The 72,089-nt window shown below is 47.8% G+C and overlaps 1 protein-coding gene across 1 annotated transcript; it reads right to left on the bottom strand.

The window, feature by feature from the left end:
• Window positions 1-61,337: 61,337 nt before the first annotated feature.
• On the bottom strand, window positions 61,338-71,804 carry LOC119391612 (uncharacterized). The gene is made up of 6 exons (XM_037659281.2): window positions 71,560-71,804; window positions 70,698-70,749; window positions 67,667-67,791; window positions 64,272-64,795; window positions 63,033-63,299; window positions 61,338-61,643 (listed from the first exon to the last, which is right to left on the bottom strand). Exons 1-6 carry the CDS (start codon window positions 71,624-71,626, stop codon window positions 61,338-61,340), a joined length of 1,341 nt encoding a protein of 446 aa, XP_037515209.1. The 5' UTR covers window positions 71,627-71,804.
• Window positions 71,805-72,089: the final 285 nt, after the last annotated feature.

The following is a 72,089-nucleotide window of genomic DNA, read 5'->3' as shown; positions in this document are numbered from 1 at the left end:
GATTCTCTCAGCGCCTGTCCTCGTTTTCTCTGTCTGTCCAAGTACCCCGTTTGCGCTATACAATTCGTCATGACTCTCATCCGGTATGGTGATATTTAATTTCTGACCAAAATATGCGCTGATACCGAGGGCAGTGCAAACACTTCACTTCAACTGCCACACTTGCTCACATGTTAGCAGCACTAGTTAGCGCCGGCTAAGATGGGCTAAAATAAGTTAAAATTTTGGCAAGTCGAGGCCATTGCTAGTTAAGGATGGCAACATAATTGTTAATGCTGGCTTGTGTTGCTAAGTGATGACGGGTGATGGCACGCGTCGGCCAAATTTCAGCAAATATCGGCTAGTGTTGACGATAGTTGTGAAAATGGTGTTGTCGTGCGAGCCAGTTAGACGTTTCGCTTTCGGTACACAACAAACGTTCATGAGCAGCCAGCCCTCATAAGTAATTTACGCAGTGTTCAGTAAATCAATACACGTAACGAAAGCGTTTCTGACACTAATTCAAGGGAATGACATGACGTAGCCGAATATAGCTGAAAAGCATGTCTTTTTGCAAACAATACCAATTTGGTATTGCTATTGCTGCATCCCCGGCAATGTCCGCCATTTCCAATATATATGCAAAACAGAGTGGAAGTGATGCTTTTAGACTTGTGCAAATTGAAAAAAAGCTCACGAAAGAATCCTCGAAGGACAAGTTTCGCGGCAATGTGTGCAGTTCGTCGTCGAAAGTGTCATTGGCTTAAACGTGCGTGTCGCTGTGACACGATGGTTGCCCTCCGGCCATGCACATGCTGTTTGAAATTGCCACCAGCGACCAATGAGTCTCAATAGAGTTGAAAGCTGGGCTATAGTTGGGGATTGATCATACCGTATCGGTGAAGTAGAGCACTTCAACGAGGACAAAGCGAGTTTCTTGTCCCCTTTGTCTCGTCAAAGAGCCCTACTTCACCCATACGCGGTATGATGACCAGCGAAGGCCTGCAGAACTTCATGCAGTGACGTGCTGTAAACGCACACGCAAGCCTCCTCAACAGCAGAAGCATAACACAGCAAGCCTGCACTGGCGTGCGCTGGCGTAGCAGCACATTCTGCATCGGTGGTAACAGGCGTGCACAGTGTTCTCCGTTATGCGGAACCAAAGTTTACACCCCCCCCCCTCTTCCTCACAACGGATGCACAAATGAAAATGAAGTGGTGACGTTACTCTCACAACGGCCTGCCCTTGGTCACCGGTTTTCTGGGGAAAGGTGGGAAATAAGCTCTCCTTCATATGCGACATATCAGGGGTCTTCGGCCGTAGGTGTCGTCAAAGACCTGAATAGCCGTAACCGTGCACTCTGAATATTGAAGAGACAGATCTCAGTATAGGTATGTGGCATACGTCGCCCCCCCCCCTGATATTTATATAGATCGGGGCGGGGGGGGGGGAGGGGGGTGCATACACACCTATGCTGAAGTTACAGGCTTCTAGCCGATCAGAGCAAGAAACTGCGAGAACACAGAAGGGTTAGTACTTCCTGTTGCTATAAACTTGAGACTTTATGCGTGAAACATGTCCACCGTTGCATTCCCTTGCACTGTTGTAACATTACTGACCCCATAAGAATTCATGCTATACTGCAAATTAAACTCTTCAAGTAGTGGCGCGAAGGAACGCAAATCTAGATACACTACGGATGTCTGGTTGAAGAAAACATACACTCGCCAACTAAAATAAAACAACAACAGAAGTGACGTTTTGGCGCCCAGTACGGGTGCCTTGTTCAGAATGAACGAATGCATGATGGTCTTTATTATATAGGCGTCGAAAGGCGCTACGCGCTTGCGTATACCTCAGGGAGTGGACCCCATCTCCGATTTATCGTGTTAGTAGTAGATTGTATGCAAAAAGATTCCGTGAGCAGAGGGGATGATAACTTTCTCTCTTTTTCGATGATAGAAGCCGATTGCAAAACAAGACAGTGTCCAGATTTTTTCACTATGCCCTGCAAGGGCGTTCGAAATCGTGTGCCTTTTCGAACGCCCTGGCAGAGCATAGTGAAAAAACTGGACACTGTCTTGATTGGCAATCGGCTTTCATCATCGAAAAAGAGAAAAAGTTGTCATCCCGCCTGCTAATCGAATCTTTTTGCATACAATCTACGATTAACACGATAAATCGGACACGGGGTCCACTCCCTGAGGTATACGTAAGCGCGCTGCGCCTTTCGACGCATATATAATAAAGACCATCATGCATTCGTTCATTCTGAACAAGGCACCCGTACTGGGCGCCAAAACGTCAATTCTGTTGTTGTTTTATTTTAGTTGGCGAGTGTACGTTTTCTTCAGCAATAATTTTTCCTCTCCAGACAAGTTTTCGTCAAACGCTAGACTTCACTACGGATGTCCTTGCGCCCATAGAGTTTCCTACAATACTTACTAGAGGGAACTCTGGCGCTAGTGTCTATGGGAGCTGCAATGCATCGCGCTTCAGCCAGCATGGGAATCATGGGTAGTACACGGATTTGTCTAAACTTCGTTCTTTCGGCTCCGTTTGGCTCCGCGTCGCCTGCATCCGCTTTGTCGCAAAACAAAGTTCAGCAAAACGCAGCAGTTCTACTTCACCACTTTAACTTCTTTAGCCTAACCGATTCAAATCTGGTCACGAAGTTCACGACGATCCATTCTTTTATCCGAAAGAAAACCAAAACATAGCAATAAACAAAGCCACAAGTGCGTTCGAAGCCCACAAGCACGAAGACTAGGCAAATCCGTGTACTACCCATCATTCCCATGGTGGCTGAACGATCGCAGCACCAGAGTTCCCTCTAGGTCATTTTAGGAAACTCTATGCTTGCGCCCAATCTTAATTCACCATTCCATATTGACAAGTCTTTTGACGCGTGTGCGTCAGCCTGTAGAATGTAGTACGCCTAGCTAAGAAGGTACAAGATTGAAAAACTTACTCGTCCCCCATGTTTGTGGTTTGGTGAGCGCCTTACTCCCTGCAAAAAGAAGCAAATATGCATTAGAAATGACACAACTAGTTGTATCACCTATATATAAATATGTTGTAGTAAAAAAAAAAAAACAGCGCGACCACTTTTTATATTCATCGTGGCTAACAGCGCGAAAAACACACGCCAAGACCAGAAGTGGACACGGCACACTTCTCCTCCACTTCTCGTCTTTGCCTGTGTTTTTCCCGCTGTTAGCCACGACGAATTTGCACCAACTCGCCCAGTATTACATCCCACTTTTTATACCAGATATAACGCGATTGCTAGTAACCTGCGTCAACGCTTTGTCGTGCGATTGAAATCTGCGCGAGATCGTGGAAAAGCATAAGTCCTATATAATTATTAATCGGTTCGTATGATGTGAATTTGTGCAGTAGCCACTTGGCACTATTGTTCAAAAGCATAACTTGAAAAAGAAACAAATTTGGTCGTTTTAAATATGCGGGAATTATATTTGCCTAGGGACCAGACCAACTGAATACCGACGCATTACTCTGACGTGAAAAGTGAAGGCCGGTAGGGAATCTGGGCAGTGCGTGCATTTGAGCGACGTAAATATGAAACGGCCACAAAGACTCCACATGTCAAGAGGCAAGATCGCTTAATATGACCTTCATGCTGCGTTAAGGATACTGACACGAATTTTGACAGCAGTGCTGTTCTAGCTCTGTGTAAAATGTCGTGACCTAAAATTATCCTCATCATGAACCGGTACGCGTTCTCTTCGTCCTATGCTTGACCTTCTAATTCGCTCCAAGAACACGAGCGCCGATTTGTCTGGCATGTAGCAAGGGGGAAGCACGAAGCGAAGGAGAGATGTGAGGGCGAGGAGGAGGGCGACGAAAGAAAGAGATAAAGCAATAGGGAGAGAGAAAGAAAGATAGATATGAAGAAAGAGGAAATCTTGGCGAAAAAAAAATTCCTCGTGAGGCGTCGGCATTCGAAACCGCGTACCCACGAGCCGAAGGCGAGCGTCTTATCCACTTGGCTATCCAGGCACGCTACTGAAGCATAGCATTACCTGGTAGAGTATCGTATAGCAAGGAGGTAGAAAAAATAGGAAATTGTGAGAAAAAAGCATGTAAGCGTGAGGAGGAGGGGGAAGGAGGAGGTTGAGAAGATTAAAGCGTAGCATATAAAGAATTACAAAGAGAGAAATGGAGAGAAAGAAATGCAGAAAGAGAAAGAAAGAAAGAAAGAAAGAAAGAAAGAAAGAAAGAAAGAAAGAAAGAAAGAAAGAAATAGGAAGCAAGCGAGGAATGGAGAGATAGAGAAAGACATAGACAGGAAAGAAAGAGAAAGAAATAGAAAGATAATAGAGAGAGAGGGAAAGAAATAAATGCAAATAAACAGAGACAAAAAAGACGGAAAGAACCGAGAGGAGAGCGAAAAGTAACAGAGGGAAAAAGAAAGAGAAAACTAAAGAGAAATAAAGAAGGCCACTAAGCTCTATAGGAAAATATAGAGAAGGAGGTCGCCCAGAGAGCGGTGACGGGCGGCTGCTCCGCCGTGCCGAGGTTCTCGCGACTTTGTGCAAACTTCTGGGATTTTTTTGAAGCTGACTTTACTCCGCCACAAAAAGAGACGGCTCTGAGTAAGTGGGAAACTCAGGAAGAGCTGAGAACACACTTTCTTTTGACATTAAAGTCATCTTCCTCATGGTGCAGCTACTGACATCGACACTACCGTGACGTCAGGCTACAGTGTCAATTCTGGTGACTTCACGCACCAGTACGGCTGGCTGTGATGACGTCAGGCACCAATGCACAAAATGACCGCTCGTGCGTCACCGACGAAGTTGCGGAGCGGAGCGGCAGTGGAAACGTCACGATATTTTGAGCGAGTACGTGACGAGAAGGTCGCGCCGCGTCGTGCCGTCAGGGCACAGCAGGAACCGACACCAGCTTTTAAAAGGTCCTGAACCTCTTGTCAAAGTAATGACCGACTGACCTCAGTATCGGTTTCTATTGCATCAGGTATCGATCGCCGCAAAGATTTTTCGAGAGCGTCAAGTAAGAGCGGAGCTGCATGGATGTGCCGCACGCTGTACGCGTTTTCTTTCCTCTCGTCCCAGCTAGCACACTGGAAGCTACGCATGGATCTATGCCAAGAGGGAGCGAAGCTACGGCATGCATGCGTCATGACCTTGAGCCCGCGTCATGAAACGCGATCGCTCTCTCTCCGCGTTACTCCCGCGGGCGCAAGTGTCACTACTATGTAGCTTAAGCACACTATACACTACTTTTCGGATGAGCTTCGGGCGGCCATACTGGGAGGTTAACCTTGCCGTATTGTATCTTGAACGACTAAACGAACAGTGCTGCGGTACACGTGAAAACGGTTGTGTTGTTTGATTCCACGTTTCCTGCCATTATCAATAATGAGATATAAAAGTTTGGCTGCGACCATGTCTTAGGCGAAATCGTCTATAGAGCGCGTTGCCGGCACGTAGCGGCACTCCGTGGCGAGCAGCGCGTCTGATCCAAACGACGCTCTTGCTTTGTGCCAACTATCGGTCAATAGCAGCAATCTTCTGTGTGACGCAAAATCTGCTGCATGACGGCCCTCCGAAGAGCGTGCGTACGGACATTTGCGTGAATAGGGGGCACTTCACACAGTGGGAACTTCGTACTCCGCTTGTGAACGCTTCTTGCTGCGCACGACTACGATTTGCCCGAGCCGTTCGCAGCAGATCTGCTTGCCGGTGCATGTTTGTTTTTTTACCAAGCATGAGGGGTAGTTAATGACCCCTTCCAGGACATGAGGTAATTGATTTTTCAGGGCGCATTCACAATTACAAAGTAAATTTTCTGGCTCTTGAGGGCTTAGGCTTTCATTCAACGCAAGAGAACCACAAGTGAAACATTCCGCGTCAGTGTCCCTTTAAAATTTTTTATTGACTCCGCTTGCATTAATTTCAGAGATCCGCATGTGGCCTCTCCACGTAATAATTTTCAAAATCCTGCTCAAGTAAGTTAACCTTCGAGGAATATTTTTTTGTTCTAGTTGCGTAGCATTACGGATATTCAACATATCACCCGCGTTCTTCTTTGCATTGTATCGTCCTCTCTTATAACGAACTCTTATACGCAAATACAGTTAAACGCTCTAGTAAGCTAATTATGAACTGCAGACACGAGTATAGCATAAGTGTTTCCTTGGAGGCTAGAATAATGTGGCAGTTAGGGCGAGTTGAATGTGAATTGCGAAAATATTTTGCGATAGACGGCGCCAACGAAGAGAGAGGGCACACGACACTCCCACGCTTTCTGTGTCTTGCACACTCTTGTTATGTCTGTAACATTTATTGCAAAACTGTTTTTCAATGAAATCCGGCCAATAAAGTACCAGGAACGATCCCTTACATTGTGATCATCTTTTAGACGTGGTGGCGAAATTCTGCTATCGCAGTAAATGCATGCAGTGCCGAACCGTCCATTCGCTTTCGAAGTTTCGTAGCGCTGCCGCCGGCAGGCTCAAGGCCTGCACTTGGCTCCTTTTGTGCTGTTTCAGAAGTGACTCTCATGGAATGACGCGGGCACCTTCTAACAGAAACGCGAACGTCACAGCAACGACGCGTACTGGTTGCAATGGTTTCCTACCTGTGAAAAACTAGCCGTCAGATCTCTCTAGGGCTGTGAAGCACTCGTCGGAGCACGCGGCAGGTTCGCGTGTGTGCAGAACAGATCACGGGTGCAGCGTAGAAGTTGCGACGGTACCGCTGGTCTCAGAATGTCCCTGAAGATTGAGCGGGCGTCGTCCTGATAGCTCCTCGACAGGGTACACGGCTGCCGCCTTGAAAAGAAGGCGCGCAAAGACGACGAAGTAGACCGCGCTTGGCCTCTTCTTCGAATCGGAATAAATTAGCAAAGCGTTTCCCGTTAAGCGAAGCGTAACGCCGCGAAGTGAACGTTAATGTACAATAAGCAGTCTTCCGGACGTTTTCATATAATGATATGCATTTTAGTTGCTAGCCTTGCTACAGAATGGCCACCATACACTTGATTGACCCATCAGAAGCTGCAGTAATGGATGTATGGCTACTACTTATAGGTGATGGAATGCTCTTATTTGATTGATCATCATCATCATCAGCCTGTCTACGCCCACTGCAGGGCAAAGGCCTCTCCCATGTTCCGCCAATCAACCCGGTCCTGTGCTTTCTGCTGCCACGTTATACCTACAAACTTCTTAATCTCATCTACCCACCTAATTTTCTGTCTCCCCCTCACGCGTTTACCATCTCTTGGAATCCAGTCAGTTACCCTTTATGACCACCGGTTATCCTGCCGACGTGCAACGTGCCCGGCCCATATCCATTTCTTCTTCTTGATTTCAACTATGATGTCCTTAACCCCCGTTTGTTCCCTGACCCACTCTGCTCTTTTCCTGTGTCTTAAGGTTACACCTATCATTTTCCTTTCCATCGCTCGCTTCGTCGTCCTCAATTTAAGTTGAACCCTCTTTGTAAGTCTCCAGGTTTCTGCTCCGCAGGTAAGTACCGGTAAGATGCAGCTGTTATATACCTTTCTCTTGAGGGATAGTGGTAGATTACCATTCATGATTTGAGAATGCTTGCCGAATGAGCCCCATCCCATCTTCATTCTTCTAGTTATTTCACTCTCACGGTTCGGCTCCGCGGTTACTACCTGTCCTAAGTAGACGCACTCCTTTACAACTTCCAGTGTCTCTCCATCTATCGCAAAGCGCTGTTCTCTGCCAAGATTGTTCCACATTACTTTAGTTTTATGCATATCAATTTTCAGACCTACTCTTCTACTTTCCGTATCCAGTTCAGTAATCATGAGCTGTAATTCGTCTCCCGCGTTACTCATCAATGCAATGCCATCAGCGAATCGCAGGTTACTGAGATACTCTCCATTAACTCTTATCCCTAATTCTTCCCAATCTAGGGCCCTGAAAACCTCCTGTAAACACGCGGTGAATAACATTGGAGAGATCGTGTCTCCCTGCCGTACGCCCTTATTTATTGGGATTCTCTCGCTTTCTTTATGGAGGACTATAGTGGCCGTGGAGCCGCTCTATATTTCTTCCATTATGTTTATGTAGGCTTCGTCGATGCCCTGATTCCGCAGTGCCTGCATGACTGCTGATATCTCCACCGAGTCAAATGCCTTCTCGTAATCTATGAAGGCTATGTGTAGGAGTTGGTTGTATTCCGCGCATTTCTCTATCACCTGATTGATAGTATGAATATGGTCTATTGTTGAGAAGCCTGTACGAAATCCTGCCTGGTCCCTTGGTTGATTGAACTCTAATGTCGTATTAATTCTGTTAGCAATTACTTTTGTAAATAGCTTGTAGACAACGGACAGTAAGCTTATGGGCCTGTAATTTTTCAGGTCCTTGACGTCCCCTTTCTTATGGATCAAGATGATGTTGGCATTCTTCCAAGATTCTGGTATCCTCCCCGTCGAGAGACACTTCGTATACAGGGTGGCCAGTTTTTCTAACATAATCTCTCCACTGTCTTTCAAGAGGTCTGATGTTACCTGATCCTCACCAGCTGCTTTGCCTCTTTGCATTCCCTTTAGGGCTTTCTTTACTTCTCCTGTCTTATTTGATTCATCACAAGTTAAATTGGGCACTATAATATATTGATTTGGTTCTTTCCATCTCGTAGAAAGCTTTTTCTATGTTTTTGAAACGTTGCCGGAGATTACCTGTGAAACGGCTCCGCGAAAAGATATAAATGATCTGTAAGCCAAATTTTGTGCGTTTGAATTACAGCTGTGCGCTGCTAGTTTCCATTTTTATTCTTTTGAATGTGCCGTCTGCCTTTTGAGAAAGCTGCGCATGTCCAAATAAGACGTTCTAAATCTTCTCGGCACAGCGTCTGACAGTGTGTCCGTCGCGTAGAAGTATATTCACTCGAAAGTCGGGTAGCTTACTGCCAATTGTCTAGTATGTGTGGTGTATATGCAGAGTTGGCCATAACTTCGTTTAAAAATTTCTTGTTGACGAGTAAACCCAACCCTTGTCATTTAGCATCCAATAGTACTTTGTATGTTAAGCATATGGCCCCCTCAGAGGTCAATGTACTTCATTTTTACCGATTAGGAACGGCGTACGCCCCTGTAGACGCCGTCAGAATATATGACGTCACGGCATTTGCTGCGCCAATTTCAACGTGGCGTCGCCATCCGCATTTCCCTTTCGCGTGTTTTCCCGCTTACCAAGAGTCTTGTCGTGGCGAGTGTGGTGATATTGGAATTGTACAAGAGTAATTTACTGATAACAGCAAAATTGTTGTTCACTTAAGTGTCCCTTCAAGTTTGCTGCACATACGTTGTGCATTTGTATATGTCCCACATTTTATCTCGAAAAAAAAAAAAGAAACGCTTTTTTTATGTGAAGCAAGATGTTTGGAGAAGCTTTATGAGGGAGAAGTGCTAAATCACTGTTGCTTGCATGTGGGGCTAATTGATTTATCTGAAACGGGCAAGCTAGAAGTAGAATAGACTAGGGGCTATGTGGTTAACACGTCACTAACCTGTGCCTATATAGTTAACATGTTGCATTCTTTTTTTTTTATATCCCAAATGTTGTTGTGTAATTGCACTAATAAATGTAATACAATAAGTTTATACATATAACTTATCATCGCAAGACCGATCACAGTGCTCTAAAGCGGGCAAGCGTTCTTGAAAGTTCTAGTCCTCCGCTAAACCGAAAGGACTGCGCGGAGTCTCGTTACACAGAATCCCTATAAAGACACATTCTTTTTCCGTGGCTCCGTCACGGCTCGCAGTGGTCATGTGACGCGAGATGCACTGCACAGCCTGTTTTGTGTGCCCGCATTGTTAACGTGTGAGCTTTCGTCTTGTTCCGCTATATCAGGGGTCTAAAACTCACCTCAGCTAACGGGCCATATTCACGAAAATTTACTTGCGCAAGGGCCAGGACAGTGATGAAGGTAGGAGCTTAGAGGGGAAGGGGGGGGGGGGGAATAGGTTGTACAAAAGTCAGCTAACTTTGCCGTTTGAAAGAAGACCTTTCCCATATCTCATACATGGGTCATTTGTGAAGCGGATATGGCGGTAGGATTCCAACAACATATCGGTACCTATCTCCAAAAAGACTAAAATCTGTATGACGCTTCTGAAATACTATAGAGCTTTGTTTCACGGTTATGTATCAACACATGACGACCGCAGGGGGTGCCTCACGGAAAGAAAATGCGTTAAATCATAATATGCCTGTGTAGCTCAAGAACGTAGTTATAAAGAAAAAGATGGTTGATCCATCCATCATAGGAATCGGAATAACACGAAAGTAAAGCGTGCGCTTACAGAAGTAACTGAATGTTTACTGTACAATGATATAAGAGAGTTTGCACAATGTATATTGATGTGTGGCAGCTATAGCACCGTTTAACGTGGATGCACCCACTTTGATGATTGGTTGTACATCTCCATCCCGACGACTAACGTCCATGGTAAATGATTACACAAAACCTTGTGGTAGCTGTATTAGTTAACGGTGAAAGCGTAATCAGAGAACGAGGTGTGATAGCCAGAAGAGCGTCGCATATTGGACGCAGAAGATGGTCGCCATCCCGCGGCATGTTAAAATGTGATTAAGGTGGCGGTCCCACTCCGGCGAACCCCCCTCCGCATTTTACGCATTGTTTGCGGACACACTGTGCTCGCTGCGCTTGACAAATAAATATTAATTGTAATAATTCAGAAAGCTAATGATCTCCGCTTTCTAATGACACCTGGTGTTAATGCCTGTTCGGAAGCGTTACCTAATAGCAATGAAAATAGTGTGAGCAACAAAAGGCATGTTTGTTGTACAAGCCTCCGTTGTACGGCCAGTACGGCGAAACTGTTCAACATAACAAGACCAAATTTACCGTGCCTTTAGAAGAAGCGCTATTTAAGGTTTCTATGAAGAGATATTAGCCATAAAATAATTAGTAATTTATTTACGCTCCAATGAAAATGGGCAAAATATTAAAAGTTTTTGTGAGAATATCTTTTTTACTTTTCAAAGCAGAACAATAATATTTAGTGGCTACGTAGACTACGTTACACTTATTTTCCATGCGAAGTTGCTTTGTGTTCTGGCGAAAACTTGATGAATTATTATTGTGTCAATGCGGCAGTTTATGGCTGTACTTGGTCACGCATTACCGATGAAGCGACAAAACTATACAAGCTGCTACTGTGAACTTCTACATAATGAAGAAGCAAGGCCCTTTCTATGATTCTATGAAGAGAAAATTCCTTTATCTTTATTAGGGAACCTGCAAGACAGCAGTGAATTTATGTAATTTTCCTGCTGACCAGTCCCGTAGAAACTCGCTTTTTTTTTCTTTTAGACGCTAATTGCCAACGAGTATTGCACATTAGTAGATGCATATTGTGTCTTTTATCTACTTGTGCTCACTAACTTGACCACTCAGTGCTTCAAACAAAATCTTTTCAATGAATCATAAGTCTCACAGGCGTTTTTTGGTGGTAGCTCCATCTATGAAATGAAACATCAAGTTGCTTTACGTGAGTTCAAGCGTTCGCCAAAAGTGGCGCAATTAAACATAATAAAACGGGTAGAACAGGCATGAATTATATCTCCAGGCCTCATAGTTTGCTTCACTAGCTAAGTCTAGTCGCCGCGCGTAACAGACATCAACCGTAAAAGGAGGAGGGCTTAGTGATAAACCCTTTCCACTCGCCCCACGTCAGCAGGTGGGGCGGTCTCATCAAGCGGCAAATGGTTTCGGTGTGCAGGAAGATTGCGCGTCCGTCACGCGTTCTTAGAACCAGTGTTCCCCGGCACGTCTTTAGTAATGTGCATCTCTTTGTGGTTCAGCTGCTTGTGTTTTGCGCGTTCCTTTGAGTTTTTTCGTGCCTGTGAGGTTCGAAATTGTGAAAGGGAGGACGCTGACATGCCGTGCGAATGATACGTATGTAGCGCCGCTTCAAAGGGGACACGATGGTGAACGTATGAAAGCTTGTCATTGCCGGAATTTTCAAAGTATGCCTGTCGAGCACTGTGCCGTCAACTTCCACTGACCAGTAGTGGTAAGTTGTACCCAATCAGGTAATTACGTCCTAGTTGCAACGATGCGACAGAAGCGAGACTTTGTTGAAGATGCAGAACGTTCTAGTCAACGTGGCAGAATATTCAATGTACGGGACCCTGGAAAAGTTATATTGTGCTTTGTGAAAAGACGCACTGAATTCGAATAAGACGATCACTGTCTTTGCCACTAATGAGGGCTACGGTGTCAGGAAACAGTTCGACTGAGGAGGACTACTCTACCTAGTGATAATTGTTGCGCACTGCTACTTTGTCGTAAAGCGGCTTGCTGCGTAGCCAGAACTACTACTAATGATCGGATAACAACTAGTTCGTAGCAAAGTACAAGGCGGACAGTGCAATGTCTGGTCAACGAAGAATAACCTGACTTAGACGCACGTAAGAGTGGCCACATGAACAAAATAGTGCCGATACATATGCTACTGATGAACATTTTGTTGAAAAACTTTTGCGGCAACCTAAATGGAAAACTTGTCGATGGTGCCTGTAAGTCAAAATAAAGGAAAACCACAGCTTTCCACAACAAATAAGTGTATTCATGATTTTATAACAAGCATAAATAAAAACTGGATTCTGTAAAAGCCTACATGACCGGTCATGTAAGCCCCCAAGGCGACCCTGTCCAGCTCTGACCCAGTGCAGCAACAAGCCCTGGTCGACCGTCGTGCCCGGGCGGCGGCAAGAGCCAATGGTCTTCTGGACTAGGAGGCCCACCCCCAATAGCGACTTATTTCTACCAATAAATGTTGTATTCTCTCCCTCCCAAGGGGGGGGGGGGGCGCCCAGCCCCCTCGTGTGCACGCCTACGCTGGCCGATGTACCTATACTCAGTTTCATACAATATATGCAACGCTGTGGAAGCTATACAAGAAGTTCAGTCAGCAGTATGTGTGACTACGCGCGTCTTGCGCCTGGCTTTCATCGTTGTAAACGCTCGTGCGAGACGACCACGAACGCGCCTGCACAGCGTCGCGAAAGGTCAAATGAGAACAAAGAGACGAAAATAACGGGGTGTCTTGCTCCAACGCGCAAACCATCTTGGTTTATTACTGTTCCCAAGAGAAAAAAAATCATGCCTCACATGGAAAAATCATTGTCTTCCTCACGCAAACGCATTCATTGTCAGACGTCTCGCTGGCAGAAGCATGTGTTCTAGGAGGTTCTAACTCCGGTAATTAGTGGTAGTCATGCGTTCCACTGATCATCAAGATGTACTTTATTTTGGTAACCGTTTATTGCAGTTTGAGAGGACGAAATTTCGCAGATAACTCTCGAATTATAATTTGCTGAAATCTGTCGGTCCATTTTTTCCTCCTCCAATTGTAATAAGCAAAAGCACCCCCCCCCCCCGCACACACACACACACAACAGACATGCGCTCGCGCGATGCTATAAAAGTCACTGGCACGGTCGCTAAAATGAACCAAAATGATTGTTTTAGTAGCGGCCGTGCAATTCCACTGAAACGCTGCGAAGCGTTTGTTTTGTTCAATACTATTTCACTGAGGCACATTATATTATGTGAGTGAGTGCGTTAGTGAGAGCGTAGCGCGTGCGTGTGGGTGAGAGCGTGTGTGTGTGCGTGTGTGAGTGCACGCTGTTGTACGCACCAGTGTGCGTGTGTGTGCGTGTTTTTTTTTTCTTTTGTTCTCAAGCGATTGTATTTAGACGCTGCGCTGTCCTTTCTCGAGGGTTGCAATAGGAAGCGAGCGTTTGTCCTTATAAACTGGGGCACTTATCGTCATGTCGTTGAAACGACGCCAACAATTGGCCCCGATTGTAGGTGAAAGACGCCGTCCGCGTTTGTGCTCCTTGCTTTTTGTCGGCCGATTTCCGTCACCTAGCGCGACATATAACATATAAAACACGCGCGAGGCGACGCTGACCATACTTGCGCGCGCAATTTTCTCGCTTTCTGCAAACGTGGATGAGTGGCGTCGTCTGTTGTCGTTTTTCGAACTATTGGCAAGATGGTGGTAGTGGAACCGCCACCTTAAACACCACGGCCGGTCTAGAGGGATACGCAAAGCACGTCGTGCCGCCCCCCGGCCGCGATGTTTCTCGGGGCAAGCGCGTGAGCGGGAAACGCGGTGAAACAGCAAGGTGAGGCAGGCGCGCGTCGCATGGCCGCCGCGGTAGCTCAGTTGGTGGAGCATCGGACGCGTTATTCGAAGGTCGCAGGTTTGGTCCCTGCCCGCGGCAAGCTATCTTTTCGTCCACTTTTTTTTCTTCACAAGTACCTTACATTTATTACTAAAAAACATCTCCTATACTTTCGTTGGCATTGTTGTCTGTTAGTTCTCATTAATATTGTGTATAACAAAGAAAACGTAGCCCTTGAAATTACCACTTCTTTCCTTAAAGACAATAGTCTTTCTTGGGGAACTTAAACGCAGGAATTTTGGTCTGTCGGTCTATCTGTTTAGAAAAATTTATTCCATCAAAAGATGCTACGAACACTTGGAAACAGTCTCTATACAACAACGACATTAACATACACAAATGACTAAACACAATATACATGAAACGTTTTAACAGAAATGTCCAAGTCCACAGGGTGTCCTTAAACATGCTACTAAGGACTAACATACACAAACTTTTTCACAAAATACACAATGTAGATAGCGATATATATACACAATATACATGACTGTGAACATGTCAGCATATATGTACAGGAGATGATATGGTACAGGTAATTTAATTAAATTTACTGTGTTAGCATGAAATGTGTATATACAAGAACTCACACACCTATGGGAACATGCACACACAGAAATAATCAATACAAACAGATTATAAGCGTTAATAGATCGCTGCTTGGTTACCTGGTTACAAGAACCAGGCCAGTTCAAAAACTAGCCGCACACGTCTATTTACTACCGACAGGAAGCGGCACGACCATTGTCGTAGAAATTCCTCTTCCCCAAGGAAGAACAATTCCTCCGACAAAAAGGACAGCAGTTCGGAGTACAACCGTTCCAGAATCGGAAACAGAGCACGACGACGGTGACCCGCTACAACAGCCTCACACCTGTTACGCCACAAACAAAAAGCCCCCGCAGCAATTAGAAGGCGTGCAAAGCGACTACGAGAGCATCGACCAGATGTGACGAAACGATTAACTCCTAGGCCACGGAAACCGGTATCAACAGCTTTCCAAAATACCTTCGCAATTACACATTGCTGCAGCACATGCTGGTTGGACTCTTGTAGCGGACAGTTCGGACAAGTAGAAGATGGGACCATGCCCCACCTCTCCATTCGGTCTCGTATTGGGAGTACTCTCCATCCCAGACGCCACATGAAGTCACGGAGATGGCCAGGCAGAAAGGATGCCGTTGTCACGCTCCACGGGACACGACTCGAACGTTTTACACGGTCTGGAGGAACCAGAGGGAGCAGCAATGCCGCCGTTGTATCTACAGCACGGTTTTATAGAATGTCTACATCAGGACAAACCTGCTGTGTGTGGCGATAAAATGCTACTGCCGTGTAGTAAAATGTAGGCAAATTAAGTGCTTGCGGCGCAGAGTTAGGCCGTGCTCCCGGTAACAAATAACGTAACTTAGTGCCTAAGAAATAACAGGCAAGATCACGCGCGGGACACTGATCACCGTGTAACAAACGAAGCAGAATCGCACAGCAAGCAGCCGGCAGCGAAGAGACACGGACGGAAACGCGAATCCACCCCTGTTACGTGGTTGCCCAAGCGCAGCTCGGCAAACCAGCTCAGGTCCACCTGACCAGAAAAACGAGCCAAGAAGGGATTGCAACGACCGAGTTATTCGCAATGGAGGCTGTACGACGTGAGAAATGTACCATGCACGGCCGCAAAATACAGTCTGTGCTAAGTACCTTCTTTCCAACAGTGGTAAATCGTATTCTTGCGCTTCCCGGACTTGTCGTTTTACATTCTCGAGAACTGAAACCCACACGGAGGCTGATATGCCGTAGTAGCTATAATCAAGCCCCAGAATGCGAATAGAGTCGCTTTTTGAATGCCAAAAAAGGGGCTTAGGCAGATATCTGGAGAACCAATGAACAAATATTGACATTTCGAAAAGTTTAATGCAGCCCCTGAAAAAAACCCATACTCAGCAAAAAGCCGTAGGCTACGGGATAAGCTGTCCTCGTTCTTTAGATACAACGTGATCTCATCGGCGAAAGCTGTCACCTTCACGTTACCGCTTCCAGGTAGTGGAAGGCCTCGAATGTAAGGATCATTAAGGAGTGAGAGCAGGAATGGTTCGAGACTAAGCACAAAAAGTACTGGAGATAGAGGACACTCTTGGCGAACTCCGTGTGAAACAGGAAATGGGGCACTTTCATAACCATCAAGAAACAGCGTGCTGCGTATATTTCTGCATGCGTTTCTGAGAAGCTCAACGAAGTCTTGCGAGCATCGACCAGATGTAAACGATTAACTCCTAGGCCACGGCCACCATTACGCTAAATATGTAGCTATGCTCAAGGCGTTCGAATGACTTTTCTTGATCAAGTGAAACCAAGAGTCCACGTGCTGATCTCGCCAACGTGTACGCAATTATATCACGCGTAACAAAGGAGAGACTATGAACTTTTCTTCCAGAAATCGAGCACGCCTGATGATGTCCTATTAAGGAAGGCGTTAGGCTTCTCAAACGCCGAGTGACAACTGCTTCAAAAGTTTCGTAATCAATGTTGAGAAGCGTAATTGGTCGCCATTCCTCTGGGCGAACTGACGATGGGTCACATTTACGTATTAACACAATTGGACCATCGTGAAAGCTATCAGGAAAGTCAAAGTTCTCGAAGCAGCGGCAAATAACAGAAGTGAAAGTGGCACCAATGTCATCCCAAAAGGTTAAATAAAACTCAACGGGCAACCCGTCCGGCCCAGGAGCTGAACCACGCTTCATGGAAGACAATGCCTCTTTCACCTCATCAGCCGACGGACTTGCACAAAGTTGTGCAGCTACCTCTGGTCGAACCTTAGGCAGCCCACTAAACAATGTGAATGTCTCGACGGTGCTATGATGCGTTGACATTGTCGTACGAGCCATGTTTTCAAAGTGAGCTATGAAAACTGATCGATCACACGCAGGTGGCAACGCAGCGGGCAGAGCTCTGGCGACCTGAGTTCCCAGTGGACTCGACTGTCTGAGAAGCGAGCTTCTCGCAAAGCGCAGAATGTCGGGGTGAGCACATGGATTACGTCTGCAACGCCAAGCAGCCGCCGACAACGACGATGCGGCAATAAGGCGTTGGAAACGTCCCCGTAACTCTCGCTGCCATGAGCGCATCAGTGGAGTTAGTCGATCCACCCGAAGAGCAATGCGTAGCTTTGTGGCAGTGTCCGCTAGTTCATCCGACATACGGCGTCTGAGGGCACGTGCTTCGACTGAGCAGTGCAGACGCCACTGTACCTTGAGCGCGTCCCATGACTCGGGAACGGAACCGAACAGGGAGGCGCGCAATACTCTAGACAAACTGGAACGCGAACGCGTGCATGCAGTACGCGGATGTGAAGACGCCATGGTCTCACTGACGAAGGAAAAATCACAGCATATCCACGGAGTGAATGATGATGAGTGGGCGAAGCTGCGGAGGTTCATCGGTAAACCGTGAATCTTCCGTGAATTGTGCCCAGTACATCATTACCGACGTGAGATCGGGTGCGTTTATACTAAAGGTTCGATGAGAGTTATGACGACTTGCAGCTCACTTTAATTTTACATGTACGCTGTGAATTTTCATTGTTTAGAAAATCATTGCTTTAGAAAACATATGGCGTCTTTCGTTAAGCAGCTGGCGTCTTTTCGTTTTGCTTTAGAAACATCTGGCGTCTTTTCGTTTTGCTTTTAGAAAACGTCTTGCGTCTTTCGTTGGTTTATTTCATCAATCAACGGCGTTTTGAACAAAATGTTTATTGTTTAATCACGCACAGGAGAAGTCTCACCAGGCACTACCTTGGAGGTAAAGAATGGCTGCTAATGGGAATGAGAGACAGAAGAAGTCGGCTTTTAGCTAACACTTACACTTCTACTTCTACTAACGTTTCCTACTGGTACATGCCAATGGCTGCTAATGGGGAATGAGAGACAGAAGAATTCGGATTTTAGTTAACGCGCACGCTGCGAATTTTTTATTGTTCAACAACGCACAGGAGAAATCTCCCACCGGCACCACCTTGGAGGTCAAGATCTGGTACTAGCGTTAAGACTGGTTACGCACTACGACGGGGACGAACGGGTGCCGCTTTAAGGAGCTTCGCCCCTAAAAGGGAAGTAAGCCTCGAGAACCACTGGTCGATGGTCAGAAATATAAACAGGGGATGATGGCAATGGTATCACATCGGATAGCGACACACAAGAAGCTAGCGCACTTGGGACGTAGAAGCGATCCAATCTACTAGACGATGAACCACGCCGCCAAGTTCAGGCATATTGTGGTCCATGTACTAGTCTGTACGCATCTATCAAAGAGAGGTGCTGGACTAGGCGACGCAGCTCGCGTGCGTTCCAGTCAGATCGAACCCATCCCGAACCCCGCACGTCAGCTCGCGTGTTTAATACACAGTTAAAATCTTCGGTGAGCATGACATGCCGACCGTCAAGAAAATACACGTGCCGGTCACGAAAAAAATCGTTAGACATGACTGCTTCAGCTGGCCCATAAATACACACAATGCGCAGCCTGAATGACGATAGGACGCAGTCAAAAGCCAACACCACCCCGCCGACCGGGAGAGTGGTATATATAAAAGGCGCGTTTGTAAATCCTCTACAGTCTGTGACCGTGGCGCAGTGGATAGCATGCCCGGCATCTGTTGTTGCGGACCGAGTGGTCGTGGGTTCGATGCCCGTTGACGGAACTTTTTCTTTGCCATGTGATCGTGTAAATTTTTTCGACGTCATTTCCGGGACGGAATTACGTCACTGACGTCTTGGTAGACCCCGGCATAAAACTGTTGAAATAATGGGGCGAAGACAGTCATCTGCGGGCCGTGGTCCGCTAGCGAGAGATCCGCGGGCGACGTGTTTGAGACCCCTGCGCTCTATAGTGCGAGAGCTACATGTTACTGCCGCAACAGCCTTGGAAATTGCAGGAGTAGCATATATGTCCAATCAACAAGGCCTGAGGCAAAGTATATTCGTCTGACGCTATATCTGGCTTGAAAAAAGACACTTACTAATTCCGTGGCGGGTAATGCCCCCTTACCTCGAACCACATGCATCCACTGAGTAAGCGTCGACAAGCTTATTGGCGCCTTTCTTACTAAACTGGAACGAGCCCCGAAAATAGATGAAATTGCTTCGTCGACCTCCTGCCAGTCGTACCCGCGTAGTGCACCTGCCGCCTTCTACCGGTACAACATCGTTAGGAAGGCATGACGCAAACCGTGCATAATATGCACGATACAGTAGGTGCATAACATACACTGCTCAAAACTGCATGGGGAAGCCCTAAAAGAGGAGTTTTATACATGATATTGAAGAGTGGCACGACGTTCGGAAACGAGAGAAGTGAAGAGATGAAGGAGGTGGACAGTTATGTTAATTCTGAGAGGTCCACAAATACATCCCAAATTGCCCCAGTGGTGGAAGGTAAAAACAACGACCGCCGACTACTTCAAAATTTTCAAGGCAGAGATTGTGCGTCCCTGCGGTTGGCCGGTAGCGCAAGCAGTGCAAGAACCTTTAGCGGGGCAAGAGTTGTAATCAGTGCTGGGCAGTATCGAAGATACTTGTATCTTAGATACTATCTTAGATACTTGTTTGGTATCTTGTATCTGTATCGCTATACGTCTCGCAAGAGGTGTATCAGTATCTGTATTTCCGTTACATTCAATAATGTATCGTGTATCTTATGGTACAAGATACTCCATCGGAACATCCCGCGCGAAACAATACACGTTGGCTGAACTCAGCTTCTCAAGCTCATACTGCCGCCACTGAGCCACATGAATAAAACAGTGACATTCACTGATCTTTCTGCCAGAGATCTCTAGCGAGGGCAGCCGACGAGGTCTCCGCATCCCTATTGGTGGAGCAGAGTCACATGGTAGCACTCGCGCCATCTCAAAAAAAATCTAGCGTGCGGACGTCCATGTTGTTAAACACGTTGTGGCGCTAGTTGGTGATGCATATTTTTCTTTTAAAAGAATTCAACGCGAAACTTTAAACACAAGCACACAGAAAGACATGACTGGGCGGGCGCTGTACTCCAACTGAATTTGTTGAAAATAGACATACGCTGCACACGACGCGGAAGTTCCTGGGCGCGTGCGCATTCAAGGCAGAAGATAAAAATACGCAAACTGCTTATAATTGCGTATCTATCTGTATTCGCTTGCGCGCAAGGAAACAGAACTGGTGCTCACACAGGTATCACCCCTTTGCTTGATAAAAAAAGCTTCCGAAAGCTCACGAGCTAATCTGTCCTTACTTTTAGCTACAATTTTTATCCCCTGAAGGGATGGCTTACAATGTCCGCCGTGGACTTTGCAGGAGCGACAATGGGCGGGTAGGTTGATGAAGGAAAAGGAAAACGTCTACGTCATGTTGACCTTTTGTTTTCATATTTTTTTTTCCTTTTTAGTAGTGACATTGCCGTGACGCTTGCTGTGCTGTGTGCTCCTATGCCTACGGCGTAGGAGCACACAATTTGTGCCTACAGCGGCACAATTTTGGTACCGCTGTAGAGTCGTTATAAAATTTTCTCTTGCGTAATGCCTCGTTCGATGTTCGGAGAATGCAAGAATGGGGTTTCTCTGCGTCTCGTGGCTTTCGTACATCAGCGATCTGAATGATCTCGTGGATACAATTTTGACTTGCTATCTTTATTCAAATACTTTTTCAAATTATTGATGCTTTCTTAGTAGTCCTTCTTTTGAATGACACTCATTACTTAGGTCTCCCTATACTTTACCCTCTGTTCAAAGCAATATGTTCTTGAACTCTCGGCTTTATTCTTACTTTTAACTGTGTGCGACATTTCTGCTGCTGTTTGATTATTTACATTCCTCTCGCGTTTATTGCTATGTAAAGGCGATGTTGAAGAAAGATATACAGGAGTGGCTGGAGTCTAGAATAGCAAACATTCTACTTATTACTGCATAAAACAACGAAATTTAGTTTCAATTATAGTAACGGAAATCATTATGAACTCCTTCAAGATGTTAGGAAGAAGATTCGAGAAGCATTGTTATACCAAATGCACCGTTGTTTTCATGAGCGTCACGAGAAGCCATCTTATGACATTTTCCATAGTCAATTAGTTTTCTAATGTCTGACTCGACAATCGGTGCCTAATTGTGATAGCCATTAGGTGTTCCGCCTGTGCCCTCTTCCTGTTATTATTCAATGTGATCGCAAGGGTTGACGCTTCGTCAAGTTGGCGCTCTTTACCTCGGTTGTCTCGTCCCTTCCTAATCGTTCTATGTGCTAACATTTTGAAGTCAAGGTGATTTTCTGGTAACCGCCTTTCTATTTCACTTGGATATATATTTGTTTTTCTTTTTTAGGTCTCAATATTTTTCTGCTAATATTCACCATATGATGGGAGCTGTAAGTGGCAATAGTGTGAATAGCAGCGGTGTCCTGCGACGCTTTGTGCAACTATACAATACGTCTGAGACGTTTCTGGGCGGCACATGTATGTTATGTCGTAGAAGAATAAACGTTAAAACATTGCACGTTAGATTGCACATTAGTATGTCGCGAACGATAATTTTACGCCAGCAGATAATTAGAATATGAAAAGTCCGCGTAGATTTATGTACTCTATATACGTATACACGATACGTCACAAAAATGTCGCAACCAGCGTTGTTGCTGCTGTACATCTGTCCGGTGATCCGGTGTTGCGGATGCGGTAATGCTTTTACGGACAAAGTACAAAACATGAGGGACCTTAACAAAACACCGGTATTTTCGCCATCATTGGGAGGCTTCTTATTGAAGTGATTTTAGTTAGACGGCAAACCCTAGCTGGTCGGCAAGCAGAGCAGCGACTCCCGTCAATTACGAAAGTGACAAGCAGAAAGCACTGACAGCGCAGTCTACTAACAGCTGCCACGTTAAGCACCTAAAACAACCCAAATAAGATGTTTCGGAATGAAACTGTTATAGTTTGAGCAAGAAATACAAAGCTTATGAGATACTAACAGACATTTCGTCCAAGTGACATAAACTTGATCGCACTTAAAAAATTTTCAATGAATAGACATTTGATGCTAAAATATAGATGGTGATCAGAATTAAGCTTTATGGTTTTCTTAGAATTCCCCGCGGGGAGGTACGTGAAGACAACCTTTCCAAATGAGTTACGACACAAAGTGGGATGATAATTGTCCCTTTGACCCTTTTATTGCGATTTGACCCTTTTATTTGACCCTTTGACCCATTGACCCTTTGACACATTGACCCTTTTATTGCGATAGCAATTATATGGACAGCCTCGGCTGGTTTTCGCCGTCGCCGCCGCCGCCTTCATGCACCGTATGTGTATATGTCTATATATAAATATAAAAGCGACAAAGAAAAATAAGTCAGAAATACTTTCCGACGCGCGGAATCGAACGGCCGACCTGTCGCTCCGAAACGCGCGTCTGTCAGTATGATAACGGCGAGCTATTTATATACACCATTTACTTCAGCGTGCTTTCTTACTCACCAGTGAGATGGCGCGAAGTGCGCGAGGCACGCTTTTAAAGTCGTCGCCCCACTCCTGCGAACGCCGATGCTATTCGCCCTACAGGGCTTGGTCGCCTTCGTGCGCTTATCTCGAAGAAAGAAGAGGTGGGCGAGGGTGTGTGGAGCGGGGGGTTTTATGTCTTGTGCTTTCTCAATGGTCGCTGCTGGGATGAACGTGATCAAATCGGACGGCATAAATTGTGTCCCGCGCATATACTGCTAGCACGTCGTGGGACCAAGTGCTCGAAAATGACATTATAACATTCCAAGATTCATCGCATTGCAATGGTATACTAAAATTAAAGGTTGACTAACAACCGATTTATAAACTTCTAAACCTCCGCAGTAATCACCAGATCAAAGATCGACTGCTTAAAAGCAACTAACATTGATCGGTAGGTGGTCATATCGAGTTCATTCGGTAAATTGGTTGTGGGTGTTTCTACGGAATCACCTGGGCCTGACTGCCGGGTGTACTGTGGTGGCTTGGCTAAGTCAAAGACATTTCTTCTATAAAAGGAGGAATGCTTAGGAGCTTGGCCAGACCCCGCTTACGTTGTCGGCTGTCACTGTATAGTGTAAAGCTTGACCGGCTGCGGTGGAAGGGGGATAAGAACGTGGGCGCGTTGCCCACAGTGCGCTTTTGCTTTCCGAAGCTTTATCATTTTTTTTCCTCCTGATAGTTTCGTCGGTATATATACAGCAAACAACTATGTCACTAGGTAAAGTTGTTCCTCTTCTTCCGAATCAGCAACTTTGGTCGCTCATTGTGCACCACCGCTGATACACACCTCAAAATGTGCAGTTTGGGTGTTGCGTGCAAAATTACATATGTCAGGTTGTTCATGTTTGTCTTTTCCAGTGTTTAAAAATATTTTCTGAATAAATGTGACAACTTCATTAGAGATAGCGAGAGCAACAATATTTACAAATTTCCGGCGAGTTCTACAGGAATTTGGAGAGTAAAAGTCTTTTCCAGATATTTTTGCAAGCTATCTGTGAATAGCTTAATGTGACCGATTTACACCGTGCTGCTAGCATAGTGGCGATGTTTTAGGCTACAGTGTGTGTGGTACAAAGTACAAAACGAAATGCTCGAGCACAAGTAAAATTAGGGCACAACTATTCTGTCACGTGAAAGTAGAAGTTAATAAAATGTAGTCCTAAAAAGAAAGAAACAGGGCATACATGCAATGCCCTGAAAATAAAGAATCAGGACATACATGAAAAAACAACCCTTTCAGGGTTGCACTGGAACACAAAAGGTGTTGGCCACGCAACCTGTATTTCCTCAAGTTCATCTGAAGCGACTAACAGTACAAGATCCCTCTCCCTTTTTTTTTATTAAATGTGTTTAGGGAGAGGTTGGTGCCTTTACATGGCTCTGACTACTCCTCTGCGCTTATTATTCATTTGCGTCACGAACTTATAGATAAAAGTAGAGCAGTGTAAAACTCGCTCACGGCAATGTCCTTTTAAAAGGAATTTTCTCACGTCATGCATAATGTCCACGTGTCGACAACAATGTTTACACACAAGACGCACAAAAAACGTTCGCACTTTGCCGAAGAGTTCATGCCCTTCCTAGTGAGCAATTATACCGAAGTTTCCACCGACTTCAGTGACTCGGAAACAGGGATGTACATACATAACCGCAGGCGCTAAATACATCTTACAACATTCCTCAGGAGAAAGTCGTGTCGGCAGTTGAAGAAAGTATTGACTGTTATGGAAGCGTCAAGTTCTAGAGTGACTGTCACATAAGTGTCAGAGACTTTCTTCAACTTTTGAGACTGCTTGAAATTGTTTTCTCTTTGCTTACAAGGATAAACTTAGACGCGGAAAGCCCGCATATACATTGGGTCGAATGTTGAACCCGTTTTATCGAATATGTTTCTAGGAAAATAATGAGAGAAGAGAATTAAGCACCTAAAACAACCCAAATAAGTTGTTTCGGAATGAAACTATTATACTTTGAGCAAGAAATACAAAGCTTATGAGATACTAACAGACATTTCGTTCAAGTGACACAAAATTGATCGCAGTTAAAATATTTTCAATGTAAACATCTTTGCGAATAGACATTTGAAGCTAAAATAAGATTGTGATCAGAATTAAGCTTTGTGGTTTTCTTAGAATTCCCCACGGGGAGGTACGTGAAGACAACCTTTCCAAATGAGTTACGACACAAAGTGGGATAATAAGTGTCGCTGACACCCACCCACTTAACAATGCAAGATTGCACATTGACCCTTTTATTGCGATAGCAATTATATGGACAGCCTCGGCTGGTTTTCGCCGTCGCCGTCGCCGCCTTCATGCACCGTATATGTATACGTGTATATATAATTTTAAAAGCCACAAAGAAAAATAAGTCAGAAATACTTTCCGACGCGCGGAATCGAATGGCCGACCTCTCGCTCCGAAACGCGCGTCTTTCAGCATGCTAACGGCGAGCTATTTATATACACCATTTACTTCAGCGTGCTTTCTTACGCACCAGCGAGATGGCGCGAAGTGCGCGAGGCTCGCTTTAAAGGTCGTCGCCCCGCTCCTGCAAACGCCGATGCTCTTCGCCCTACAGGGCGTGGTCACCTTCGTGCGCTTATCTCGAGGAAAGAAGGGGGTGGGCGGGGGTTGAGCGGGGGGTTGTATGTCTTGTGCTTTCCCCGCGATGTCCACGCTGAAGTCAAAGAGCGTACGAAGGTCACTTCGCTCGCTGCAGCGGCCGCGTTTGCGAAACGAGCGCTCTGTTCAAACAGAAATAAGTAACAGCTGCGACATTTAGTTCGCGCTCGTCCTGTGTGTACCCGTTCTTTCGTTTCGTGCGTCCTGCTTTATGTTTCAGCAATGCGCTTCATCGAGCTTTCACGCATGATAGCTCGTGCTCGTCCTGTGTGCGTTCTTTTCGTGCGTCCCTTCGGCTCGAGCGACGCACTTACAATTTCTACCTGCTTTTCGTTATTCGCGTTACATTCCAATTAGTTACTATCGTATTCATTGCTTCGCCGTTGCGGCGCGACTGCTGCTTTTTTGACTGCAGTAAGTGGGTATGCATGTCTGTATTGAAAAGTTAAGTCAGTAGTGTTTTTACGCACTTCCACTTGCAAGAATTCTTCTGGTATGTCCGTGCACCTGGATGTCCGGCCGCGGAGCTTAATTGCGGTTCACATAATTACGCACGCAAGGCATTATACATACCGTCTCAAAGCAACGCTCCGAAGTCCCGCGGAACTTTCTTGCGGCGTTTAGGCAAAGATGACGGTGATCCTTTAATTACCAGCGCGTGATATCAAGGAATGACTACGCGTCACATCACGGAGAAACATGCATGCTTAATCATTTGAGCCGCAATTAAAGTGTACAGCTGGATAATTGGGACCACGGAAATGCTAGAATTTTTTTCATGTTGGTCTGTGTAAAAAGCGACTGCTCCTAATTTTTCCATACAAACATGCCCGCTTAGCACAGCAAATATAAGTCCATCGTTGCATATTAACTGGGTGGCTTGCAGCGAAAATTACCTTCTCACTTTGTGTCCCCCTGACCACACAACATATCTGCAATTGGGGCATTGTAAGAAAATTATCAAGGGTAAATTTGACCACCCTGTATATATGTATAATGACAAATTTGCGATTGTATCGAAGTATCTTAAGATACAATTGCAAAGTATCGCATGGGATACAATTAATGCAGCAGAATCTTGTATTGTGAGACAACGTTTAGGACGCTCAAGACACTTCTTTATTGTGTCGAGTATGAGCCCCACAACCCAAACCCAAGCTGTGATGATGAGTATGTACATATGAGAAGATGAAGCGCATAAACAATGCTCACACTAATTTTCCCCGCGCGCGCGAGCGGCCGGCCCGGCCGCGATTCAGACGGGAACGGTACGGCGAACGAAGGGCTTGAGGCGCGAAACGTGAACTACCTCAGATGCACGGTAGCGATGGTCCGAAGAAACCTCGATGGGAGTGACAAGGTAGTTAACTGGGGATGTTTGTTCACGGACAACGTATGGTCCAAGAAAGTGCGATTGAAACTTGGCACACAATCCGGGAGTACGAACGGGCGTCCAAAGTAGTACTTCATCTCCAGGACGGAAGGTGACGTCGCGATGAAAGCTGTCATAGCGATGCTTGCGGTCTTGTTGACTGGCCTGTGTGTTGAGGCGAGCCCGCTGTCTACATTCATCCAGCCTAACGACGAAATGTTCCGGTGTAGTTGAAGGGGTTTTCGTCGTTACATTGAAGAAAGAGGCGTCGATGGTGAATGTCGGCGCGCGACATAGACGAGGTAGAAAGGTGAATATCCGGTAGTCCGTTGGACAGAGGTGTTATGCGCAAACGTCACGAAGGGTAAGATTGTGTCCCAATTATCGTGGTTTGGTCCGATGTACATTGATATCATGTCTGTTAGAGTCCGATGGAATCGCTCTGTTAAACCATTTGTTTGAGGATGGTAGGCTGATGTCGTCTTATGAACTGTCCCACAAGTTTTAAGCACTTCCTGAAGAATTGTGGACAAAAAGGTCTTCCCGCGATCACTAAGCAGCACGCGAGGTGCACCATGACGCAACACAATGGCTTCCAAAAAGAAGGCGGCCACGTCTGACGCAGAACTAGTGCGTAGAGGGGCGGTCTCTGCGTACCGTGTGAGGTGGTCGACCGCTGTCACAATCCACCGATGACCTGCTGGCGTTACGGGAAGTGGCCCGACTAGGTCTATTCCGATGATGGCAAATGGTGTTTCGGGACATGGGATAGATTGTAACAGGCCAGCAGGAGGTGAAGTTTGACGTTTCCGGCGTTGACAAAGTGCGCAAGAAGCGACATACTTGGCCACAAAGGTAGAAAGGCCAGGCCAGAAGAAACGGCTCCTAACGCGGTCGTATGTCTTCTGAAACCCCAAGTGGCCAGCAGATGGGTCATCGTGCAGTGCTTCGAGAACTTGTGCACGCAGTGAACGGGGAAGTACTGGCACCCACCGATGTCCATCGGTATTGTAAATATAGCGATGCAGCACGTTGTCTTCCAGCTTGAACCGCCTCAGCTGACGACGTAGTCTGGCATTAGGTGGAGAAGACGTGCCACTTAGGTATCCGATGACGCGGTTACAATAGGGGTCGTCACGTTGACACAAGGCAAACTGAGCGCAGCGGTTAGAAGATAACGACTCAGCAACTGCCAGCGGCGATAACGTGGGTGACGATGACGCCTCATGAGCACCTGGAGGGTGCGTGGCCGGAGATGAAAGTGGCAGAGGGCAGCGAGAGAGGGCGTCGGCATCCTGATGCTGTTTGCCCGACTTGTACACAACGTCAAAAGTGTACTCTTGCAAGCGAAGTATCCAGCGACCGAGGCGCCCAGACAAATTTTTGAGTGAGGACAACCAGCATAAAGCGTGATGGTCGGTAATCACAGTGAAGTGGCGTCCATAAAGGTACGGTCGGAATTTTTGTATGGCCCAAACTACAGCGAGACATTCCTGCTCTGTTATCGAGTAGTTCTGCTCGGCAGGTGTTAGTGCACGACTGGCATAAGCGACAACTCGCTCTTGTGAAGTGTCGTCGCGCTGTAGAAGGACAGCACCGATTCCATGGCCGCTTGCGTCTGTGTGCAGAAAAGTAGGCGCACTCTCGTCGAAGTGACGGAGGACGGGGTCTGATGTTAATGCACGTTTGAGGGCTTGGAATGCACACTCGCAGTCATCGGTCCAAGCGAAGGCTGTTCCTGACGTCAGAAGTTTGTGTAATGGCCCCGCAATGGCAGCAAAGTGACTGATGAAACGGCGGAAGTAAGACGCCAGGCCAAGGAAACTTCGCAAATGTTTCTGATTTTCTGGACGAGGGAAACGAATCACGGCAGCAATCTTGTCCGGGTCCGGTCGAACGCCATCTTTACTGACAAGGTGGCCCAGTACTTTAATGCTTTTGCTGGCGAAGTGGCACTTCTTTGTATTGAGCTGAAGTCCAGCGTTCGAAATACATGTTAAAACTTCGTCCAAACGCTCAAGGTGCTGAGGAAAAGTGGAGGAAAAATAACGATGTCATCCAGATAACATAAACAGGTCCTCCACTTTAGGCCTCGTAAAACGGTGTCTATCATGCGCTCGAATGTTGCAGGAGCGTTGCATAATCCGAAGGGCATTACGTTGAACTCATAAAGCCCATCCGGCGTTGCAAAGGCTGTTTTGTCTTTGTCTGCTTCGTGCATAGGTATCTGCCAATACCCGGACCGGAGGTCGAGACTGGAGAAATACTTTGCGCCTTGAAGGGAATCGAGGGCATCGTCGATTCGTGGCAACGGATAGACGTCTTTTTTCGTGATCTTATTAAGGGCTCTGTAATCGACACAAAATCGTACAGAGCCGTCCTTTTTCCGGACCAACACCACAGGAGATGACCAAGAGCTGGACGAAGGGCGGATGACGTCGCGTTTGAGCATGTCCGCGACGTTGTCCTCGATGATTTGCCGTTCCGCCGAAGACACACGGTATGGGCGGCGGCGTACGATGGAGCTGCCGTCCGTTTCAATGCGGTGCTCTGCGACGGTAGTGCGGCCGAGGACCTTGGAATGTACGTCAAACGAAACGCTGTGCTTCTGAAGAATGGCTAAAAGGTCTCTCTTTTGGTCAGCAGTAAGGTGGGGATTGATGGTAGCATTTAAAGCAGCGCTCGCAGCCTTAGAATCAATTGAGGCAGACAAAGGTGGTGGTTCTGCGCGAAGAGAAACCAGCGAAAAAGGCTCGGTGTCAGCGAAGCAACTCACAGCAGTGCCTTGGGGCAGCATTACTGGCGAGGAAGTTGGGTTAAGCGCGGCGACCAACGCTTTACCGTCGTTAAACCGCACAAGACCAGGTGCGATAGTAAGCCCCGTAGGTTTGCAGCGACCAGATGGTGCGATGAACACGTCACCATTAACAAAGGTATCAGAAGCCAGCGTAATAATATTCTCGTCTCCCGGCGAAATACAACAATCAGCGGCTGTGACGAAACGCAAGCTGTGAGGAATGTCATCGGCGGAAAACTCTGTGTCTGTCATATGAATGACTCGCTGTCGACAAGATATGAAAGCTGATGCCGAAGAGAGGAAGTCCCAACCCAAGATGAGCGCGTGAGTGCACGAGGGCAGCACAAGAAACTGAATATGATGAAGGATGCCATCAATGGAAACCCGCACTGTACAAACACAGGAAGGCCGAATAAGAACTCCGTCAGCGCAGCGAAGGGGAGGGCCATTGTACGGCGTCTTCACTTTTCTCAAGCGGGAACACAAGTCTGCACTAATGACGGAAAGCGATGCGCCTGTGTCCACCAGTGCCTCAGTCCGTACACCTTCAACGTACACCAACAATATATTTGACGGGCGGTGCGGAGGAGTTTCATATAGTGCGAACGATGCAGCTTTCCCTCCCGAAGCTGCACTATTTAGTTTTCCAGTCGATGATCAGGAGTCGAAGTAGCAGGCCGAAGTGGGGAAGAGGAGCGCCGCATCGGTGAAGGCGAGCGACGACGCGGGAATCGGGAACTACCAACTGAGCCGAAGTTCTGCGGAGACTGTGATCGACGTGGGCTGTTCTGGTATGGGCGACGATATTGCGGTCCAGTGGTGTAAAACTCATCCCGTTCAAATGTATTTCAAATACTTCTTGCCCAAGTATCTTGTGTCGTATCGCGTTAGAATTTCAAAGTATCTTTGCCCAGCCCTGGTTGTAATGCAACAGAGCATGGCCTGCTTAAAGCCGGAATATCTTGATACTTTGATTTTTGCACAATAGCACGAAGAGAAATAAGGTATAAACTACGTCACAAAATACACATATTGCTTACATGCAAGCACTGGTGAGATATATGAAAAGAATGCTGTGACAGAAATAATTTTTTTCGGCTGCTTAACGTATTTCTAAAATTACACGTGGTGCACGCGGTTCGTTAAATTTTTATCTAGGTTAATGTACTTACAAGAAAGGTAGTAAATTTGGCTTTTTTCCTGCATTTCTCTTGCAGTGGCAAGATGCTACTACGGCGAAGACAGGTGCTACATATCCGGAAGTGTGCACCACTGGGTTCGTTTGTAGGGCATGCTTTAAATTTCAATATCGCGCGCAATAAGAACAAAGTCAAGAGTGCGCTCTGTTATCTGTCTCCCCTGTTTTTATTGTACAACGTGTTGAAATTGAACTCATGCTGCAAATCACTTTCCTTGCTACAATATCTGCTACAAAACGCTCTTGATGATTCACATAGTATTTGGGGAAAAAAAAGAAAACATGTGCAGTATACCACTGCCGAACAAACGTTCATCGTACTCAGTATATCCGCTCAACTGTTTTCACCGTGAGTTAATTTTTACAAGAAATTACCGTAGGTTAAAGTATATTTGATAGAGAAGCATGCGCCAACAAAGCGTCGATATTTGCCGCTTAAAACGCCTTGCTGTCGATTACATGTTCGGGCAACATCATTTATAAATTATTGACTCGGGCCCCTCTCGGGCCCCATCTGCGGTCGGACCTGGCCGGGCAGGTAAATTTTGTTTCAGGTTCGGGCCGGGCCCGGGACTCGCTTTCAGTGACCCGGCCGGGCTCGGGCGAGTAAGCTTGAACGAGTTCCGGGCACGGGTGGGGCCCGGGCCGAGAATCAAGGCCCGTGCAGCGCTCTAATCCTGCCCCGCCACCCTCCGAAAGCTTTCTGCACCTAACGTGGTTTTGGACAGCCTCCGACATCGGAGGCACCTGACCTCATTTTGCATTGCGCCCGTCATCGGCCCACATTTGACCGAGCTACGATGTCATGTGACAACGCTGTAATATGATTTTACTTCACGTTACGTCACACGGACGTCATGATGGCGGCACAAAGTTTTGCGACTTTTGACGCCATGATGACGTCATATGGTGACGTCATCATGACGTCATCAACAAACGATTTACAGGGCCTTGAGCTAACGCAAAAAAAAATGACGATCAAGTGATCATTTTTTGCATCACTCGTGTTGCCCTCCACGCCGCGGGACGCCAACGCCGAGGGTAAGTTTTTGCTTTTGTTGGGGCATCTAAGGCTTTCCTCTTAATTAAGGAAGTTCTTATATATTGTGACGTCTGAAAGTTCATGAATTCGGGTAAAGGCGCCTCGAGGAAGAATAACTTAGCGAACTAGCATGATCTGAGAAGCCGCACGTCGTCAATCAAATGTACTGGGTGAAGTGCGAGAACTGCAGCTGTTCTGGTAATATAACTTCATCATTGAGAATTCTCACGCCTCTCTGATCTGTGTCACTGAAAAGCCAAATACTGTACTCGCGTAGAATTTACGGTTCCGCTTTCCGTTCGATCCACGCGTGACCATTTTTGAGGGGATGGGGGGCTTTTGCACGACGCCGAATGAAATATCTGCTAATGTATCGAATAGTGGACTCGGATTAGCGCTGAGCCTGCAGAGGTCGTGCAGAGGTTACAGTGCTCGACTGGTGCCTCGAAAGACGCGGGTTAAATCCCGGTCGCGGCGATTGCATTTCGATGAAGGCGAAATCCTAGAGGCCGATGTGCTTGGATTTAGATCCACGGTAAAGAACACAAGGCGGTCGGAATTTCAAGAGCGCTCCAATAACTATAGCGTGCTTTATAATCATGTCGTGACCCTGGCACGTAGAAACGTAGAAGTTATTACTAACTGGATTAGCACTGCTCATGGGCGCGCTGAGCGACTGTCTTTGCACTACCGGTACCCGGGAGGCGCGCACACGCTGCTGCCTAACGTTAGTATTGTTTCGTGTTGCCGGTTTTGCCCTTGAACAGAAGGCAAACAAAAGATATTTCGTTTTAAGCGCAAAACAATAAAAATTTACAGGGCCTTGAGCTAACGCTAAGGATAGGACGGGCGAAAGCCTGCGCTCTCACGAGACACTCAATACATTTATTTATTCACTTTAACACTCTCAGTTGATCGCAGTTCCTATTCTGTTACGGTCGCTTAGATATCAACACTGGTTCTACGTGCTGATACTTCGTCTCAGATGTATTTCACGCTTTATTCACCTGTTAGTCACTTTGACGTTCAATTAACTGCTAATGAACATTTCATTAACTTCTTTCACTGCAACATTTCATTCCCTGTTATTTCACATTTGATTCACTTGCGTACCCTTACTACTTTAATAGTGTTTGATCAGCATTTGATACGCATTTAGCTGACTTTATTAAATTTAAAGCATTTGCTTACGAACCAAAGCCCCTCTGACTGTTTTGCGCCTGTCTATCCATGCAGCCACCTACGTCTGGGCGCTCTGGTGGTCGTCTCCTTAAGCTGGTATATATCAAATGAGACAGAATAAAAATAAAAGAAAGGAAAGGAGGTTAACCAGGGCTGAGCCCGGTAGGCTAACCTGCAGAGGGGAACGGGGGAGGGAGAAGGAATGTTACAGATTAAGAACGAAAAGTGACTGCTGCAGCCGACATAACAACAGTCCCTTGGCTTGACATCACAGATCTGGGTGATCAGTCCGGTATTTTTAATAAAACGTAACAGCTCTTTCGTTGCCTTTCGGAACTGTGATGAGCAGTCCTATGGTCTCAATATCTTCTCAACAGTAAAAGCGCTTCCGACCAGGTTATTTAGAGCAGTACGTATGCGAAGCCTCTTGTTTGCGTTACGTCGGACAGTAGCACAAGAGGTGTTTAATAGTTTCAATCGCGGCACAGTCGTTGCACTCGGCGCTGTCGGCCATCTCGATCTTAAATGAGTAGGCGTTCGTAAATTCTACACTCAGACGCAGACGGCACAACACTGTATCTTCATTCAAGGAAAGACCAGGTAGCAGCAGCAGTTGTAGACATGGGTCTAGGGAAAACAATCGATGGTGCTTGAATTCCGACAATTCCCTTGATAAAGGCATTTAAAGAAAGCTTGTTTCTGCGTGTGCATCTCTGGCAGCTGGCGAGGTCGTTGCCGGAGATACCGCAATGACTTGGCAAGCACGGAAACACGATGTTGTGTCCTTTTCGAATTACATAGTGCATCATTTCTCGTACCTTCGACACAAGTTGTTCATAGGATCTGCGACCAAGTGCTGACGAACTCCATTTATTTGCATAGAAGGCGTGAGGCCATGACAAACACGATTAAGATGTCATGACACGAATAACGTGAAATGCTAGTCGCGGAAGTCATGGAACCATTTCCCCTCTTCACGTGTGGCGCACACCCGCATAAATGAAGGAGCACACTTAAGAAAATTGCATATTTTTACTCATTTACGTTTCGGCAGTGGCACGGCTTTCGTCAGAATGAACCTCTTTATTCTGTTTATTCTGACGAAGGCCACGCCACGGCCGAAAGGAAAATTGGCAAAAATGTGCAATTTTCGTAAGTGTGTTCCTTCGTTTATGCGACTATATGCGCACCACACCTTCAGAACTTTCTTTTGAATTATATATATGTATATCTAATTGAATTATATAACACTGAAAAGCACGCTGCAACCAACCAGCAATCACGCCGTACAGTTCGTGAATAAATGTGTTGCATCAACGGATGCCTATCAGATGTAGTTGTGGTGCTTGCCTGACGTGGACTGTGGTTACAATACAGTACATTATTTCAAACCTTACAAAATTTGAATGAACTTGTGGGTATTGGGCTCGCTGCGTCCCGTCCGTAGTCAAAGCAATAGCGACTGGGAGGCCTAAAGCACAACAAACAACAATTAGCTCATACAGAAGGGTCAACGCAACGCCCCATGGGCGCGAGGAAAAGCAGTGAAGTCCAGGATCAGGGGCAGAAGCTGTCGGTCATAGCAAGAGGCCGTGTTCATCCTTCGGGGCATCCGAAGGACGAGTCCCCAAGGCAGCGTCCCCTTTAAACAGCGCAGGTGGGCCACGCGCACCGCCACTTCATAGCCAGTGGCGCTATCCCGAGAGAGCAGGTGCGTGTGGCTCCCATAAATTTTACATATGTACTCTTATGAGAGAAAGGCTATAGTCTGGCGTTGTTCGTCCCAGCAGGAGTACGCCACCGACGTTGTACGTTCGTTGCACCAATAATGTGTACCATCGGCATATAATGAAAACTGAACAGCGGCAAGCATTCGCGATGATATTGCCACGCCCGCTTCTTCTTTTATTTTGATGTGTTCGAGTTTGACCAGCAAGGACGGTTATCAACGCTCGACGCTGGCCGCGAAGCAGTGTTCGAGAAGCTTCACGATTTTAATAGATCGTTTTGTTAAGATTGCGCGCCGCACGCGAATGTTCCAGCTTTGTCGAGAGATAACGCCGCCACCAGTGATATTGCTGGAAAGTTCCATGCCACCTGTATAAAAGCCGACGCGCTTGACCGCTTGTCAGTTGATCGACGGTCGACGCTCTATTAGCCGCTATCAGTGTATTGCTTTTCAGTTTACCAGCCACAAGTTCGGCCAAATAAAGAGTTTCATCTCTGGCGTGCCGCGTGCTGCCTTCATCAACGTCACGACCACGTGACATCTGGTGGAGGTGCTGCTTCTTCCATGATCCGGACGCCCCCGCGAAGCGCTGACCCAAGCCCAAGCCGCGAGGAGGACGACGGCAAAGAAAACCCGGATCGTCGAGCAAGCCGCAGGCAACAAGGTCTACCGCCAGAGCACGGGCCTCTACCTGAAAAGACCCGGCAAACAAAGATCCTGACCTCGACCACAGCGACGATGACAGACGCTGTGCCGCCCGCACCGATCCTTCTCCGGACGCCCAAGGAGCCGCCAACCTTCCGCGGATCGTCGTTCGAAGACCCGAAAAGCTGGCTGGAGATGCGTACCCGACAATTCAATCGCCGCTCGACGCCAGCGTATGCAGACGTTCAACCACTCTGCTCCGACGCCCTGCGTGAAACGATCCGAGCCATCGTGCGAGAGGAGCTGCGAAAGCTCGACCTTTTGCACAGCCCGAAGTGGCGTCGATTGCGGACGTTGTACGCGAGGAAATCCAACAGTCACTGGGTGTTCCTCAGGCGGCACCGCCGCAGCTGCAAGCAATGAGCTATGCTGCTGCAGCCCGACGCAACGCCCTCCCTCCTCGCCCACATCAAGACGCCGCGCCGCACCAGCAGTTCCGCCGCCAGGCACCACCGCCACCATCACCGACGTCATACCGCCCGCCAGCCGGTCAGCGATACACGCCGAGGAAGACCGACGTTTGGCGCGCCCCCGACCATCGTCTACTCTGCTACCACTGCGGAGAAGCCTGCCACACCTACTGCCGCTGCCATTATCGACAGATGGGACTGCGTGGGTTCGCCGTCGACGCGCCGCGTCCACAGCAGGGTGAACGACCACGTGACATCGCCGACTATCTGGCAGGAGCGCAGTGGACCCCCCGAGGACCTTCCAGATCGCCGTCGCCAGGCCGCTACGCCTCTCCCCAACGCCGACCATACACTGGCCCGACGCGGGGCCGGTCACCTAGCCCGCATGCGGAAAACTAAGGGCAGCAACCGATGGAGGTGCGGTTGCTGTACGACGAAATACCGAAGACCCTCCGCCGCCGACGCCGCCGCCACGACGAAGGCTTCAGGACACGACGCGAACCCCTGACGACGAAATCTCGCGGACCGAAGTAGACCTGACGACGCAACGTGGAAGCAGCGGAACAAACCGACGTAGCCGCGACCCGACGCCACGACCTAACTGCAACGCAAGACGACGAACTAGCGACCTCGACGTTCTTATCGACGGCCACAGTGTCACAGCCCTCGTCGACACCGGAGCCGACTATTCTGTCATCAGTGGACCGTTCACCACGAAGCCGAAGAAAGTTAGGTCAGCCTGGGAAGGCCCCGAAATCCGGACAGCTGGAGGTCACCTCGTAACGCCGGAAGGAATCTGCACAGCGAGACTCACCATTAACAACCGGATTTATCTCGCGAACTTCGTAATCCTGCCGCGTTGCTCGAGAGATGTCATCCTTGGTATGGACTTCTTATGCCTTCATGGTGCAATCATCGACCTGAGGTCTAAGTCAATAACACTGTCCACGGAAAAGGCATTACCGCCGCACACTCCGCCAGGAAAGCACGCCTTGAATGTGCTGGAAGACCAGGTCACCATTCCCCCTCGCTCCAGCGTCATCATTTGCGTCGGCACTCAGAAATCAGCAGACCTGGAAGGCGTTGTTGAAGGCGACCAGCACCACTTGATTAACCGCAAGATTTGCGTCGCAAGAGGAGTAGCAGAGCTGCGGGCAGGGAAAGCAACAGTTATTCACGAATTTCAGCAACGAGTACAAGCACGCGAGCAAAGGCACGACGGTCGCCTACATCGAAGAAATCGTAGAAGCCAGCAATGCTTTCGGCCTCACCGATTCTCCCGAGCCTACTCCGACGAATAAAGCGCCTCAACCAGCTTTCGACATCAATCCCAGCCTTCAGAAGCACAAACAAGAACAGCTCAAAACCCTGCTCTTGCAATACAAGGACTGCTTTTCGTCGTCGTCAAGACTCCCGTGGCAAAACATCGCATCATAACAGAGGAAAGCGCCAGACCACTCCTCAGAGCCCGTACAGAGTTTCGACGCGAGAACGCGAGGCCGTGAAGAAACAGGTCGACGAAATGCTACGCGACGACATCATCGAGCCGTCGAAGAGTCCGTGGGCATCCCCGGTGGTGCTAGTGAAGAAGGATGGGACTCTACGTTTTTGCGTCGATTATCGTCGCCTGGACAAAGTCACGAAGAAGGACGTGTATCCCCTTCCCCGGATAGACGACACCCTGGATCGATTACACAACGCAAAGTACTTTTCGTCGATGGACCTCAAGGCCGGTTACTGGCAAATAGAAGTCGACGAGAGAGACCGAGAAAAGATTGCTTTTATAACACCAGACGTCCTGTTCGAGTTCAAGGTCATGCCATTTGGTCTTTGCTCGGCACCTGCGACTTTTCAACGGGTTATGGATACAGTACTGGCCGGCTTGAAGTGGCAGACGTGCCTCGTGTACTTGGACGACGTCGTTGTGTTTTCCTCAAACTTCGACGAACACCTTCGGCGCCTTGAAGTTGTACTTCAAGCAATCAAGACCTCCGGACTCACCTTGAAGCCTGAGAAGTGCCGCTTCGCGTACGAGGAGCTCTTGTTCTTGGGTCACGTGATCAGCGAGGATGGTGTTCACCCGGACCCGCGGAAAACAGCTGCCATCGCTGACTTCCCGACGCCCACCGACAAGAAGGCCGTACGCCGTTTTCTCGGCTTGTGCGCCTATTACAGACGTTTCGTCAAGGAATTTTCACGGATCGCCGAGCCACTGACGAAACTCACGAAGGCCGACGTCGAATTCAGGTGGGAAACGTCGCAAGTTCAAACATTTCAAGAATTGAAACGACGGCTACAGACGCCTCCCATACTTGCGCATTTCGACGGATACGCCGATGCGGAAATCCACACCGACGCAAGCAGCGTAGGACTCGGCGCCGTCCTTGTGCAAAAGACCGACGGATTCGAAAGGGTCATCAGTTATGCTAGCCGGTCGTTATCAAAGGCAGAAATCAACTATTCCACAAGAGAAACGGAGTGCCTAGCCATCATCTGGGCTACATCGAAGTTTCGCCCCTACCTCTACGGCCGGCCCTTCAAAGTCGTGAGCGACCACCACGCCTTGTGTTGGCTAGCTAACTTGAAGGACCCTTCAGGTCGCCTCGCACGGTGGAGCCTACGACTTCAAGAATTTGACATAACCGTCGTTTACAAGTCCGGAAGGAAACACTCCGACGCTGACTGCCTGCCCCGCGCCCCCGTCAAACCACCGCCGCAGGACGACATGGAGGATGACTGCTTCTTGGGAACCATAAGTGCCGAAGACTTCGCCGAACGACAGCGAGCGGACCCAGAACTCAGGGTCCTTGTGGAATACCTCGAGGGCAGGACCACCGTTGTTCCCAAGGTATTCACCCGAGGACTGACGTCGTTTTCCTTGCGCAACGGTGTTCTCCTTAAGAAGAACTTCTCGCCGCTTCGAGCCGATTCCCTTCTCGTAGTGCCCTCGACATTGCGACCAGAGGTCCTCCAGGCTCTGCATGACGACCCGACGTCTAGACACCTGGGTGTTTCTCGCACGCTCGCAAGAATACAGGAAAAGTACTACTGGCCGCGCCTTGTCGCCGACGTAACTCGCTACGTCAAGACCTGCCGGGACTGTCAGCGACGCAACACATCGCCGATTAGGCCAGCTGGACTTCTGCAGCCTATCGAGCCACCTCGACGGCCGTTCCAGCAAATTGGGATGGACTTACTGGGGCCGTTCCCGATGTCCGATACCGGAAACAAATGGATCGTCGTAGCTACCGACTACCTCACCCGCTACGCCGATACAAGGGCCCTACCCAGAGGCAGTGCCGCCGAGGTAGCGAAGTTCTTCGTTGAGAACATCCTCCTGCGTCATGGCGCCCCAGAGGTCCTCATCACCGACAGAGGTACGGCGTTTACTGCTGACCTAACACAGGCAGTACTGAGATACAGCCAAACAAGCCACCGCCGGACCACAGCGTACCACCCACAGACCAATGGCCTCACCGAGCGGCTAAACAAGACCATCGCCGACATGCTGGCCATGTATGCCGACGTCGAACACAAGACGTGGGATGCCATCCTTCCGTATGTGGCCTTAGCATACAACACGGCCATGCAAGAAACGACGCAAATGACGCCGTACAAGCTGGTCTACGGAAGGAGCCCGGCAACGACGCTCGACGCAATGCTACCAAACGCCACCGACGAAGACGATGTCGACGTTGCCGCCTATTTGCAACGCGCCGAAGAAGCTCGACAGCTCGCCCACCTGCGCATCAAGAACCAGCAGAGGGTCGACAGCCGTCACTATAATCTTCGACGACGCCGCATGGAGTACCAACCTGGTGACCGTGTGTGGGTCTGGACGCCGATGCGCCGACGTGGGCTCAGTGAAAAACTTCTTCGGCGATACTTCGGCCCATACAAGGTGCTTCGACGTCACGGCGCTCTTGACTACGAGGTCGTCCCGGACGGCATTACAAACTCCCAGCGACGCCGCGCACGACCTGAAGTCGTCCATGTCGTGCGCCTTAAGCCGTTTTTTGCGCGTTAGCGAACCTGGGGACTCTACTTTTTCCTTTGTTATTGTAATTTATTTGTGTATGCACTTGTTTTTTCCTTTCCATGTTCTGTTGCATGCATCGGGACGATGCTTTTTCAGAGGGGGGCAATGCCACGCCCGCTTCTTCTTTTATTTTGATGTGTTCGAGTTTGACCAGCAAGGACGGTTATCAACGCTCGACGCTGGCCGCGAAGCAGTGTTCGAGAAGCTTCACGATTTTAATAGATCGTTTTGTTAAGATTGCGCGCCGCGCGCGAATGTTCCAGCTTTGTCGAGTGATAACGCCGCCAGCAACGATATTGCTGGAAAGTTCCATAGCGCCTGTATAAAAGCCGACGCGCTTGACCGCTTGTCTGTTGATCGACGGTCGACGCTCTATTCGCCGCTATCAGTGTATTGCTTTTCAGTTTCCCGGTCACAAGTTCGGCCAAATAAAGAGTTTCATCTCTGACGTGCTGCGTGCTGCCTTCGTCAACGTCACGACCACGTGACAATATAGTGCGCGCCGTCCAGTTATTTCCATGGACAGGCGCGCATATGCAAAGTGCTGTCAAAGTGGATGCTAGCGCATGTCAATGGTGATCACTGGAGGGCACGCACTATACCACTGCCCAGGCTTGCCGCTGTTCGGGTTTCACTTGACGCTGATATTACGTTGCCACCACATTCTAGGCCCACGTATACTGTCAAAGTGAAACCGCCCCTCGAAACAACGTAACATGCGTGGTAACGCGTATTGAGTTTGCCTTCCCGCGATCCATAAACCCATTCACGTGATAGTCGCTTTTCAAGTAGGTCATAATTGGGGAGCTGTGTTTAGTAATGCCAAAACTGCTATGGTATAACAGTAAAAACACCAGCACTGGCGTAACATGTTTGGTAACATATGTTCGAAACGCAGTTAGCTGGTCCATTTCGCGGTGAATGAAGATGGAATATTGCGCATGTGTTTTCCCACATAGGCAATATTCAAATAGTATTTCGCCACTCAATTTTTGCACACACCATCACGCAATGGAATGAGCTACCACATCAAAATACTGATTGCCGTACTGAAGTATCGTTTAAAGCTTTACTACTGCATGTGTAGTGGCGTCATCTTTTGGTTGTAACCCCTCTTACAATTTCTCTGTGTGTCGCCTTTCGCTGTGTACTGTAGTACTTGGATCCAGCGAAGGCCACTTTGGCATACTCGAGAACGTATTGCGAATCCACGATATGCAGTATCATCAAAGTTCGGCCGTTATAACAGCAGCTCAATTGTCCCGCAAGTCGCTACAGAAAACGTGTTGATAAATCTATAGAGGACAAAATATTTCCGAATTGCGCAGACTTCTTCGAGAACGAAGCGCGCTCACGATAAAAGTTAGACAGAAATGACTGCTCTGATGGGAAACATTAAGAGTCCCGGCACCGAAGAGAAATAGGTAACTTAAAGGGTAAATAGGTATTAAAGTCTCAATAGCGAAAAGAATCAAATCACGCTGCGACAAAACGGATGAAGGCTTCGTATCATGAAACGATCACGATACCAGCGAGCGTATTCCAGACCAAGTATAGTTTTCCTGACACGGGCTCGCGCTTCCTTTTTGGGCAACCCACTGCTAGCCCAACATTTTGCGCGCACATCCTCTGTGTTGATGAGGGCACCGACGTAGCAAGCGTTCAGAGTTGTTGGACAGGCGATCGCAACTGTTGGTTAATAGCTTCTCGAGCTTCATGACGAGACTTTAGTTCTGATGGAAAAGTACCGCATTACACTGACGTCCCGCAGTCTCCGGCCATACGGAAATGGCGCACTTCGATGCCGCCTGCTTGCTTTTGGTCGTTTCGGTCGTTGCCACCGCATCTTGCCCAAACGAAGCCGTCGCCTTGGCCCTGCAGGAAGTCACAAAAACTTACAAAAGAAATTGGCTTGGCTTCATTGTCAACTCTATTAGCATAACTGTGGCTCCATGACACGCTATGTGGACATGGTTGCAAAGCAACAAAAGGCGAAGAAGACAGGGCATGACAGAGCATCACTTCGATTTAGCTTTGTTTGAAGAATTCAGGTTCTCTTTTATACCTTACTTTCATTATAGAGGATCCCAAATCATTCTATTGCAAACGGGTGCTCTTTCCTGCCCTGGATTCTTCCCCTTGGGTTGCGTTGTAAGTATATCGCACAGTATACGAACAAAATAGCCCAACAACATGTTCTGACACTCTACCAGCGTTCTGAACGCGCTACGCATCTATACAAGCTGGTTTGCGTAAAGCGAATTCCTGGGTAAGCAATCAGCACTGTTGAAGACGGGCAGACCACTTCAGTGCGCTTGCTGTGGCGTATTGATAAGAACATCGCGATGTGGCACTAGCGGCTTATAGCTCAAGATTTATCGCCGGAATAATTTAAACGTTTTGTTAATTATCCAGTATACATATACGATACACTGACGTCACTTGCCTGCGTCAGTGTGTGTGTGTGTGTGTGTGTGTGTGTGTGTGTGTGTGTGTGTGTGTGTGTGTGTGTGTGTGTGTGTGTGTGTGTGTGTGCGTGCGTGTGTGTGTGTGTGTGTGTGTGTTTGTGTGTGTGTGACGTCACTAGTTGAATACATCACCCATCTGAATCATAATAATAACTGTAGGGGTTTAACGTCCCAAAACCGCGTTAGGATTATGAGCGACGCCGTAGTGGAGGGCTCCGGAAATTTCGAACGCCTGAGGTTCTTTAACGTGCATCTCCATCGCACGAAATGTGTCTTTAGCTATGACATTTCTTTATTCAACTGCCAGTTGAATTATTTCGGATCCTGAGCCCACATTACACCATCACAGTGAGATAATTGACGACCGTTCAACCATGTCTTTCCTCTACTGTGGATACGCCACGCCTCGACCGTAATGTGTGCTTTCTCGTTGTCATGTGTAAACGAAGCCGTACTCACATTCAGTTTTGAATATTTTTGTGTATTTATGGCGGCAGTGTATGACAATTGTACAGTGTACTCTTCATGGTCAATTATTCTTTCTATGTTGTACAAGGTCATATGTGCACTCCATATAAGCAATGTAGCTAACAGAAGCTCCAGGCATTTTGGTTGGTGTTATTTCCAATGATGCCCCAGTGAATTCTACGCAACCAAAGCATTACGCTTCACGCCTTAGCTCTGTCGTTATTAAGTCAACTTGCGAAACACTGCACCATTGATGTGATAATTTGGTTTTCCCATACATTGAAAATTACGTCCCAGTAAATTATAGTACCTGAAAGCGGAGTAATCTCTTGACGCGCTGTAATGCTTCAATGGAGGCAGGAACCCCTATTGCGATATGGTACGATATGGATGCAAGAAACACCAGCTTTACAGCTATATAAAATGGCAGCAATTGCGTTCTATGCCGGAATTTAGAAAGCTGTACGAGGCGGAAGCGCCGTGAAGAAGTGGAAGGTGGCGCTCCTTTAACCTACGCGGTATAGTCACTGTATATGCTACGTTTAGGTAGCAGAGTAGCGCATAGGTCCGGCTAGCAACCACAGCTATGCGGTGAAGTCGCACTTCGTTTTTGCAGGCGACATGCATACTGTGCCGCCGATTAACCTGTCTGGCGTGTCGAAGACCGGCGATAAACATTGGCTGTCGATGGCTAGTGTTAATTTAGTTCGCTGCAGCGGCGGCGTCGAGAAATACAAAAATGGGCCTAAGCGGCAGCTTCTCCGCAATGCATGGTTGCTAGCGGCGTTGGAAGACAGATGCGCAACTCTGCTACCTAAAGGTAGCATATACGGTAACTCTACTACGGGGTAGCGTGCCTCGATGTGAGCGAAAACGCGCATCAAGGCACCCTCTTACGCGGTAGGAAGCCTCGATGCCAGCATTCTTTTGTACAGGGTGGTGACAGCGTCCACTGTTTGGCCCAATATAACAACACACAACGCGATAGCTGTAGCTCCCTCCCATGGAGGAATAAAAAAAAAAAGAATAGGAAGGAGTGTCGCATGATATTTTTGAAGCCCAGCAAAAAATGAAACAGGGGCATGCTGAGAAATCAGCACCCCAACGTGATAGGCAAGCAGTGAGTTTTACGCGTAGCGTCTCTGAGGCCATTAACCCATGCATTTTCTTCCATGACGGCGTCGATGGCTGCGTCGTATCTTTTTCCCGTTCCTCCGTGGAGGCATCATGGGTTGCATTATATACGTGCTGGCTTTCGCAGCTTGCATTATTTCGCGAGTGCGTCCGCGGCGCATTGGACGCTCTTTCGCCTGTGGTCATCCCTATCTGCCACAACCAGCCACAACGTTCTCGTTCGAACCATCGAGCAGGCAAGACGCGCCCCGGAATGCACATACCATGAGGTACTGTGCGTTGAGGTGCACAAGCGTCGCTCGTGTTCAACCGAAGAAATTGACACCGCTATCACGGCCGCTAAATAACAAAGAGGTGCGGCCTGCCGAACGCTCTTTTGCGCCGGTGACAGCGCTAGTTCTTGCTCCCGCCGCCGCTGCGCTGCACAACGGTAAAGAAAACCCGCTCGCACAGGCGGCCAGCCGGCTGCGTGCATTTGTTTTAGGGGTCATTACAGTCGCCTCACGTTGGCCTGTGATTGCATTTCGGCTATTTGTGCAAGACACGCCAGATGACGTATCAGTATGGTTTCCATTGCGGTTATTGCTACTACACGAGAGAAGGGCATGCTCCCATGAAGACACACCTATAAGTGTGCTCTACAGCGCTGGTGCCAAAAGATAGATGGAGGAATGTAAAACTTTATTGAACAATCGTTCTTTTTTTCTTCTACTGGGAACGAAAGTGGTCCACTGCTGTTAGTTGGTGTCCTCAGTCGTTTGAATGCTCTAGCGTTTGTTATCTGCGTGGACGACTTCCTCATTGCAAGGGCTTTTTTAGAGATGCCTGAATACTTTCTGCACTTCAAAATAAACTAGCGTGACATGGAATATCTCCCACGTATATACTTGCTAAATCTGGTGTACATCTGATCGGCATTGCACTAATAAGTGCCATTTTTAAATGTCACCCGATTCAAACATCAGTTGTTACCATCGAACTACATTACTGAAACACAATAAATGCAAACGTCTTGCCAACATATTGTACCAAAATGGCAAGTTGGGCGAGCTGGCGCGTATTCACGTCCTGAAGAAACAGCGCAGATGAAAAACGAAAACAAATGGCGGAAAGACACACAGCGCTGCACACCGAACTGGAGGTCCATTAGGTTTTAACTCTCGCGTTTTAACACGGTCTTCCACGACAGGTCTGTGTAGGCGGCCGTCCAGTCCACAGAATCCTTCCGCGTTCGACATCATTCCACTCGCCACGCTTTCTGTTTCAGCAACTTCTGCACCCAAGCGATTGACAACTTCTTTTCTTGAGCTTTGGTACTCGTCTAGTTAATATTGTTTGCTGTTCGATATGGAAGGAGTAGGCAAAACACGAACAAGTGGTCTACCTTTCAATGAGGACGCGGCTAGCTAGTAATCTGGTCTGGAAATATGGTCGGCACGGCTGTCGGTCGCAGCACCCTGCGCTCTACCTTGAAGTCATACTGCTTGAAGTGAACGAAGTGAATGTGCCACTTCTTCGCAGTTACCGATCTCCACCACGGCGACAGGTCTTGGGCATCGCAGTTATGGTGAAATGTCCAATCACATGAAGCACTCACTGATAGAGCCAACGCAACGAAAAACCCGCACCTTTTCTACCTCGCAAGCAAGCGTACGGCTGCTCATTTTCAGCAAGAGCGTTTGCTTTCGCTCGCCCGAGCCATCGCCCTGAGCGTTCGCTTACTAGCGGCCGCTGTTTACCGATGTGCAACGCCCCCGCGGTAGCGTTTCAAAACTCTGCATGTCACGCGTTCCCCCATCGAAAACGCACCCATTCGACAGGCCGCACCTCTTTTTTAAATGCGAATGCATTTCTTAGTCGGGCTATGTGAGGCATCCGGCGTTGTCCGCGGCGCCCTCTCCCATAGCAACAGCTGCCGGCACGCGCGCTTATCCTCGCCCCTAGCAACCGCAGCATGTGGTGCGAAAGAGTGTAGGAGAGGGTAAGTGCAGTGCTTCGGCGCTCCTTCTCTCGCCGTTCGCTCTCTCTCCTCCCTGCGCCCCACTCTCCCGTGCGCTCGCGCCTCACTCTCGACCGTTCACTGGCTGGGCGCTTCTCAAGAACATCCGGGAATGTTTGTTAGAGACGCCGCTGTGAAACGCCAACGCCAAGCCGAGAACGCTGGCGCCCCACTCTCCCGTCCGCTCGCGCCTCACTCTCGACCGTTCGCTGGCTGGGCGCCTCTCAAGGCGATGGCAGAAGTCGGTGAAGGTGAATGTCTGACGGCAACGGTACCCTCTCTCGGCGCAAGAAATGCATTCGCATTTCCTCACGATTCCCTTCGGGGAGGTGGCTGCATCTTTTTTATTTACCGGCCGTGCCACTATACTCGCGGACAACTTTTCTTGGCAATGAAGGGAAAGCTGCGGGGGCGCAGCTTCTGCACATGTACTCCTACGCGAAGTAGTTTGGTATTGTGGTGGTTGTGGTTGAAGGAAAGGAATAAGGCACTATTTTCTGCAACCCTCACGGGAGCAAGGCTCAGCGCCTTTTGGGGGAGGGTAAGGAGGGAATAAAAGGAAAGTCGAAGAAAATAAAGTGATCGGACGACGACAGGGGCGTCGAAGAGAAGACAGGACAGATGGAGATGGTCACAGGAGTTCGAGGGACGGGACAACGATGCAGCTAGAGGCACGATACACGTCGGTGACGAGGCGGCGAAGGCCCCGCCGATGAGAGGCGCACGGCATAGCGGTCGAGGCAACCGTCAGAGGGCGTCGACGGCAAGAGGCACGAGGACTAGTCCGTAAGGCATCGCGGGCGACAGGTCTGTTCTCCACGAAATCCAGCGAGCAACTCTGGTATGGCACGCGTTTCACAGCGCCGTGCAAGATGATGGCTCCTCGCCATCAGCGTTTCATATCGACGCAAACGCCGCTTAGCGTTCGAGGTACACGTAAAAGGCGCGACTTTCTCCAGCGTGCAAAAACGCAAAAGTGACAACGTATAAAGTAAAACAAATGCAAGTATCTCAATCGTGTGAGCTGCGTGCTCTCTCAAAGAGCTACATGTAGAAAATAAAGGAGTTGTTTCTATATCTCACGTAGCAAATGCGAACGCAACTGTGGGACTACATTCATCAGCGGTAGGATACGCGCGATTTGGCTGTGTAGCCTTCGCTTCATTGCCAAGAAAAGTTGTCCGCGAGTATAGCGTTGCATTTCGACGCAAACGCTGCTTAGCGTCTAAGGTACGGGTAAAAGGCGCGACTTTTTCACGCACGCACAAACACAAAGTGACAACGTATAAAGTAAAATAAATACATATATCTCGCTTGTGTGTGCTGCGTTCCGTCCATGGTGTAAGATGTATACACTTTAGGTGAGGACACTCGCCAGACGCCATCGACCAGATAAAGTAACAACGCTGAGCACCCGTCGGTCCGCTGACGGCAGCGGATACCTATCGGCCGGATGACGCAACTTCAACACAAAAACGCGTTCCCGTAGCAACTGGCGCCTTCGCGGAAAATCTGAATTTCATAGTCAGCTAACGCGGCCATTGCACGCCAGCAAGTAAATTTAGAAACGCATACCGCGTTTCTCACGAGCGAAAAACGAGACATGCGGCGGACGCCGGCGTTGCCGCCGACCACGTTGGTTGCTACAGCAACGGTGCAGAAAGCTTTTCTCTTGAAGTTGCGTCTTCCCGCCGATAGATACCCGCTGCGGTCACCGGACCGACAGACGCGCGCCGTTGTTACTTTATCTGGTCGAACGCGCTCTGCATGAAAGCCGAGGAGTGTCCCCAACTAAAGAGTATATATCTTACACCGTGGTTCCGTCTCAAAAAGCTACATGTAGAAAATGAAGGAGTATTTTACATGTCTCACACAGAAAATACGGACGAAATTGTGGGACTACATTCATTAGCGGTAGGATGCGTGTGTTGAGGCTCTGTAGCCTTCGCTTCGTTGCCAAGAAAAGTTGTCCGCGAGTACAGGAGGGAGTAAAAGCTATTCGTCACGCGCGTTGATCCCGTGCGCGCGTGTGAAGTATTTTATGCCCAATTTTAAAAGTGAGGACACAAGAGCCCTTTCAAATCGGCAGGATCACAAATTGCACCATCTCCCGCTAAAGGGGACCATGAGGCGATGCGAAGCCGGAGCGCTTGCACGATCGCGTTCCGTTGGCGTTCGTTGGGCATGCTACCGACCTCGTGTCGTGGAACGCGAAGAGGGACGCTACGCGCGTCGTATCTTCCATCTAGCCTGGCCGTTAATTCTCACAGGGCGAGCGGGGAACGCGGTCGACAGGCGGGCGAGAGGGGGGCAGCGTAGGAGAGGAGAGAGAAGGGGAGGGGACGCTCATGCGCTCGAGCTCATCGCGGCGTTGCGCAGGAAAGGATTCCGGCATGTCTAGCCCGCGTTTCAGAGGAAGAGTGGAAAGGGGGAGGGGAATTAGAGAGGGCATGGGATAGGGTATGGGAGAGGAGAAGTGGAGAGGGTGGGTGGAGAGCGGAAAGGGGAGAGGGGTAGAGAACAAGGGGAATGGTGAGGGGGAGTGGAGAGGAGGTGTGCGGAGAGGGTATGCGCATGGGCAGTAAGGGTGGTCACGCCACACACCACCACCGAATTGAGCTCCGCCTTAAGATACTTCGCATCTCATAAGTACGACAAGCAGCGTCTAGGGAACGAGTGACCGAAATCAATGCACATTTACCTCGACGCACCAAGCTCACTGCGGCCGACGCTTGTCAACGTGCTTCTAACCCGGTGTCAACTGAACCTACCGAGAACCAAACAAGGCTCACTTGCCAGCAGGCAACGCACTGAGGACCAAGAAGGAGAGGAGAAACAACGAGGGAGCGGCTTCAGAGGAGGTTGGCTTGTGGAAGCTAGGCGCCCTCCCTCCGAACTTTTTTTACAGCGAAAGCTGTTATGAGATCATTTTACCGGCCGTTTTTGGCGCCGTAGTTGTCCGCCGCCGCCGCCGCCGCCGCCGGTGTCCGTAACCAGTATCGCTCGAAATAAGAAAAAAAAATGAAATAAGAAAAAGATTCCAGGATGGAACGAGGCTCCAACCTGGGCCCTCTGCGTGGGAGCCCAGTATTCAACCTCTGAGCCATGCCGGTGCTTGAAACTGCTTTGCAAAAAGGTCCTATACAGGCTTCATGTCGGGAAGGAACCACATTAGCATATGCAATATAGCGTGGTAGAAGAGTAAAATAAGCACCAAGCGTCGCACAATGCGAATTCTGTAACCAGGCGTCACACAATGCGAAATGCGCAACGAGTAGGTTGTTGAATGCTTCCAACCCACTAAAAAGGACTCTGCCATAATTCTTCATCGTCATCAGGCACAGCATCAACAAAGTGCGCATAATGCCTTACATGCGTATAGCAGGTACCAACGCTCTCAGTAGAATGACGAAAAATGGCACAGTGCCTGCTGCCCTACTTCTCAAAAATTACAATGATTTATAGCATAGTGGGTTCCTCGCAAGTGCACTTGTATTGGTTGCCAAGGAAGCTCATAAGCGCATGATACACTTCCTCGGAGTCTCAGTAAAATTACAATGATTTATAGCGTAGTGGGGTCCTCGCAAGTGCACTTGTATTGGTTGCCAAGGAAGCCCATAAGCGCATGATCCATTTCCTTGGGGTCTCAGTAAAGTTCTTCGCCTCCCCCCCCCCTCTCTCTCCCACGTCAACCTATGTTGTACAGCATGACGGGAGAGGGAAATAACGACCGGGCGTCACCCAATGCCAATTACATAACTGGTGGGCCGTTTAAAGATTCCAACCCATTACAAAGGGCTGAGCCTTAATTCTTCATCGTCATCTGTCGTCGCGTCAACAAAGTGCACATAATGCCTTACAGACGTGTAGCTGGTGCCTCGCTTCTCCGCGGAATGACGAATAATGGCTCAGTAGGTGCTTCCCAACTTCACAAAAATTGTGATTTATGGCGTAGTGAGTACCTTTCTTGTGTACTTGTATTGTAGCCCCAAGTGAGCTTAACGGGCTCTAGAAACGCCGCTCTTCCAGCTTTCGCTGTGACTGTGCTGCGGTTTCAGCGCAGGCCTGGCGTTTTTCTCCATGCTCCCTCCACTCTTTGATCCAATATGGCGGCGGCGCGGTCAGTGGGTATCACCACCCTGTGTGAAGGAACGCTGGCATCGAGGCGCCCTACGACGCGGCATAAAACACCATGAACGTGTTTTAAAGGGCCCCTCACCAGGTTTGAAAATTTTGAGCTAACGAGCGCAATGCATACACTGGGCGTTCACGATCACGTTTGCCAAAATTTGCAAAGCTACGCGCCACGGAAATGGGTCAAATTTCAAGGTAAACGCTGCTTGCCCTTGCTCTCGCGGGCGCGCGCTTTAGAGAATGAGGGGATGACGTACATGAGAAAATGGCCCTACGTAGATGGTAGTGCTGCGACGTCGCTCCTCTACGTAGACGACTGCGCTCTGACGTCGCCAACAGTAGCACGTGACACTGCGATATTTATTTGACACGACATGTGTAGTTTGAGTAATTTGTTGCTTGAATATATTAATAAAACGTGATTGAAATAATGAGACACACAAAGGGTATGTGTGCGTCTTTTTCACTTTTCTTCGTGAATTGCAGCGAGATGCGGGGCTAATGTGCCTCCCTTTCCCATGCGTTCGTGTCCCCGCGGTTAGCGCATCGAGCAGACGCCAGCCCTGGAAACGAAAGTAATGTTCTGGCGCGTTCGAGCGCTAACTATGCTCATTTATTCTACCGCGTCCAAGTAAACGTTAATGCGGCACTGGCTCATGATACCGCCACTCTCGTGCCTGTACAAATGTCTCAACATTCATGCCCGTCCCGCAGAAACAGGCAGTACACCACAGAGAACGCCGACAAAACGCCCACGGCCGCTACATAAAAAAAAAAAAAAACGTAGCGGCCGTGCAACGGGCTGGCTCGGGCTGCTCGGGCTGGCTCGGGCACGTCATGTGCACGCGACCATACATGCGCATGACGTGTTCATGCGTATGTGTCAAGTGAAGAGGGCAGGGAAGGGATTTGGCTTGCTAAGGCTACACGGGGCGAGTGGCAAGGGTTTGAAATTCGCCTCCTCGCATCATGGTTTCGCGCCGCTACAAATTATTGTTTTTCTCAGCTCGTAATGAACCGATTTGAAAAATTCTTGAGGCATACTGCTCTTCATCTGGCACACAACAACTTCCAGCGTCTAACTAAAATTTGCTATGTGGCCTGGTGAGGGGCCCTTTAATAAAATGCAGGGCGAACCACATGCACTTCCCGTGACTCTCTGTTACCTTGACAGCGTTGTCGCTGACGTCGTTTCGGTCGCCAGTTGCCGCTTACAACAAGTGGCGTTCGAACTGCACGTAGGCGTTGCTGTCGCATTTCGGCGTCCACCAAGCGCCACAACGAGGCGTAGAAGCGCGCCTGGTAGTAGGGACGCAGTCGACGCCACACGCGCGACAGCCGCCTGCGACGCCGACTCCTTCTGCGAAGTCGACGTCGGCGGCGTCGCCTCGTTCGCAGCCACCCGGTCGGCTCGTCGTCTTCGGGCACTTCGACTTGTCGCAGAATCGACTCGGTGGACGTAGTGGTTGTGGTGAGCTTTTTCTTCTTGAGCGTTGCCACGTCGACCACTTTGCAGTTGGGGCACTCCAGTTTCGCTGCACCGTGTAACACACCCGAACGTCAAGACTGGCCAGCAAAAAAAGAGTCGCACTCATTATCGAAAAGTACTCCTACGAGCTGCAATAGAAGGTACACTTGGGCTAGTCGGTGGTACTTCATTATGCGAGAACAACAGCGCTAAAAAAAGACAAATGATCGAGAAAGACAGCGCCTGTGTCGTGTCCTTCTTGGTCCTTGTCACTTTAGTGCTGTTCGTCTTGCATAATGACCTACGAGCAGTTTTCCCGTCTAATTTTATTCATTTACACGTTACCTCATAGTTACTACATTTCAGCGAATAACCACATATAAGTCATGCTATGACTTAGTTGGCTACATTGCTTATTTCTTTCAAATGTTCTGTCCGTTCAAAAACATGTCACTCGATCATTTCCCTCTCTTTCGTGTATTACATATGTCTCTTTCGTTTACACCATGCAAAATATCCTCTACCTTTTTCTTTCTCTCTGTATCGCTGGTACAATTGATATGCCATTTTGTACGTAGAAGGCCCAATCTTATCAACCTATTCGCGCAGCATGTATTTTTGGTCTCCCGGCAACACTGCTGCAAATACAATTCAATTAGGATTTCACTTTAGTCGAGCATATTCGTTTTAAATGCTATCATAATGGTTAGCCTGCTTATTTTCAGTACAGGACGAGCACTTTTATTAAAAATCTCCGACGGCTTCTCTTTTGAGGTGGCTGTTTGCATGTTATGCCTGTAAGTTTCCCGATTTTGTCGCCCCACCTCTTTCCCCACCTTTCCCGACTCCCCATTTTTTCCCTTGGCACCTTATCTGCCAATCCGACAGATGACTCGTTATGCATTACAAGGTCTGCCCTACTCCGTTTTTTTTTCCTCTTAACAACAAACGTAATGTCGCAAACACCCGGTTTCCCTCTGACCCTCAACCGTTGAATCCCTCTTTGTGAACTTTGCATCTCACCAATTACGTTAGATGCCTCGCTGCAGTATCTTCTTGCTTTGAAGCTTCTTTGCTTATCTCCGAGCCCCAGTTGAACCAGAGTATAATTATTACAGGCATTAAAAAATATTGTGATATGGTAACAGTCATTACTCTTTGATGGCTAATGTAATGGCTGATATATTCGGATCAGGGTAGCGCAATAAATGCTAGCATTGCACATCGCAAGCTATAAAACCTGCAATCGCAAGAGAAAGAAACAAGGCATAGTGTACAACTTCTTCCCTAACGCGCCAAAGAAAGATGCCCCAAATACGTGGCGCCTAAACGTGTTCTTCAAGGTTGGCCCCATATTTACTGTTAATATGTTTTTCCCTAGGGAGAAACACGGGCCGCTTACGCCAGCTTAAGCGGAGGCTCCGCTTGCATCTAACCGGAGGGCGCATGCGATACGCGCACCCGCTCCGCTTACCTGCTGAGCAGAGCGTAAAAAACGCGAAATAAAACATCCTACTAAGCGACTTGACCACGTGCCCGGAATTGGATTGCAGAATACTAGCACTAGCGCTCACTGGCTAGCGTTGAATAAATGAATTCTAATATTGAATATCCGCTAATATTGCGTCGGCACTGCATTGACTCAAACTGAGTGTGATGATTGAGTTGTATATCATTGTTCGATCGCCGGAATAAGATTGTTTTAACCGCGTGTTCAGCGACGCATGTGGTGGGCATACCTTGGAGGAAGTAGAGGTACAGACTGAACATGATGATGCCGACGAGCGAGATGAGGAAGACGGAGAGCAGTACCAGTATGGCCGTAGTGGAGAGCCACGGCCGGGATGCTCCGGCCATAATGGGCATGTCGTCGTCGTCGTCCATACCATCCATGCCCATGCCCACGCCCATTCCGCTGAACAAAGACAGAAGACACTCATTCCAGCGCAGCTTGAAGTTATGCCGCGCTCATACGTTAGAGGCTTCAATGTCTATAGCCTAATCACGCTAGTTAGTCCACGGCGAGCTGTAATACATCTAATGAAGTGATACAAACACGACCGAGGTTCAGTGCAAGAGGGAGGGTTAAAATAATAAGACATCGTTGAACAGGACTTCTCGATGGAGCGAACGCTCCGACAAGATAACTTGTCTACTTTACGGCAAAACAAGAAGACGAGGCTGGCGAATCCAAGTCCCCTTGTTGATACGTTTGCCCCAGGGAGACATTGTTTTTTCAACAGTTTTCATGAAGTAGCAGTTATTAGAAAATACAGTGGATCCAGTCCTCTCAGTAATGTGCAATTTGTATCCTATCCAGAACTCACTGCTGCATTGAACGTTCCCCTCACGACGCCCGAAAAGTACTTACATCCTAATTTAGTAAGGAACCATCACCAGTTATTTCTTTGTATTGTGATTTGTTATAGATATATTAACGCAAGTTATGAACCTATGGTGTATACTGCTTTACATTCACAGCTAAAAAAGGTATTGGTTGGGCAAATAAAGTTTATTCAACTCAACAACTCAACTCATACTTTAGATGTTGTTAGCGGATGTTGATCGTCACGAAGGCACACGTTGTAGACTCCTAAATGATCCTCAATAGCGTGCCAGAGCAAATGTCCCGCCTACTCACGACGAATAGCTAGTGCCGGAATCTCCCTACTCTAATATAAATGTGGTATAATGGTACTAAATACTGCTCTGCGGTACATGACGTTGTCAATACTAAGGAACGGCTATGACGTAGCTATAATGCCCACTGTTTCTCGACGTCTAATATTTCGGGATCCACGAGTGAATTTGCGGCTGAAGGAGCGTCCATTGTGTGGCATCGGTGCTTTGCGAATGCCCTTGAAGTCCTCTTTTGCTGCTATCTAGTGCCGTTTCAATGCTTTCGCTCAAAGGACAAAAATGCGAGAAATCGTTTCTATGTTTCTCGATGACAATGTAATTAGATCGCATAGTGCCTAAGACACACGCCATGCAGAGTCTGCGTGACCAAACAGTATCGGAATATCAACATACAGGGATACGCGTGCAAGACGCCATTTCTTGGCGGTTTCCGCGGCACCCCAGCCTAACAGAATGGTATATAAAACAAAATCTAGCGAATGAATATTAAACTAGTCATGAAACTTAATGTTGGTTCGGAGGATGTAGTAAATACACAGGCTAAAATTCCGGCATGATTTCAGTATATGCCCTGCAAAGACCGTAAGCTTCCACTATATCATAATATTTGACATCGGCCCATGCAGCTTCAATGGTGGTTTTCTGAAACCTCAGCCCATTATGCTGCACGCTAATTTTTTTGGCGCGTGACAAATGAAGTGACGTTGGCAAACATGCAGCCGCATGCGGGATGCTTCATCGCAAGAAATATACGCGCGCATCACAGAGGAGATGTCGCAGTGCTTCATGATTCACTCGTCGTAATCATTCGCAAGTTTTGTAGGGATAATACCATTCTCGAGTCTCAAGAAAATAATAGTACGCGAACTCTGTTTTGCATTTGTTCGGTTCATCTATAGGTTTTTATTCTGCAATGCATACTCAAGTCACATGCCGAATTTCAGCCCTGTTCTATGAGAGCTCACACAAATATAAAATAAAGAGGCGATCATCAACAATGTTTATCCTACAAGGCCATTTCTTCTTTTGCAATGGGCGCTTCTGACAGTTTGATGCACAAATTAAAGTAAGTCAGCTAGTTTTTATTTACTCACTCATTAAATGAGGCGCATTTTGTCCGCAAGTGAGCGCACCAGGTTATAGTGGAAATTTCGAATCAGCCCAAGATTACTTTCGCAATTGCTTTTATGGTTTCTCGAAAAAGAAACAGATAAACAAAAACTTACGGATCGGCGTCCATGGTTGGCTTCTAAAGGCGCTTCCAGCCTGCAAGAAGGAACGAACATATATTTCCAATTACTGCACTCCAAAAATATGGGGAGGTTCATATGCACAGTAGCTGGCTATCATGTGCTACCGTTTAGTGAACCACTTTTGCACTTGAAAAAGATGAAAACAATTCAGCACTCTAAACAAAGTCACGTGAACCAAGCCGATGAACATCCGTACTCTGACGCTTGCCATTTTAGAACCTATGAAAAAGCGCAATAAAGTTAAGGTGTGCATGATACCTGCAGCCAATGGTGAGTGAGCTTACGTTGAGTCAACATAACATTAAATAATAAATAATAATATAGATGGTTTTACGTGCTAAAACCACAATATTTAACGTGGCACGCCTCGTTTCAGGGGGGCTCCTGAAATTTGGACCATCTGGTGTTCTTCAATGTGCACTGAGATCGCACAGTGCACGGGCATCTAACACTTCGGCTCCATCGAAACGCGACCGCCGTGGCCGGGACCGAACCCGCGACTTCCGGACCAGCAGCTGAGCACCATAACCACTGCACCACCGAGACAGACAACGTAACGTTCACGCAGTGCTCATACCATGCAAACACAATAACATGTGTCCGATATTTAGAATGAATTGCTGCCTAGACTATCTATCAATCGATATACGAAAAAAAGGCAAGCAATGCGTTATAATTTCATGTATGCATGGAAGATTTATTTAAATTTATATAGACAGCTACCAATGCAGCGAAACGTCACTAAACGTATGTAGGTCTAACGCGTAGTAGATCCATAGACAGTGACCATTCTAGCTCGTTCACTCAAAGAAACTTTGTCTCTCACTGCCGCCTGTGCCGCAAGGTCGAAGCCCAGTTGTTGACGTCCGCGAACCGAGGCAGGTTGGGTTGACCTTTATCGTAGGACAACATGTAACCTCAAGCTCGGACGGCGTGTTGTTTACAAAACTGTTCTTCCGTCTTCCAAACTGCTGATGTTGATAACCATAGATCGTGCAATATATGCACCACGAAACTTGGCTCGTACCCACGCTGGTGATTAGTCACATTTGCGGTAAACAGCAACACCTACTAAAAAAAGGCAAACTTGAAAAAAATCAATTAAGAAATATTGAAGGATAGCACGCTTCAGTTGAAACTGCTCACAGGAGAAACATTTTTGATAGTTACTTAAATGTGTTAATTTCTCCCTATTCACTGTTCATGACTCAACGCAAGGTTTGATGATGATAGGGATATTTGTGTGCTCATTGGTACGAACCCACTATAATGATTAGGCCACGAGAAGAGAGGTACTCTCAAAATTGATTGATAACAATGGAAAAGAATAGATGTCAATGAAATTATGGAATAAAATTTCAAATGCAATGTTTAAATGGAATCTAGCCAGCCTTGAAGAAGCGAAAAGAAAAAGAAAAGGAAAAAAAAGTCAACAAGTACAAAGGAAGTTGAATAAAGCACGAGGTCGCATGCTTCAGTGGAACTAGTTTTGAACAATTTTTTTTTGTACTGAAAGGTCTTGAGTTATCCTCTCTCACATTTGCTAGCGCAGTACAACCCATGGTTTTTTTCAAGCCGGTCAAGCGCGGGTGCGAATTGTTCGAAAACCATTATATATATATATATATATATATATCTGAAGGAATGGATGAATCTATAGTCGGTGACAAGCTAAGAATAAAAAGTAAACTGTACCGCTGTCCATTTGTATTATGCGCGTCCAACTACGGCCGGTCTTTACCATGACGTAACGGTTAAGACGAACCAATCAAAAATGCAACATGGCGCCGTTCGCGACGAGAGGCGAGGTACCGCTGCACCGAGACTAAGATCCGTCAATTCGAATTTCGTGCAGTGTTTGTTTCTTCCAGAAGAAGATAATTACTACTGTTATCCGCACGTACCCAGCATCATCCTCGCCGGTTGTCATCCGATGCAGTAGAAGCTTGTGACTGTGCCGCGTTTGAAGTGTACCGAAGTGGCAGCAGTTCGGAGTACAACGCTTCAGCGCGTTCCGTCGTTTCGGCAGCGTCACGTTGGTTGCAACACGGCGTGTGTTCCCTCCATCGCTTGGATACACCAAGCATATCGCCTGAGGGTCACCACATCGGCGATTGTCGTCGCGTTCATTCGTGTGCAGTGAGGTGAAAGTGATGTCGGAATGTGCGCGTCTATGTACGATTTACCGCCTGCAAAAGCCATGGCATTAGCGTTGCCACAAGTGCGTGTGTGTGTTACTTGGAGCTCGCAACGTGGGAATCTTGGTGATCTACTGTGATATGCGCCGTGCTGTGTGCCTATATGAGTGACGTATGTGCGAACGAAGCGAGAGAGAAAGAAAGCGACCAACATAACCCGTTAGCGCAACACAATGCGAAAGTAATCAAACCAGGTGTGAAGAATATGCAGTGGTGTGTGCATTATAGGAAGATAATTGTGGTCGTCATCCGGTGCGTGTGTCGTTATGTGACGTGTGCCTATTGGCGCAGTTGCGTCGTCTTAACGGAATTCAGTTCCACCAGCCCCGAATGATGTGCTAGCTTGAAGTGCCCGTCGCGTAAGTATCGCGCTCGATGCGCGAACGCCTTGCAATGAGAAACGCCGTGCGAGGTAATCGTTGTCTAACCGCGAAGTGGTGCGCTCGCTGTGAAGCGTCGATTGCATGGATTGTGATCGTAACTGAAGTGACGCTGCTAAAACTATTATTGAGTTAAAAAAAAAAGCTTTTGTTTTTAATGGCGTTGCATCATACTCCACGATATCATATTTGGAATTCTTGTTTTTGTCTAACGCGCGTTTAAATATTTAGTTGGTGTGGTGGTCTATTACCAACCCTCTTCTCGTACCTCTCTCACCCTTATGTCTTTTTACAATCCCCCTGCCACATCTTCTTTGTTCAATGCCCTTGGCGAATTCCTCCACTCTCTACCTTTGACTACCCATATCCTCCTTGGGGGTGATTTCAATGCTCCTCACGGGCTCTGGGGTTACCCCCAGACACTCAAACCAGGCCGCCTTCTGCACTGTCTTGCCCAGGAACGTCACCTCACCCTTCTTAACACTCCTGACACCCCTACTCGAGCGGGCACTGCCTCACAGCGCTTCACTACACCCGACCTCACTTTCTCTCGGGGTTCCCTTCCTTTTCATTGGCAGGTGTCAGCCGAAAACTTTTTCAGTGACCACTTTCTCATACACATCACCACTTCCCTTTTAGCATATCGCGTGTATTGTGTGCATGTATTACGCAATGATAATTTGTTTTATATTAAACTCCTGAAGCTTATAGTGCATAGACCCTTTTTTAAGCGCTTATCCCTTCTTGTGAAGCCTCACCCCCTCACTATGCTTCACGAACAAATGAGGAGGGGGGCTTGACAATGTACGAAAGGAATGTACTTTCTGATTGTGTCCACCGAGATTATTTATATAGACATCTATATGTTTTTCTTTTTTTTTCTTCGAGGATGCACGTGTTTTTTCTATGTCCGAGTGTATACGTGTGGTCTTTTGGCTACTGATTTTTCCATTTCTACATTTTTTTAATATTTATTTTTTTTCGCTCTACCTGCACGGAGGACGGTGCTATAAAAAGCTAATGGAAGCCTCGTAAATGTTGCCCTGATAAAGATCGGTCTCCGATCGAAACGTTGACAAATAAACTGTCTTTTGAGAAGCGTGTATCCTGTTCCTATTTGTCTTACGGCAACCGATGACAGCCTCTTCACAACCTACGTAAATATATATATATACCTTCACAGAGACACACACATATATAAAAGGTAGGGGTCTCTTTTTTTCCCTGCAAAAGTGGGCCCCCCTGCTGTAATGCCCACTGGGGCGACGCAGGTATGTAATAAATAAATAATAAATTAACTAGCAACGTGAACGTTCAAGGGCTTAAGGGGTAATGGCAGTGCTAGTGCAAGTTATCGAAGCAAGAAACAATCCCACGTAAAAAGCTTTTAGTCAATGCCAATTTAGCCGCGTACACTTCCTTGGCGTGAACGTAACGGCAACGCATGCAATGGCCCCCACAGTTAAACGCCGTGTGTGCTACACGCTTTCATTTCGTTGAAACAAGACGTCAAATGAAGCCTTGACGTTTTCCTCAAACACGATGACAAGCACGGCGACTAGAGACGCAAATGCGGTATTTGCGGCAATACAAGAGTCGATATTCACAAAGGCAATCTCAGACCACTTCGTCATACTTCGCTTTGAGTCACAGTTGCCATAGTTACAGCAGACAGTGAAGAAAACTGGCGTCGAGAGTTTCGCAAAAGAATTACAAACGACTTTTTATATGTGATTAATGTCCCTATTTTGTTCTGTGAAACCGTAAAATAACGAATCCTTTATTTAAGTTTTATGTTAAATCTGGCATTCTTTGTTTTAATACCATAATAGGTACTGCTCAGAAACATCACCTTCGAGATGTACATTACTTCTTCGTATAGACTCCGAGATGAACGCGGCGGGGGGTGCGATTTAAACAACACATATATAATGATGCTGACACTGAACTCCGTGCCTTCACAATTTATTTTATCTAGCTTTGCTTTCTTCATTTCAATATCAGTGCAGTATTGCAAAATAAGGTTTATATGCGTGAAAATTATTGCCATTGTTTAGGAACTACTTCGTTTGTAGCGCGGAGGCATGCAAAATATGAGCAATGCGGCCTCGTGGGCGGAGCTTATATTTATTCTTAGGCTGTCACCGACTGTAAGTGTTGTATACGATACAGTGCATATTAAGGTAGGTAGGTTTTAAATTAAAATTGGAGTCATGTAATTAGTAAAATTTGTATAAAGAGCAATTAGATATGAGAGACCCATCGGATTGGACTCGTTCGGCACCTAACCAAGCACTTCAGGTTGAGCACTAACTACCGGTTTCCTGAATATTCAGAAAACATTAAAAAAAAGTAAGTGTCGCAAGATCCACGGTTCTGGCTCCAGTAAAGAATTATATTGGATACATAAGATATCGAAGCATAAGTTTGCTTAAGATAACGGCTAATTAACTCTATGATAAATTACCATCAAATGGATGATTTCATTGAAAGAGCCGACGGTTTCCTTGTGATCAGCTGGAATCGTTGCGACACCTGGTGGAGCAGATCTCAAGCGCGCCCATCTTTCTACGTAGGTATACTGAGATGCTATTGCGACGAAAAAAAAAGCTAACCCAAGGAATATACCAGAGCACATGAACGGCGACGTGCGAGGGCCAATAACAGACACCTAAATCAATGATTAGGGTCGCCCCTATATTTTAAGTTTGCTGCACTTGCCCAAAACAAAGCGAAGCCATAATTTAAAAATCGTCACGCAAGTGTCCCTGAAACGTACGTTTTTTTGGGTAGTATTCATTCGGCATGTGAGGCGGGAATTATTTATTCTTTCCCGTGAATTAAGCCATGAGCTTCCAAGTTAAAGCTCACTTACATAAAGTGCTTGATAACGGAGGCGTGTATATAGTCCTATTGAAAAGTACAAGTTATGAGGAAGGTGGTGAAACCTCAAGTTTCTACGAATAGGCCGTGTGTGTGATTGTTAGCGTTGCAAGGAGAAACTGCACAGACGCTGGTACCAATCGGAATAAAAACCTGCGAATTCTTCCACGAAAAATTCTGGTGGCACTTGCTTGTTTACTGATACATAGCATCAAGACGAGCACGAATAAAGTCATTCGCTGAGACACGCCACTTTCTCAGCGCAATTGACCGTACTTGTTTTAGTTGCCTGGATTCCATGTGAAAGACGTAGCCGAGTCTGCGCCGCTTTATCTCCCTAGAGAACACGTGCACTGTTTTTTTTTCTGCCAGGGTTCTCGTTGCTGCTGCGTAAAGCACCCGTTCTCAAACAAATGTCACCTCTCTGCTTAAATGTCGGCTTTGCATGGCGAGCCTTTCAGGAGAAGAGTTCGTCAATGGCCTCCTGCTCGGGAACGCTTTCGTATCCCGGTTCCGTGATGTCCTGCGTCGTCGACTCCTCCGTCTTGCGTGACGGCGAATCGTCGTAGTAGTATTCGGTCTGAAACACGTCCGGCTTCTTGCTGGACTTGGTCGGGACGCTGATCTCGCCGGAAATCCTGCGGTTCCGTGTCTTGGGCTCGCCGTGGCTGTCGTCCGCCTCTGCGCTTCCAGAAGGCGACGTCTCGTTCTTGTTGTCATCGTAGTAGTCTACGCCGACGCCCGAGTCTGGCTGTGCGGTCGTCTTCGTCACAGACGTGGACGCGTTATGCGCTGGAAGAACTCTGCGCCAGATAGCGCCATCATCGCTAACGTTAACCGAGGAATTCTTCTCCCCTTTATGGGGGCTGCGAGAGGTGGCCGTCGGTGCTGTACTTGTTCGAATCGCGCTGCTTTGAGAAGGTGCCGCAGCTTTTCCGTTTTGAGGAGGACGTTGAGTTGGGGCAATAGGCGTTTGTTTCGCCACCTTTTTCTCCCCATTTAGGTCTATGCCTGCAATTCGGGAGGAGTAGTTAGTGGTATCACGATTTTTCGCGGACTCGGACGGCTGACCTGGCTTCTGAGTCGTTGCGCTACCTAATGTTGAGGGACTTCTAGTCTCGCTCGTCACGCCAAGGCGCAAAATGCCGTTGACTTTATTGCGCTTTGTTGCTTCAATGCTACGCAATGTCAAATTAACCTCAGCGCTTTTAGGGCCAGCAAATAGAGATGTCCGCCGCTCTGTAATGGTTGCGACGGATTTCGGTGAGCTGCCTTTCCGTGTTTCAGCGGTGGCGACCGTAAAACTTAGCACTACATGAGGTATCGATGACGTCAACTTTGTTTTTCTTCGCGAGGTTGCCGTCACACTCGACACGTCGTCATCGCCGTCTTCGTCGTCATCTTCCTCATCGTCTTCTGAGTCTAGTGCCGTCGTTTGACTTCTGCCACCGGTGATTCCACCAGCAAGGTGAATATTCAGCGTAATGTTAGCCGCGCGTGAGGTAGATGTATTGGCATGCGCGTCAGCCGGACGCGCAACCTCGGAGTCGCCTCGGAGAGGCCGAATGCCATGTTCGTTCAACGACATCGCCAAAGGCGATGTATGGCTGGCATATCCTGCGCTCTGGTGAGTTGTCCCATTCGCAGGCCTTCTGGACGCACCGAGGGCCGTTTTGGATGAAGGCACTGCGCTAATTGTGGTTGCAGAAGCCTTGTTGGTTCTTTTCATGCGGGGCCCGAAGTTTACTTCTAACGCGACGAGGCCGGCGTTACCGTTATCTAAATCGTGTTCTTCGAGCCTTTGTGAGGTATTTGCCATGGCGTCACCTAAACTACTATTTTCCGGGGCAGCGACGGCGGTCGCCAGGCGTTTCTCTGCAGGCGCGGTAGTGCTTGGACTAATTTTGCGCGCTTCAATTCCAGGAGGCGACGCCTTAGTGATTTCCTTTTTTTGAGTCTCATCGTTCGCAGTAAGGCCGCTCTCAACCTGGCTTCCGTTATGAACCAAATTTTGATTTTTCGTCGAGAAACCGGTGTAGTGGTGCGCTTCCGATTCACTGGTATGCCTCGGTGTGATACTCGATGCGGGTATCTTGGAAGAGGCGCTTGATGCGAAATCTTGAGTTTGCGAAAGCGAAGACGCTTCACTTACTTCCCTCGAACTGTAATCCAGCTCTCGGTTGTCATTTGCTGTCTTAATGTATGATTTGTTGCCGGTGTCTTCAATATCATTGTCTTCACGACGTTCATTTGTGAAGTCGACAAATTTTTTCTCGTCGTTGGGTATTGTGTCGTTAGCAGTGGCCAATGACCTCTTATTGGCGAGCGTGTCATTAACAAACGAGGAGTCACGCCAGTCGTCGGAGGGCACGAGTTCAGGCATCGTCTCCGGCTTCAGAGTTTCCGTCAATTTCCGGTTCTGCGCATTCGACGTATCAACAACGGCTTTGGGAACAATGGTTGTTTTCTCGTTCAGCGCGCCAAAACTACTGGTTCGTCGCTCTGTTTCATTTATTCCTCTTCGAGAGCTCGCAGTTCGCTTGTTCATTTCCCCAGCGCTACCGCCTGTCACAATAGAGTGCTCATGACCATCGCCAACCTCAGTGTCCTTCTTACGCTTCGATTCTTCCGTAGAGTGCGGGGACGCACTGTTGTGTGCGCTGTCTGCAACAGTGTGCGTGGCTCTCAGAGCAGGTTCTAATGAGGAGTTAGCTGCGACAACCAAGGATGAACTGTATTTGTAGGTCGGTGCTTTAGTAAAGTTACGGTTTTCTACCGAATGTTCCGCCCCAACGGTGATGCCACTCACGTTCCCTAATTCTATGTGCGTGTCCTTCCTGTCGGAGCTACTAGTGCTTGAATTGCCCTCAAATTTAAGCTCTGTTCGCGTATTAAGAAACGACAAGGCGTCTTCATTTTGCCCGGAGAACGTGGGTGGTGAGGTGCGGCTACGAATAAGCGGGGTCGAATGCGCCTTCGCCTCTCCGCTGCCCGAGCTTCTCGTGGAGCCTTTGCGTCGAAGTTCGAAAGATACAAGTGTGTTAGATATTTGAACATTTCGACCGCGTGGCCGTTTTGAGCTAGCGCTTGTGACAGGGTGTTCGTGGCTGGCATGTGAATCAAGCGAAGAGGGGTGCGTGGTCGAATGTTTCCATGAAGTGACACCCATCGTAGGTGACTTTTTGTCGCGCTTGCGGCGATAGGCTTTCTTGCGAGCTACGCGGTTATGACGCTCGCTTATGGAGTGCAAGGCTTGCCTACTGCTATTCAGGGCGGCTGCGGACGGCAAATGATTCAAGCCATACTTGGTAGTGCCGCTGTCGTTCGCTGCAGCGCTCGCGATCGCATGCTCGTTCGTCACGGCCGCGGCGTCGTTGTCTTTGGCACCCACTGGCTTAGCTGTGTGGTTCCCCGTGGTCATTGTAGACGTCGCGTTGTTGTCATCCCTCTGCTCCGATATGTTCACCTCGGAGTGAGAAGACTTGGGTAGGCGTGCTTTACGAAGCGCCTTTGCAGCGGCAGAGTCTGCCGCACCGGCGGCCCGCAGCTTGCTCATCACTCCTCCCTTGGGCACGACAATGACTTGCTCGCTGAGAGCCTGTACCTCTGCCGTGGCTCCGATCGTGGTCCTGCTTGCTGTGCCTCCTACGGTGGGAGCGTAGACGCGTTCGCGGTTGGAGTCCGACTTGTGGTGCGGTGCGGCGTGGTATCTTGACCCGGCTGCCGAGCCGGCGGGAGTAACGTGCGAAGACTTGGGACGCGGAGGTGTTGTCAATGCGACGATTCTTTCCTGGGGTCCGTCCATTGGCGAAGCCGCCGCGCCGGAGGCTTTCGGCGTGGCGGTTTGCGTGATGGAGGCCAGGCTAAGCTCAGCGACCGTGGTCTCGTTCTTCTTACCGAAGAATGGTAGTTCACCTGTCCCGAAATAAGAGAAAGATCAGTCATCAATAAAACCACAAATATTCAATGTGCAACAAGAGGGTTCGGCTAAAGTCGCAACTTCGAATACACAACATCGATTTAACCAATTTTTACACTGAAAAAAAAAACACCAACAGCAACAAAATGCAAAATAAACAGCGCACTTGTACCTACAAAGAATGCTAAATATGAACTTGTAATGACCTCAGGGAAAATGACCTATGCAACGGCATTTTTCTAATTGCCGTCAACATTTTTTAAATGCGAAGCATTTAGCGAACCCAAGCCACTTTGAGCGTTTATATCTATCTATCTATCTATCTATCTATCTATCTATCTATCTATCTATCTATCTATCTATCTATCTATCTATCTATCTATCTATCTATCTATCTATCTATCTATCTATCTATCTATCTATCTATCTATCTATCTATCTATCTATCTATCTATCTAGCCGCCTACGTGTGGGTGCTCTCGTGATCGCCTTCTTAACGCACTGTACATCAAAGTTGGCCTGGGAGGATTAGACGAGTATGACTGCCTATTCATGATATGAATAACGTGAAAATCCTTTCGCGTACGTCGTCAAACCCTTTCCGCCAGACACGTGTGGCAACCCATATACCACGGGCCGCAATATGCGGGTATAAGCCACAGGTGATTGACAGTTTATGTCTACCCATGAAGTGCGAGAAAAAAATCACGCCATATCCACGAAGTGAATGATGATTGAGGAGCTGGCTGTGAGATAATCGGGTAAACCGTGAATGCTCCGTACAATTCCTCTACTCTCACATGAAGACGTCACGCGTTGTTATAGTAGCGCTTGTGATCAGGTTGTTGTCGAACCACAAGCGGTCGTAGACCTTGTAGCTGTGGCCGAACGCGTGGTCGAGGAAATCGCACTTGAAGAGCGTATCGGCGCCACCAATTTCAGGCAGCGACCACTTTCGACGTTTGGCCGCCGCAACCCGCGCCCGTACCTCTTCGAGGTTCTCTCTCCGCCGCTTCCGCGCTGCTTCGGCATCGCGGGCTTGTATCTCGCGGTCCGCACAACGCTGACGTCCCTCTGCGGCCTCGCGAGCTCTCACCGCAAGGTCTTGGTGGTGAGCCCGCGCTGCTGCTGCCTTGCGAGCCCTCCGCTCCGCCGCCTTGTCTTCTTCGTTCATGTTACTATTATCGAAGCGCACTGCCGGAGTGGAGCGAGCGCCGCATGCTACATTTGGCTATGCTATAAGTGGTTTTGCCTGCGTTAATGTCGTCATCAATGCGCTCGAGGAACAAGAGCAAAAAGACTTCTCTTTCGCACGAGCTGCGCCGGCAGCGGTCGCCTCTGTAAGTAAGGTTACGCTAACGGCGTGGGATTTTGCCCAGCTTAAGAACCTTGCGAGCCAGCTCCTGAAAAGATTGGTAATTTAAATGCAACAGCGTTAAAAAAACCGACATCTTCAGTGTTGTCCAGACGAATGGAAAGAATAAATATTAGGATCCCAGCAGGAATCGAACCCGAGAATTCTACGTGGCAGTCAGGTATACTGCCACATGCCCACGACAGGTCTAGAAACTGCTTTGCAAAAAAGACCCTATGCAGGCGTAATGTCGGTGCAACGTCAATTGTGGTTGCAGTGCTGGCTATCTAATTTTATAAAAAAGCAATAAGAACTACATATGTAATCATATGATACAGGCGACATGTCGAGATAATGTCAGTTGTGGTTCCAGTGTTGGCTTCGCTTTTATAGCAGTCTAATAAAGAATAAATTTGTATTCATATGATCATCAAGCATTGCTCGACCCCGGAGGAATACGCTCACGAAAGTTACGTACCATATCGCTCCGCAGCGTGATATCCTAAGGCATGATATCGCGTTTAGCACCGCGTACGATATTGCGGTTAGCGCCGTAGCGTATGACATCGCATCATCGCCACGTAGCATGCACTTCCTTTCAATAACACAGACGTCTGCGCTCTAACGTGTGTGCTGATACTACGTCAGGCCATAAGTTTCCATTTAAACGTTAGTGTTGTCGGCGTGCCTGTAAGCCCAGAATGTGCACACAACTGAATTTACAAAACCGCGTCGATCCACCTCATAACGCTTGGCTCAAAGCCTAAAAATGCCGCATAGATCTACTGGCTGTCGCATGAAACCGATTTCCACAAAGTGTGGGACCTGCCGAATTTTTCTTCACACCTGCTCTTTTTCTCCTCTGAACGTGCAGTAGGAACGAAGGAAAGTATAAATTGTGGGGAGGGAGGGGGGTTGTAAAATACACGCCAAATGGATTTCAAACTTGGACAGTTACTGATGCGGCTTTCGAGCCACAATTGTATAGGCATACGAATTAAACTGTCTGTGTTTCGTCGAATGTTGTCCGAACAGCCCAGTTCACTCAGTGCCCTATGATTATTTAATTTGACAAAAGACGGCTTCGCGGCCTCACATGAGTGTGCTTGAGTTGCAAGTTTCAAACACACGTTTAAGTAGTTACGACTTCGTGGCTGGCGCAGCATAGTTGTGACTGTTCATTCCACGTCAAATGCTCCAGTCATGTACCATCGAGCGCCGAGGCGTACAAACACGCGCGCGCGCGCACACACACACACACACACACACACACACACACACACACACACACACACACACACACACACACACACACACACACACACACACACACACACACACACACACACACACACACACACACACACACACACACACACACACGCACACGCACACGCACACACACACACACACACACACACACACACACACACACACACACACACACACACACACACACACACACACACCTTGTGAGCGCTGCACGACCCAAAAATGAACTTGCTCACTTTACCGTTTCCATCGAGAACAAAGACGACCACAGGCGTTGCGACGACGCCCACGAGAACCAAGAACATGGCCAAGAGCATCGGCAACAGGCATCGGACGCGTCGCCTCGGTGGCGCCGGTGGTGGTGGGCTATTCAGGTAAAAACAATCGATCGACCTTGTTTTATAACAGGGCAAATACCGCTTGTTGCCAAACAAGAGATGCCTACACAGAGTAAGATATATTCCAACGGTAAGACAAAGATGGATGGTTCGACCAGATACGCTGCACCGTAAACCTGTTCGAGGAGCGAGGAAATTAATGGTAGATCGATCGCCCAAATCCTATGTGGGATGGTGATTTTCATGAACTATTTTACCTATGCGTTTAGATGCTGCCATCCTGGGTTGTTGGCACTTACAATTTCGCCTCCCTAAGAAATAAATGAAGGGCACTGCCGCGTTCCCACATGTGTGGGAACGGTTGTACAGGCGCATACGGTATCCTGGACCTCTGTAATTTCACGCCACGACCTAAGAAACAGAGCAATGATTTGTTTAAAAGCTCATGGTGGCGGTACCCACGAATTCAAAATGAAATTATCAGTCTACTTGTCATTCCAACATTCTTCGCAGATAAACACTGAAGATATCATTAATGCATTAAATTCTCTGGGAAAGCTTGCCACACTTATTCTTCGTGATAACATGCACTTAACATTGTCGAACTAATTTGACCCGACAGCCCAAATTTCCTGAAATTCGGACGGGTTCAAACAAGTAAAACGTACTTTTCGTGCTAAATGCGAAGCAGTGTGTGAATGACAATGTATGTATAGTTGTCTATCGGCTACGAAAATTGTAGTCTCTGCATGTGCCACTAGTGGGCTTCACACGCAAATATCTTTCCCCATCCTCTGCCCGAACGCGTTCACATGCTTTTAAATGGGAAGCATTTCTTAGCGTACTTTTGGTACTTTGAGCGTTTCTATCTACGTATCTATCTATCTATCTAGCCGCCTACGTCTGGGTGCTCTCGTGATCGCCTCCTTAACATGGTGTAGACCAAAATTGGCATGGAAGGGTAAGAGGATTTGATGAATATGACTGTCGGATCATAACATGGATAACGTGAAAATTCTGTCGCGTACGTCGTCAAACCATTTCCTCCAGACATATGTGAGACATACGCGTTTACCACGGGCCGCGGTGTACGGGTATGCGCCACAGGTGATTATATCTACCCAGGAAACGCGAGAACAGACATTGGTAATTTAAGTGCGAGAGCGTTAAGAAAAACCGACATCGGCAGCGTTTACCCGACGAATGGAAAGAATCGACATTAGGATCCCAGCAAGAATGGAACCCAAGCATTTTACGTGGCAGTCAGGTATTCAACCACAGAGCCTCGTCAGGGCTATAAACTGGTTTGGAAAGGCAGCCCATGTAGGCGTAATGCTGGTGCAACGTGAACTGTGGTTGTAGTGCTGGCTATCCAATTTTACAAGAGAGCAATAAACACTACATATGTGCTTCTACGATACAGGCATCATGTCAGATGAACGTCTGTGGTTCCAGTGTTGGCTCCGCTTTTACAGCAGCCTAATTAACATTACATTTGTATTCGTGTGACTCAGCAAGCTATATTTAAGCATTGCTCGATCCCGGAGGAATACATTAACGAAAGCTACATATGATATTCACGTGACTGCACCATAAAGTGCACTTAATTTCGGTAGTACTGACGTATGTACTCTAACGTGAGGGCTGACGTTACGTCGCACCATAAGTTACCCTTTAAGCGCCAATGTTGTCGACGTGCCTGGTAAGCGCACGACGTGCACACTGCTACTACACTAACAAAAACACGTCGATACACCTCGTAACGCTTGGCTCAAAGCCATAAAGTACAGCGTAAAAATACTCGACGACTGCTCCGCATGAAACCGATTCTCAAAACGCGTGGGATCTGCCGAATTTTTATTGCGATAGCAATTATCTCGACCCTCTCAGAGGGTTTCGCCGTCGCCGTCATGTTCCGCATAAAGTCCAAATCGAAAACATCGCCCCTCGCCTCGTATGTTTTACGCAGGAGTAAAAACAAGCTAGCGCTGCCGACGAGAGCGACTGAAGCTGATATGAAAGGAGCCGGCCATATCTGTCGCACGAAAGGCGCATGTGATATCATCTACCCGCATGTGAGGCCTAGCGTGAATGGCCCCTCAAATAACGAGAAAATGCTGTGCCCGTCTTTCGTCTGCCGAAGGAGCATGAAGGGGCGCAGGCACTGTGGGAGGGGGGGGGGGGGAGCTGCGTCTGTCGGGCAGCAGTTGTGAACATTGATCAAAAGGGCGCCGTCACGAGCGCTGTTTCGACAGACATCAGCAGACGTCTTCAATAACCAGCGCAGAACGTACAAGGGACAATTGAAAGGGAACAGAGACAAGCGCTGTCTTCCAACTGAGGAACAGCCTCAGCTGGAAGGCAGCGTTTGTCTATGTTCGCTTTCAATTGTCCCTTGTCCGTTTTGCGCTGGTTGTTGAAGATGCAATACCAACTAGCCCAATCTCGAACTTTTCATCAGTAGACGGCTTGAATACCTTTGTGCGTGCTAAGCTCTCACTGCTTACTTCGCGTTTAAGACGACAAAGAGCAGGAAAACCGCTTCGCTTCCTAAAGCGTCTCTATTCCCCTTCGCCAGCGCTTTTTAGAGCTTGGGGAGATTGGGTCCTGAAGGAGGTCGCTGCTTGCCTTACTTCATAACATTCGAATCACATTAATTGATTCCGCAGCGTACTTCCCGCGAATCGTGAACTATCTTATAGAACTTAAGACACTGTACAGACCACCACGGCGACATCATCGACAAGCTTTCCCTTGAATTGTCGCTATATTTGCTATCGCAATAATAAGCTTTCGAAGCGTTCTTTCTTCCCACACCGCCTGTCATTTCAAGCCACCCTTCCAACAACTATTTAGCCCTCTTTGAAAAGCAGAGTCCATTATTCAAGCTAACAAAAAAGTGGGATCAGATAGATGAAAAAAACAGATGCTCACATGATCTGGTTTTCTTCTGTGGAGCCTAGAGTATTTTCTCCTTGGCTGTCGACTGCAGAAACAGGACAAGTAATAGTATGTTTGTGAAAGCGTTTTTTTCAGCCTAGACTGTTGTAATACGCAGATGTACACTACGAAGTAATAAAAAATGAAAAGCATCAGTTAAATGTATCTTAGATGTGCGTCATATATGCAATGTCGATATAATTTAAGCTAGCACAAGCCGATCCAAGAAACCCAACTTTAATTAGATCAAACTCTCAAGGTTCCTCAAGACCTTATGCATTCAGGATAGGAATGCAGGTTGCAAACAATCGCCGTCATGCAGCTGCTTCATGCAGACAGCCTTAAAAATTGCATCATTGTCTTCATTTATAGATCTTCATTAGTGCACGCTACTATGTTACACTTTAGAATATCGCCATGGTCTGCATAAGTCAGATATAGGCGTAGGCAACTAGCAAGCTCAGGCCACCGAGCGAAAGCTTGTATTCATAGAAAAATATCTCCCATTTCAATCTATGAACGTTTGTGGGAATTTTGAAAAATGTATGAAATCTCTCTATCGGCAATGCCCACTGGAACAACGGCACTCTGCTGTATGCTGTCCTTTATATTACACGTGTTACCTCCATGGGTAGCTACATTTCGGAGTGAATTTTGCTGCCAGTGACTATTGTCAAATTAGTAACTATGTAAGCTACTGTCTGTTTACTTTTCCTCTCCAGACTGTGTAATTTCTCGCATCCTGAAGAATATCTCATATCGTAGTTCCTTACATCAAATTTGCCTGCATTTGGCACCTAAGATAAGTTCAGCTGTGCACGTGCTCTTGAAAGAGGATATATTGCACAGCACTTACCGGTGTCCTGCGAGGACCTGCCGGACATGTCGGACATCCTTCTGCCGACGTCGTTTGTGGCCAACATCGCTGCTATAAAACTGCGTCGCGCAGGCGGGTCTCACTGCATCACCGGCACCGTGAGGCGTCGCCCGGGGTGTCGGACCTCCCGCGTGGCTCGACCGGGCCTCGCCTTCGGCGGCGGCGGCGACTTCTCACGACGCCATCGCGAACGCAAGCGGCGCCCGGGCGCCTGTAGTGGAGAACCGCTTGCTCGTCTTCCTCTTCCTTCGCCATGTGGGAATCGGCGCTGAGGGACAAAAAAGCACCATCTTTGCCAATTGCAAACGTCTATTTTGTGCTAAGAAGGCTAAAAACATTACGCCAATAATTGCTAAAAAGCTTGTTTATCACGCAGAATTCAACCGTTTCTAGGCACCAGCATGATTCATTGGTGCTGATCGAAAACCTATGCACGCATTCTGTCAGACTAATCGGCTCAAGGTGCGCCTGTTTGGTTGCAGGAAACATCATGTTTGTAAAGGCTAATT

Source organism: Rhipicephalus sanguineus, chromosome 4, assembly GCF_013339695.2.
Source record: "Rhipicephalus sanguineus isolate Rsan-2018 chromosome 4, BIME_Rsan_1.4, whole genome shotgun sequence".
NCBI classification, from domain to species: Eukaryota; Metazoa; Arthropoda; class Arachnida; order Ixodida; family Ixodidae; genus Rhipicephalus; species Rhipicephalus sanguineus.
Note: the sequence above shows the minus strand (reverse complement) of the source record. Positions and strands in the feature narration are given on the sequence as shown.

Coding starts and splice junctions, on each gene's coding strand:
- LOC119391612 (XM_037659281.2), bottom strand. CDS start 71,626: ATGTTGGCCACAAACGACGTCGGCAGAAGGATGTCCGACATGTCCGGC. Junction 64,796..67,666: donor CTTTGTTCTCGATGGAAACG/GTAAAGTGAGCA, acceptor ATTTCGGGACAG/GTGAACTACCATTCTTCGGT. Junction 61,644..63,032: donor TGGATTACAGTTCGAGGGAA/GTAAGTGAAGCG, acceptor TCTGTGACGAAG/ACGACCGCACAGCCAGACTC.